Here is a 72,089-nt window from a genome sequence, read left to right as displayed (position 1 = left end):
ACAACATCTGTAGCTCCTACGACCACTACAACTGCAGAACCTACTTCAACAACCACTGCAGCTCCTACTTCAACAACCACTGCAGCTCCTACTTCAACAACCACTGCAGCTCCTACTTCAACAACCACTGCAGCTCCTACTTCAACAACCATTGCAGCTCCTACTTCAACAACCATTGCAGCTCCTACTTCAACAACCACTGCAGCTCCTACTGCAACAACCACTGCAGCTCCTACTTCAACAACCACTGCAGCTCCTACTTCAACAACCACTGCAGCTCCTACAACCTCTACAACAGCAGAACCTACTAAAACAACTACAAATGCAGCTCCTACGACAACCACAACTGCAGCTCCCATTACAACACGTTTAGATCCTACAACCACTACAACAGAAGCACCTACAACGACAACTGAAGCTTCTACGACAACCACAACAACAGAAGCACCTACAACAACAACTGTAGCTTCTACGACAACAAATATATCCTCAACAACTACAACGTCAGCAGCTACTTCGACAATCACTTCAGCTCCTACTACAACAACTGTAGCTCTTACAACCACTACGACTGCAGCACATACTACAACTACAACTAAAGCTCCTACGATAACCACAACTGCAGCACCTACTACGACAACTACAACTGAAGCTGCTACGACAACCACAACTGCAGCACCTACTACGACAACTACAACACCTACTACGACAACCACTAGGACAACCACAACTCTAGCTCCTACGACAACCACAACTGCAGCTCCAACTACAACAACTGTAGCTCCTACGACACCCAAAACTGCAGCACCTACAACAAAAACTGTAGCTCCTACGACCACAACTACACCACCTACTTCGACAACCGCTGCAGCATCTGCTAAAATTACTACAACTGATGCTCCTACAACATCATCTGTAGCTCCTATAACCACTACAACTGCAGCACCTACTTCAACAACTACAACTGAAGCTCCTACAATAACCACAACTGCAGCACCTACTACGACAACTACAACCGAAGCTGCTACGACAACCACAACTTCAGCGCCTACTACGACTACTACAACACCTACTACGACAACTACAACACCTACTACGACAACCACAACACCTACTACGACAACCACAACTGTAGCTCCTACGACAACCACAACTTCAGCTCCAACGACAACAACTGTAGCTCCTACGACAACCACACCTTCAGCTCCAACGACAACAACTGTAGCTCCTACGACCACCACAACTGCAGCACCTACAACAACCACTGCAGCTCCTACGACCACAACTACACCACCTACTTCAACAACCGCTGCAGCATCTGCTAAAATAACTACAACTGCCGCTCCTACAACAAAATCTGTAGCTCCTATAACCACTACAACTGCAGCACCCACTTCAACAACTACAACTGAAGCTCCTACGACAACCACAACTTCAGCGCCTACTACGACAACTACAACACCTACTACGACAACTACAACACTTACTACGACAACCACAACTGTAGCTTCTACGACAACCACAACTGCTGCTCCAACAACAACAACTGTAGCTCCTACGACCACTACAACTGCAGCACCTACTATGACAACTACACATGCAGTTCCTACAACAACTGAAGCACCTATGATAACCACAACACCTACTACGACCATTACAACAGCAGCACCTATAACAACTGTAGCTTCTATGACGACAACTAAAAATCCTACCACTACAACTGCAGCAAATACTACGACATCCACAACACATACTACGACAACCACAACTGTAGCTCCTACGACAACCAAAACTGCAGCTCCAACTACAACAACTGTAGCTCCTACGACCACAACTACACCACCTACTTCAACAACCGCTGCAGTGTCTGCTAAAATAACTACAACTGACGCTGCTACAACAACATCTGTAGGTGGTATAACCACTAAAACTGCAGCACCCACTTCAACAACTACAACTGAAGCTCCTACAATAACCACAACTTCAGCGCCTACTACGACAACTACAACACCTACAACACTTACTACGACAACCACAACACCTACTACGACAACCACAACTGTAGCTCCTACGACAACCGCAACTGCTGCTCCAACGGCAACAACTGTAGCTCCTATGACCACTACAACTGCAGCACCTACTTCAACAACCACTGCAGCTCTTACAACCACGACACCAGCAGCACCTACTTCGACAACTACACATGCAGTTCCTACAACAACTGAAGCACCTACGATAACCACAACACCTACTACGACCATTACAACAGCAGCACCTATAACAACTGTAGCTTCTACAACGACTACTAAAAATCCTACTACCACTACAACTGCAGGAACTACTACGACATCCACAACACCTACTACGACATCCACAACTGCAGCTCCTACGACAACCACAACTGCAGCTCCAACTACAACAACTGTAGCTCCTACGACCACCACAACTGCAGCACCTACAACTACAACTGTTGCTCCTACGACAACATCTGTAGCTCCTACGACCACTACAACTGCAGCACCTACTTCAACAACCACTGCAGCTCTTACAACCACTACACCAGCAGCACCTACTATGACAACTACAACTGCAGTTCCTACAACAACAACAACTGAAGCTCCTACGATAACCACAACACCTACTACGACTATTACAACAGCAGCACCTATAACAACTGTTGCTTCTACGACAACAACGATATATCCTACTACCACTACAACTGCAGCAACTACTTTGACAATCACTACAGCTCCAACTACAACAACTGTAGCTCCTACGACCACTACAACTGCAGAACATACTTCAACAACCACTGCAATTCCTACTTCAACAACCACTGCAGCTCCTACTTCAACAACCACTACAGCTCCTTCTTCAACAACCATTGCAGCTCCTACTTCAACAACCACTGCAGCTCTTAATGCAACAACCACTGCAGTTCCTACTTCAACAACCACTGCATCTCCTACTTCAACAACCACTACAGCTCCTTCTTCAACAACCATTGCAGCTCCTACTTCAACAACCACTGCAGCTCTTACTGCAACAACCACTGCAGTTCCTACTTCAACAACCACTGCAGCTCCTACTTCAACAACCATTGCAGCTCCTACTTCAACAAACACTGCAGCTCCTACTTCAACAACCACTGCAGCTCCTACTTCAACAACCACTGCAGCTCATACAACCACTACAACAGCAGCACCTACTAAAACAAATACAAATGCAGCTCCTATGACAACCACAACTGCAGCTCCCATTACAACACGTTTAGATCCTACAACCACTACAACAGAAGCACCTACAACGACAACTGAAGCTCCTACGACAACCACAACAACAGAAACACCTACAACAACAACTGTAGTTTCTACGACAACAAATATATCCCCAACAACTACAACGTCAGCAGCTACTTCGACAATCACTTCAGCTCCTACTACAACAACTGTAGCTCTTACAACCACTACGACTGCAGCACATACTACAACTAAAGCTCCTACGATAACCACAATTGCAGCACCTATTATAACAATTACAACCGAAGCTCCTAATGCAACAACCACTGCAGCATCTACTACAACAACTGTTGGTCCTACGATAACCACAACTGCAGCACATACTACGACAACTACAACTGAAGCTGCTACGACAACCACAACTGCAGCACCTACTACGACAACTACAACACCTACTACGACAACTACAACACCTACTACGACAACCACTACCACAACCACAACTGTAGCTCCTACGACCACTACAACTGCAGCACCTACTTCAACAACCACTGCAGCTCTTACAACCACGACACCAGCAGCATCTGCTTCGACAACTACACATGCAGTTCCTACAACAACTGAAGCACCTACGATAACCACAACACCTACTACGACCATTACAACAGCAGCACCTATAACAACTGTAGCTTCTACGACGACAACTCTCTATCCTACTACCACTACAACTGCAGGAACTACTACGACATCCACAACACCTACTACGACATCCACAACTGTAACTCCTACGACAACCACAGCTGCAGCTCCAACTACAACAACTGTAGCTCCTACGACCACCACAACTGCAGCACCTACAACAACAACTGTAGCTCCTACGACCACAACTACACCACCTACTTCGACAAACGCTGCAGCATCTGCTAAAATTACTACAACTGACGCTCCTACAACATCATATGTAGCTCCTATAACCACTAAAACTGCAGCACCTACTTCAACAACTACAACTGAAGCTCCTACAATAACCACAACTGCAGCACCTACTACGACAACTACAACCGAAGCTGCTATGACAACCACAACTTCAGCGCCTACTACAACAACTACAACACCTACTACGACAACTACAACACATACTACGACAACCACAACACCTACTACGACAACCACAACTATAGCTCCTACGACAACCACAACTGCTGCTCCAACGACAACAACTGTAGCTCCTACGACAACCACAACTGCTGCTCCAACGACAACAACTGTAGCTCCTACGATCACTACAACCGCAGCACCTACTTCAACAACCACTGCAGCTCTTACAACCACGACACCAGCAGCATCTACTTCGACAACTACACATGCAGTTCCTACAACAACTGAAGCACCTACGATAACCACAACACCTACTACGACCATTACAACAGCAGCACCTATAACAACTGTAGCTTCTACGACGACAACTCTCTATCCTACTACCACTACAACTGCAGCAACTACTACGACATCCACAACACCTACTACGACATCCACAACTGTAACTCCTACGACAACCACAACTGCTGCTCCAACGACAACAACTGTAGCTCCTACGACAACCACAGCTGCAGCTCCAACTACACCAACTGTAGCTCCTACGACCACCACAACTGCAGCACCTACAACGACAACTGTAGCTCCTACGACCACAACTACACCAGCTACTTCGACAACCGCTGCAGCATCTTCTAAAATAACTACAACTGTTGCTCCTACGACAACATCTGTAGCTCCTACGACCACTACAACTGCAGCACCTACTTCAACAACCACTGCAGCTCTTACAACCACTACACCAGCAGCACCTACTTCGACATCTACAAATGCAGTTCCTACAACAACGACAACTGACACTCCTACGATAACTACAACACCTACTACGACCATTACAACAGCAGCACATATAACAACTGTAGCTTCTACGACAACAACTATTTATCCTACTACCACTACAACAACTACTTTGACAATCACTACAGCTCCAACTACAACATCTGTAGCTCCTACGACCACTACAACTGCAGAACCTACTTCAACAACCACTGCATCTCCTACTTCAACAACCACTGCAGCTCCTACAACCACTACAACAGAAGCACCAACTACGACCACTACAAATGCAGCTCCTACGACAACCACAACTGATACTCCTACTACAACTTTAGATACTACGACCACTACAACAGCAGCACCTACAACGACAACTGTAGCTCCTACGACAACCACAACAGCAGCACCTAAAAAAACAATTGTAGCTTCTACGACAACAAATTTATCCCCAACCACTACAACGTCAGCAGCTACTGCGAAAATCACTTCAACTCCTACTACAACAACTGTAGCTCTTACAACCACTACGACTGCAGCACATACTACAACTACAACTAAAGCTCCTACGATAACCACAACTGCAGCACCTACTACGACAACTACAACTGTAGCACCTACAACGACAACTGTAGCTCCTACGACCACTACAACTACACCATCTACTTCGACAATCGCTGCTAAAGCTGCTATAATAACTACAACTGAAGCTCCAACGACAACATCTGTAGCTCCTATGACCACTACAACTGCAACACCTACTTCAACAACCACTGCGGCACCTGTTACGACAATTACAACCGAAGCTCCTACAACAACCACAACTGCAGCACCAACTACAACTGCAGCACCTACTACGGCAAGTACATCTGCAGCACTTACTACAACAATTACAACTGCAGCTCCAACTACAACAACTGTAGCTCCTACGACCACCACAACTACACGTCCAACTACAACAACTGTAGCTCCTACGACCACCACAACTACACCACCTACTTCGACAATCAATGCAGCACCTGCTATAATAACTACAACTGAAGTTCATACGACAACATCTGTAGCTCCTGTGACCACTACAACTGCAGCACCTACTTCAACAACCACTGCAGCTCTTACAACCACTACCCCAGAAGCACCTACTACGACAACTACAAATGCAATTCCTATGACAACCACAACTGCAGCTCCTACAACAACAACTTTAGATCCTACGACCACAACAACAGAAGCACCTACAATGACAACTGAAGCTCCCACGATAACCACAACACCTACTCCGACCATTACAACAGCAGCACCTATAACAACAACTGTAGCTCCTATGATCATCACAACTTCAACAACCACTGCAGCACCTGCTACAATAACTACAACTGCAGCTCTTACAACAACCGCAGCTGCAGCTAAAGCTACAACCATAACTGCACCTCCTACTATAACATTTGTAGCTCTTATGACCACTACAACAGCCGCACCTACAATGACAACTGTTGCTGCTACGGCAACTGTAGCGCCTACGACCACTACATCTACCATACCTACAACAACAACAACTAAAGCTCTTACTCCAATAACTGTAGCTCCTTCAACCAGCACCACAACAGCTGCTACGACAATCAATTCAGCTCTTACTACAACAACCATTGGTCCTACCACCCCTACAACTGCAGCATCTACTACGACAACAACTGCAGCTCTTACGAAAACCACAATTGCAGCTCCTATGATAACTACAGCTCCTACAATTGCAACTGCAGCTCCTACAACTGCAGCTCCTACAACTGCAACTGCAGCTCCTACAACTGCAACTGCAGCTTCTACAACTGCAGCTCCTACAACTGCAGCTCCTACAACTGCAGCTCCTACAACTGCAACTGCAGCTCCGAAGACTGCAGCTCCGACAACTGCAGCTCCTACAACTGCAGCTCCTACAACTGCAGCTGATAATGCTGCTGTAATTACAACAGCTGTAGCTCCTACAACCACTACCATGGCAGCTCCTTCAAGAACCACAACTCCAGCTCCTTCGACAACCACAACAAAAGCTGCTACAACAACTACAAATGTAGCTGCTACGACCACCACAACAGCAGCACCCACAACGACAACTGTAGAAGCAACCACACCACCTCCTACTCTGTTGCTGACCACTCCTTTCAATACCATAAGTGGAGGTTTTCCTGGCTGGGCTCTGGCCATTATCATCCCTTGTGGCATCGCTATCATTTTGGTACCTCTGTGGATCCTGCTATGTGTACGTATAGGCTTGTGTTCACCTGTGTACTGTGTATACTGTTTACATATTTATTCAAAAAATATGCTAAATCTCTGCAATGATTTAATTTTACATACTTCTCCATCTTGTTTTGCAGTGCATTTTATGTGGCGGATGTGCAGCTATAAGGAGACGCTGGCACAGACGCAGATCTTACAATGTACAGTACACCAGAAGAAACGGTCTCTTCTTAGGTGACAACGCTAACATCTGTGGCCAATTGTAATCACAAGAACAGCCAATCATCTATATTTGCTAATCACGGCACTTTAATGCATGGAAAATCACTTGACTACACAGCATTGCATCTGAGAAGATCAAGTGAAAATTCATAATAGGCTTAAAAGGCGACATGTTTTTTGTGCAATGTACTACTTTTTATATTATGCATCTGAATGTTAATCAAAGTTACAGCTGAGCTGAACAAAGTATGTTTATATATTTATTAGTCATGTCATTTGTGGTTTCAAGCTGTGCTGTCCACTGACTAAAACGGTTATCATTTATTTATTTAATGTATAATAAGCTTCATTCCAATATTTATTTTTTGTTTGTTATTTCCTCTCTTGATTAACTATGAACTAATTTATTTTAAACTGCAATACAGTACATGTTTCTTCAACTTATAGTTTGACAATTGTAATGAAAATACAAACCAGTATTATTTTATGAAAAGGTTTGACTAAAGGGTGATTATAGACAGCATATCTACACATCAAAAGTAGTCAAAATTGTCCGACCTGGCACCTTAATCTATGCAAACCTTATTAAAGATGCAGTTCAGTCAAAAAACGTGATTTTCTTGTGTTTTGTATTCAGTGCCCTCAGAATGTATTCACACCCCTTGACTTAATTTTTTTTTTTTTAAATGGTGTTACAGCCTGAATTTGAAATGGATTAAATTGAGATTTTGAGACAATGGGCTACACACAATATCCCATACTGTCAAAGTGGTATTATGTTTTAGAATTTTTTACAAATAATTTTAAAAGTAAATAAGTATTCAACCCCTTTGTAATGGCAAGCTTACATACGTTCACATAACAAGTCACACAATAAGTTGCATGGACACACTGTGTTCAAAATAGTATTTAACATAATTTTGGAATTACTTCCTCATCTCTGTACAACCACAAACACCAGGGAGGTTTTCCAATGCCTCGCAAAGAAGGGTACCTATTGGTAGATGGGTTAAAGAAAACAAACAGACATTGAATAGCCCTTTAAGCATGGTAAATTATGAATTACACTTTATATGGTGTATCAATGCACCCAGTCACTACCAAGATACTGCCGTCCTTCCTAACTCAGTTGCTACAGTGGAAGGAAACCGCTCAGGAATTTCACCATGAGGCCAATGGTGACTGTAAAACAGTTACAAAGCTTATTGGCTGGGATAGGAGAAAACTTAGGGTGGACCAACAACATTGCAGTTATTCCACAATAATAACTAAACTGACAGAGTGAAAAGAAGGATGCCTGTAGAAAATGTAGCAAAGCAATTAACTTTTTGTCCTAAAAACAAGGTGTTATGTTTGGGGCAAATCCAATACAACACATTACGCCAAGGACTTGGGAGTTTTTCAGGATAAAACATAAATGGAATGGAGCTAAGCACAGGTAAAATCTTAGAGGAAAACCTGGTTCAGTCTGCTTTCCACCACACATTGGGAAATTAATTCACCTTATAACAGGACAATAACCGAAACCACAAGGCCAAATCTACACTATCTCTTGGTGTCTTTCACACATACATAAACATATACATATGTATTTCAACACAGCAAAAAAAGAAACGTCCTTTTTTCAGAACCCTGTCTTTCAAAGATATTTTGTAAAAATCCAAATAACTTCACAGATCTTCATTGATAAGGGTTTAAACACTGTTTCCCATGCTTGTTCAATGAAGCATAAACAATTAATGAACATACAGCTGTGGAACGGTCGTTACGACACTAACAGCTTACAGACGGTAGGCAATTAAGGTCACAGTTATGAAAACGTAGGACACTAAAGAGGCCTTTCTACTGACTCTGAAAAACACAAAAAGAGAGATGCCCAAGGTCCCTGCTCATCTGCGTGAATGTGCCTTAGGTATGCTGCAAGGAGGCATGAGGACTGCAGATGTGGCCAGGGCAATAAATTGCATTGTCCGTAATGTGAGATGCCTAAGACAGAGCTACAGGGAGACAGGACGGACAGCTGATCGTCCTCGCAGTGGCTGACTACGTGTAACAACGCCTGCACAAGATCGGTACATCCGAACATCACACCTGCGGGACAGGTACAGGATGGCAACAACAACTGCCCAAGTTACACCAGGAACGCACAATCCCTCCATCAGTGCTCAGACTGTCCGCAATAGGCTGAGAGAGGCTGGACTGAGGGCTTGTAGACCAGTTGTAAGGCAGGTCCTCACCAGACATCACCGGCAACAACGTTGCCTATGGGTACAAACCCACCGTCGCTGGACCAGACAGGACTGGCAAAAAATGCTCTTCACTGACGACTTGCGGTTTTGTCTCAACAGGGTGATGGTCGGATTCGTGTTTATTGTCGAAGGAATGAGCGTTACACTGAGGCCTGTACTCTGGAGAGGGATCGATTTGGAGGTGGAGGGTCCGTCATGGTCTGGAGTGGTGTGTCACAGCATCATCGGACTGAGCTTGTTGTCACTGCAGGCAATCTCAACGCTGTGTGTTACAGGGAAGACGTTCTCCTCCCTCATGTGGTACCCTTCCTGCAGGCTCATACTGACATGACCCTCCAGCATGACAATGCCACCAGCCATACTGCTCGTTCTGTGCATGATTTCCTGCAAGACAGGAATGTCAGTATTCTGCCATGGTCAGCGAAGAGCCCGGATCTCAATCCCATTGAGCACGTCTGGGACCTGTTGGATTAGAGGGTGAGGGCTAGGGCCATTCCCCCCAGAAATGTCCGGGAACTTGCAGGTGCCTTGGTGGAAGAGTGGGGTAACATCTCACAGCATGAATTGGCAAATCTGGTGCAGTCTATGAGGAGGAGATGCACTGCAGTACTTAATGCAGCTGGTGGCCACACCAGATACTGACTGTTATTTTTGATTTTGACCCCCCTTTGTTCAGGGACACATTATTCAATTTCTGTTAGTCACATGTCTGTGGAACTTGTTCAGTTTATGTCTCAGTTGTTGAATCTTGTTATGTTCATAGAAATATTTACACATGTTAAGTTTGCTGAAAATAAACGCAGTTGACAGTGAGAGGACATTTCTTTTTTACTACGTTTATATAGATGGGCAAAAGAACACAGACACTGGAAAGAGGAACTCTGCCTAGGTCAGCATCCCGGAGTCGCCTCTTCACTGTTGACGTTGAGACTATATACAGTTGAAGTTGGAAGTTTACATACACAGCCAAATAGTCGTGGCCAAAAGTTTTGAGAATGACACAATTATTATTTTTCACAAAGTCTGCTGCCTCAGTTTGTATGTTGGCAATTTGCATATACTCCAGAATGTTATGAAGAGTGATCAGATGAATTGCAATTAATTGCAAAGTCCCACTTTGCCATGCAAATGAACTGAATTCCCCCCCAAAACATTCCACTCCATTTCAGCCCTGCCACAAAAGGACCAGCTGACATCATGTCAGTGATTTTCTCGTTAACACATGTGTGAGTGTTGACGAGGACAAGGCTGGAGATCACTCTGTCATGCTGATTGAGTTCAAATAACAGACTGGAAGCTTCAAAAGGAGGGAGGTGCTTGGAATCATTGTTCTTCCTCTGTTAACCATGGTTACCTGCAAGGAAACATGTGCCGTCATCATTGCTTTGCACAAAAAGGGCTTCACAGTCAAGGATATTGCTGCCAGTAAGATTTCACCTAAATCAACTATTTATCGGATCATCAAGAACTTCAAGGAGAGCGGTTCAATTGTTGTGAAGAAGGCTTCAGGGCGCCCAAGAAAGTCCAGCAAGCGCCAGAACGTCTCCTCAAGTTGATTCAACTGCGGGATCGGGGCACCACCAGTACAGAGCTTGCTCAGGAATGGCAGCAGGCAGGTGTGCGTGCATCTGCACGCACAGTGAGGCGAAGACTTTTGGAGGATGGCCTGGTGTCAAGAAGGGCAGCAAAGAAGCCACTTCTCTCCAGGAAAAACATCAGAGAAAAACTGTTATACTGCAAAAGGTACAGGGATTGGACTGCTGAGGACTGGGGTAAAGTCATTTTCTCTGACGAAATCCCCTTTCCGATTGTTTGGGGAATCCGGAAAAAAGCTTGTCCGGAGAAGACAAGGTGAGCGCTACCATCAGTCCTGTGTCATGCCAACAGTAAAGCATCCTGAGATCATCCATGTGTGGGGTTGCTTCTCAGCCAAGGGAGTGGGCTCACTCACAATTTTGCTTAAGACCACAGCTATGAATAAAGAATGGTATCAACACATCCTCCGAGAGCAACTTCTCCCAATCATCCAGGAACAGTTGAGATCTTCTGTTGAATCTGACAATTAATCTTGATGGTTGTAAAGTCGTCTCAAATAAAACTGTGAAGGACCTCGGCGTTACTCTGGACCCTGATCTCTCTTTTGACAAACATATCAAGACTGTTTCAAGGACAGCTTTTTTCCATCTACGTAACATTGCAAAAATCAGAAACTTTCTGTCCAAAAATGATGCAGAAAAATTAATCCATGCTTTTGTTACTTCTAGGTTAGACTACTGCAATGCTCTACTTTCCGGCTACCCGGATAAAGCACTCAATAAATTGCTAAATACGGCTGCTAGAATCCTGACTAGAACCAACATTTTTTATCATATTATTCCAGTGCTAGCCTCCCTACACTGGCTTCCTGTTAAGGCAAGGGCTGATTTCAAGGTTTTACTGCTAACCTACAAAGCATTACATAGGCTTGCTCCTACCTATCTTTCCGATTTGGTCCTGCCGTACATACCTACACGTACGCTACGGTCACAAGACGTAGGCCTCCTAATTATCCCTAGAATTTCTAAGCGAACAGCTGGAGGCAGGGCTTTCTCCTATAGATCTCCATTTTTATGGAATGGTCTGCCTACCCATGTGAGAGAAGCAGACTCGGTCTCAACTTTTAAGTCTTTACTGAAGACTCATCTCTTCAGTGGGTCATATGATTGAGTGTAGTCTGGCCCAGGAGTGTGAAGGTGAACGGAAAGGCTCTGGAGCAACGAACCACCCTTCTTGTCTCTGCCTGGCCGGTTCCCCTCTCTCCACTGGGATTCTCTGCCTCTAACCCTTTTACAGGGGCTGAGTCACTGGCTTACTGGTGACTCACTGGTGTAAGCCAGTGCCCATCTTAATATTAAATTTTTATTGGCCAGTTTGAGATATGGCTTTTACTTTGCAAATCTGCCTAGAAGGCCAGCATCCCGGAGTCGCCTCTTCACTGTTCACGTTGAGACTGGTGTTTTGCGGGTACTATTTATTGAAGCTGCCAGTTGAGGACTTGTGAGGCGTCTTTGTCTTACTAGACACTCTAATGTACTTGTCCTCTTGCTCAGTTGTGCACCGGGGCCTTCCACTCCTCTTTCTATTCTGGTTAGAGCCAGTTTACGCTGTGCTGTGAAGGGAGTAGTACACAGTGTTGTACGAGATCTTCAGTTTCTTGGCAGTTTCTCGCATGGAATGGCCTTCATTTCGCAGAACAAGAATAGACTGACGAGTTTCGGAATATAGTTCTTTGTTTCTGGCTATTTTGAGCCTGTAATCGAACCCACAAATGCTGACGCTCCAGATACTCAACTAGTCTAAAGAAGGCCAGTTAAATTGTTTTTTTAATAGCACAACAGTTTTCAACTTTTAGCCTTTTAACATTATAAACTTGATTTAGCTAACACAACGTGCCATTGGAACACAGGAGTTATGGGTTCTGTTAATGGGCCTCCGTAGTTATTCCATAAAATGTTTTGCCATTTACAGCTACAATAGTCATTTACAAAATGAACAGTGTCTACACTGTATTTCCGATCAATTCTATGTTATTTTAATGGACAAAAAATGTATAATCTATTGAACGGTACTGTACATATTACCTCAACTAACCGGTGTACCCCCCTGTATATAGTCTCTCTATTGTTATTTTAATGCTGCTCCTTAATTATTTGTTACTTTTATTTCTTATTCATATTTTTTTTGAAACTGCATTGTTGGTTAGGGGCTCGTAAGTAAGCATTTCACTGTAAGGTGTACATGTATTCGGGGCATGTGACCAATAAAATTAGATTAATCAGATTAATTTTTTTACTTGAAGATAAAAAAAATTTAGACAGCATTTGATGAGAATCTGTTGCGCCATGTCTTAACGATGGTTCCATTACAACTTTCAGAAATGAACAATTATACATACAAATTATAATGAAAATGCAGTATGAAATATTGATCAACACCAAAACCCATTGTCACATACAGGACGACTTCGGCTTGGGCTTGAGACTGTGTCATCTCGCTCTATACAGACTGGTTGCTTCGGCAATGTACCAATACTCCAGTTTAACATGTGTGTAGATGTTTCTGCCTCAGTTGAGACAAAGAGGACAAGTCGGAAATGGGAAACACGTCACCGGTAACCTCGCTGCCGGATCCACTTCTTGCCCTAGCTAAACATGAGCAGAATTCCTGCCTGCATTTTGAACCCTGCCTACCCAAACTCTTGATTTGTTGAGAGTTATCTGTCTGAAGAGGATCCTCCCCTAAAATATTTTTTTACCCATTTCGAATTGTCAGAGAGCAGCCGACATCCTCCCCAGACCTTCTGCCGTTACCTAGCTTACGTTGCCTGACGACTCACGCTGAATTAATTTCTACTGCTCTATCGATTGCTACATACATTCTACATTCAGTCTCAACCTGCTATCCTAGAAGTCGTTTGTGTGACTTCAAATCAATCAGTGGCATGGTACAAAACAAACTCATCAGCGATTGGATGGTCTTTAACAAATCTAACCAATCAGAGGCTCAAAGTTGATAACGTCATCATTTAGACCGGCACTGGCCCAACCCATTGGCCAATCAGAACGGTCAGAATGTGTTTGCGTTCTAAAAATCATCAGGGAGGGAAGCAAATTCAGACTCATAGAGAAGAAACTTCAGTTGGCCGGAAAGATGTGGATGGGTAACCAGGCAATAGCTTACGATGCTACAAGGTCTAGGATATCCGAGACTATGACATCTCAGGTTTTGTTGAATGTGAAATGTCATATTACCACAATGATATTGTTTCCCTGCACTGTTTCTGTGAATAGGTTGCGCAATATGAGCCTTACAAACTATTTCTGTCACACCCTAAAAAATTACAGCCTAAAAAAACTAACATGTTCTCTTCGTCTAGCAAGTATAACCAGAATTGCACACACTTTACATCCACGGCAACGTTCCTTAACAGCCAAGAAGGCTCTGATTTGAACAACTTGACAGGTTGAGTCAGCCATCCCTCTCAGGGAGCATGTAGATGTTCAGAAGTGATACATGATGCTGGTTAGAAACAAGTTGCACAAAATCATTTGTTTTTAGATCAACTATTGTATTGATCACTTTTGGGCATAGTGCCCAGCTAAAGGGCACAATCTTCAAAAGCTACTGCTCCATTTTTGCAACCCATTATTACGTCTGTGTTACGACTCTCGTCGAAAGGAGTGGACCAAAGCGCAGCGTGGAAAGTGTTCATGATATTTATTTTCAAAAAACACTCAAACAAAATAACCAAAGTGAAAACGAAAGCGCACAGTTCTGTCAGGTACAGACACGAAACAGAAAACAAGATCCCACAAAACCCAAAAGGACAATGACAACTTATGTATGATCGCCAATCAGAGACAACGATAGACAGCTGCCTCTGATTGGGAAACACACATGGCAAAAAACAAAGAAATAGAAAACATAGACTTTCCCACCCGAGTCACATCCTGACCTAACCAAACATAGAAAATAATAAGGAACTCTAAGGTCAGGGCGTGACAGTCTGGGTTATAATAATGATAATAATAACAACATTTCTTTTGTAGAGCACATTTCCCAAGCTCAATGAACATAAGGTGTAAAACAAAAACAGCATCAATACATCAAAAAGTAGAAACAACTATCACAATACATAAAAAATGACCTACTAATGCAAAACATAGACTTTAATCAAATATTAAAAGCTAGCCTGAATGGGTGGGACTTTAGTTGTTTTTTAAAGGAGGAAATGTAAGCTGCCTCCTTGACATGTACAGCTAGAGTGTTCTAGAGCTGATGTGAGGAGGTTCTGTCACTCATGCAGTGCAGGGTTGTGGCTGGTATGACCAGGCTGTTTGAGCCTGATGATCGTAGGTTGCGTGCTGGTGAATAGTTCTCTAGAAGTTGGCATATATATTTAGGTGCATCACCCTTGAGGGCCTGAAACGTGAGCAGAATAATCTTGAATTTTATCCTATATTGAACAGGCATCCATGGGAGGTTGAATAAAACAGGGGTGATGTGTTGTTTTTTTGGGTGGTGTGTGAGAATATTCTGGCAGCTGCATTCTGGATAATCGGAGTTGAGACAGGAGCCTTACTGAGAATCCTGTCAGCAGTGCATTGCAGTAGTCAAGATCAAATCAAATTTTATTAGTCACATGCTCCGAAAAGGACAGGTGTAGACCTTACAGTGAAACGCTTACTTACGAGCCCCTAACCAACAATGCAGTTTCAAAAAAATATGTAAAGAATAAGAGATAAGTAACAAGTAATTAAAGAGCAGCAGTAAAATAACAATAGCGAGAAAATCTACAGGGGGGTACCGATACAGTGTCAATGTCAAATCAAATCAAAGTTTATTTGTCATGTGCACCGAATACAACAGGTGTAGACCTTACAGTGAAATGCTTACTTACAGGCTCTAACCAATAGTGCGAAAAAAAGGTATGCGTGTGTATGTGTGAGTCGGTAAGTAAATAAATAAAACAACAGTAAAAAGACATTTGAAAATAAGAGTAGCAAGGCTATATACAGACACCGGTTAGTCAGGCTTATTGAGGTAGTATGTACATGTAGGTATGGTTAAAGTGACTATGCATATATGATGAACAGAGAGTAGCAGTAGCGTAATGTGCGGGGTCACCGGTTAGTTGAGGTAGTATGTACATGTAGGTAGAGTTAAAGTGACTATGCATAGATGACAACAGAGAGTAGCAGGGCTGTAAAGGGGAGGGGGGTAATGCAAATAGTCTGGGTAGCCATTTGACTAGATGTTTAGGAGTCTTATGGCTTGGGGGTAGAAGCGGTGTAGAAGCTTCTTGGACCTCCGGTACCGCTTGCAGTGCAGTAGCAGAGAGAACAGTCTATGACTAGGGTGTCTGGAGTGCCTTCCTCTGACACCACCTGGTATAGAGGTCCTGGATGGCAGGAAGCTTGGCCCCATGATGTACTGATGTACTGGGCCGTTCGCACTACCCTCTGTAGTGCCTTGCGGTCGAAGGCCAAGCATTTGCCATACCAGGCAGTATGCAACCAGTCAGGATGCTCTCGATGGTGCAGCTGTAGAATCTTTAGAGGATCTCAGGACCCATGCCAAATCTTTTCAGTCTCCTGAGGGGGAAAAGGTTTTGTCGTTCCCTCTTCACGACTGTCTTGGTGTGCTGGGACCATGTTAGTTTGTTGGTGATGTGGACACCAAGGAACTTGAAGCTCTCAACCTGCTTCACTGCAGCCTCGTCGATGAGAATGGGTGCGTGCTCAGTCCTCTTCTTCCTGTAGTCCACAATCATCTCCTTTGACTTGATCACGTTGAGGGAGAGGTTGTTGTCCTGGCACCACACGGCCAGGTCTCTGACCTCCTCCCTATAGGCTGACTCATTGTTTTTGGTGATCAGGCCTACCACTGTTGCGTCATCGGCAAATTAAATGATTGTGTTGGAGTCGTGCCTGGCCGTGCAGTCATGAGTGAAAAGGGAGCACAGGAGGGGACTGAGCACGCACCCCTGAAGGGCTGAGGATCAGCGTGGCAGATGTGTTATTACCTACCCTTACCACCTGGGGGCAGCCCGTCAGGAAGTCCAGGATCCAGTTGCAGAGGGAGGTGTTTAGTCCCAGGGTCCTTTGCTTATTGATGAGCTTTGAGGGCACTATGGTGTTGAACGCTGAGCTTTAGTCAATGAATAACATTCTCACATAGGTGTTCCTTTTGTCCAGGTGGGAAAGGGCAGTGTGGAGTGCAATAGAGATGTCATCATCTGTGGATCTGTTTGGGCGGTATGCAAATTGGAGTGGGTCTTGGGTTTCTGGGATAATGGTGTGGCTACGGACATGATGGCTACGGACATGAGTGCTACGGGTCTGTAGTCATTTAGGCAGGTTGCCTTTGTTTTCTTGGGCACAGGGACTATGGTGGTCTGCTTGAAACATGTTGGTATTACAGACACAACAGTAGTGGGCTTGATTACCAACAACGATGAGACGAGGGCACTCGGAGTGTGGTGTCAGGAAAACAACCTCTCACTCAACGTCAACAAAACAAAGGAGATGATCGTGGACTTCAGGAAACAGCAGAGGGAGAACCCCCCTATCCACATCGAAGGGACAGCAGTGGAGAAGGTGGAAAGTTTTGAGAGCCACTGCTTGTTCACACCGCTACCATCCAGAAGGCAAGGTCAGTACAGGTGCATCAAAGCTGGGACCAAGAGACTGAAGAATCGCTTCTATCTCATGGCCATCAGACTGCTAAACAGCAATCACTAACTCAGAGAGGCTGCTGCCAACATTGAGACCCAATCACTAAACCCTTTAATAAATGAATCACTAGTCACTTTAAACAATGCCACTTTAAATAATGCCACTCTAATAATGTTTACATACCTTACATTACTCATATCATAAGTATATACTGTATTCTATACCATCTATTGCACCTTGCCTATGCCACTCGGCCATCGCTCATCCATATATTTATATGTACATATTCTCATTCACCCTTTTTAGATTTGTGTATTAGGTAGTTGTTGGGGAATTGTTCAATTACTTGTTAGATATTACTGCACTGTCGGAACTAGAAGCACAAGCATTTCGCTACACTCGCATTCACATCTGCTAACCATGTGTATGTGACCAATAATATTTGATTTGATTTGGCTTAAGGTTAACAGTCTGGTTAAGTTTATGGTAAAAGTGGAAATTAAATTGTAAAAAAGTGGAAGCAAAATTAAATCTTATTAAAATCTGTTCATATACATTTGTTGACAAGCAAGCACATAGATATGGTAATTTTCTAATTTTCATAAATTCTTAGAATGTTTGGGAATTAAGTATACTAAGGCATTTGTGAAAATGTTCTGGCAATATAGTGGGAAAGCGGCCGTGCGTTTGGACAATTAATAGACCCTGCAGTAAATAACACTTAATAAAAACATCTGTCTTTTCAAGGAACAGAGTCTATGCAGACCGGTGTGCCATAGCCAATCAGAGCTACAGTAAGCATTTATGCAAACAAGCCATTTGCCACACAGGCCTGCCATCATTCACTTTGAACTGGACTGTGTGTTTACAGGCAGTTGCAACAGCGTGACTTTAGATCAAAAGCCACAAAACAAACCTGAATGGATTTCTGCAAATACGTCAATACCATGGGAGTTCTCTTACATTTGAACTTTACAATCAAACAACCATGAAAAGCCAAGCTCTATCTCCCTGAGTTATGCACATCAACAACAAGATCAACAACTAATGCTAGCCAGAGCAAGATGAGCTAAAATCTAACTCAGGAACATTAGATAAATCTTCTTAAACTTTTTCAGCAAGTTGGCTGTCAAAATTGCACTACACAATGGGGAATTGTAGCCTACTTGTCCTTCTGCAGCTTTCCTTGTCCCAACCAAGCACCCAAGCCAACTGGCTAAAGTTGGCTAGCTTGCTATCTAGCTACTTCCAGACACAAATGAAAGAACACCTCACTGACCATTTCACTTGCCCTAGCAGAGCTGGTTAGGCTGTTTACATGTTATCTAGAGCATTCGTGACAGACTATTTCTTTTTTGCATACGTTTATTGACACCGGTCATATTCAGCGAATGTTGCGCGTTTGGCACACAGAGTGCTCTAAAATCGGAGTAGATAGCCAGAGTGAATTTGCGAAAGCAAGAGATATGCTAACTGTATAACACAGTCATTCAAGTTCTTGCTGGCTAACCAAATGACACCTGCATCTCTAGCTGTGTACAGCCACCGAAAAACGATATTAGGGAAAAGTTGACAACCATATTTTGGGAACTGCTAGTGGCATTGTTTATTTAACTAGGCAAGTCAGTTAAGAACAAATTCTTATTTACAATGACGGCCTACACAGGCCAAACCCTTGATGACGCTGGGCCAATTGTGCGCCACGCTTTGGGACTCCAAATCACAGCTGGTGTTATACAGCCTGGATTCAAACCAGGGTGTCTGTATTGACCCCTCAAGCACTGAGATGCAGTGCCTTAGACTGCTGCGTCACTTGGGAGCCGAAGTTTAAAGTTAGCCTAGGTTATTACCCCCTAAACATAGACAGGATCCACACTGAAAATATGCTAAAACATTCGTTTGATAAAGACAAAGAGCGTATTTTCATCAGAATCATTAATCCCACTGTAGAATTGTTAACCATTTGCAAAATTCCAAGGAACAGGCAAGCTAAATTGAACGTCTGTATATCGAAAAGACACATTTTGGTTTGTAACCCTGAAAAATGTCTCTTTCAAGTTGCCAAATTGAGCCCCGTTTCAAATGATCACTCTTTGAGAATAACTGTTCAAGAAGCGAGATGCGAATCACTTCACACTGTTCTGTTCTATTTTATTCCCTTATATTACATTATATTTTCACTATAAAATCAATGTCTTGACTGTTATAAGGGCTCCAGAAATAAGTGTGTCTTGTCTGCTAAATTAACAAAACAAGGCTATGAGTTTGCACAGCCATAGCAAGCAAGCGCCACACTGCTGAGGTTACCTTTTTGTTCCAGGATATAACCAGTTGATATTACAGTTTCAATAAATTAATCTTCAATGGTACTTGTTTTTTATTGAATGAATATATAGCACCAGTCAAAAGTTTGGACACACCTACTCATTTTTTACTATTTTCTACATTGTAGAATAATAGTGAAGACATCCAAACTATGAAATAACACATATGGAATCATGTAGTAACCCCCCAAAAAAGAGTTAAACAAATCAAATATATTTTAGATTCTTCAAAGTAGTGACACTGACCTATTGGGTCAATTATCAACAGGACACTCAATACTAGTGGTTGTAGACTACTACAGCAGATATTATAAATATGATATCATGCAATCTACTACCGCAGAAAAGGTGATTGATAGTCTGGAGCCCATTTTCAGTCGTCATGGTCTACCATTAACAATCCGATCTGATTGTGGCCCACAGTAAATATCATCCCAGTTCCAGAACTTCTGCCAGGAAAATGGGTTACAGCATGTAAAGACGCCGCCAAAATGAGCACATGCAAATGGTAAAGAGGAGCGGCAAAATACCTCCCTCTTGAAACGGATTCGCATTGCACAAGCTGAGGGGCTGGACTGGAAGCGGGAGCTACGCAAGTACGTGACAGTTTATAGATCCATTGATCACTCTATCACGGGCAGGAGCCCAGCTGAGCTCCTTTTCAAAAGGAAAATGAGGGGAAAGCTTCCAGATATAGCTACACCATAGAGTGACCTGGAGACACGGGACTATGATGCCGAGCAGAAAGGGAAATCCAAGATCTATGCAGACAACCGTCGCAGAGCCAAACACTGACGTGGACGTCGGAGATCATGTTCACAACCATTTTCAACAAGATACCACACACTGTGATCAATAAATAGGGAAACAGTGGTTGTACAATCACCATCTGGAGCCAGGTATTCAATACAACATTTGTGAAGAGGTATATAATTGAGGATCCGAATCCACAATCAAAGGACAACACACGGCTGAAAGAGACTGTGCAACACAGTCCTAATCTGAGATAGTACATAGAATCCAAACCAGAGACCATCTGTGAGGGATCACCACAAAGACCACAGATACCCAAGCCAGTCAGGCCTCACAGACAAAATAAACTGCCACAGAAGTTAACAGATTTTGCCATTAAATAATTATCCTGTAGGGAAAGGGGTAAAGAAAACCAGTATAATCTGAAAAATGACAAATATAAAAGGACTAATGGGAAGACTCTGAATGTTTGAGTTATGTTGTGAAAAAAAGGTGCAGAATGTTTTGTAAAAAAAAGATAAGGAAAGTCCATTAGGAGAACAGAATAATAAGACATTGAACAGATTTCAGTTGTTTATTGGTAACATAAAGGTTGCTATACAGATAAAGAATATGTGCTGTTGTGTATGTCAGGATGACATTGAAGTTCATATCCAAGTAAAGGGGGGATGTTGTGTATTGATGTGACGTACTGACATAGGACGTCACTACGTCAGTAAAGGAATGTGAAGGGATTACACAGACAGTGATGGAGTAAAGACATGTTGAAGTTTACCTCTGAGTCTGGTTGATTTAATTCAGCATAATATCTTAACTTAACACAAGTTGTAAGTATAAGACTGAACAAGTGCCACTTTAACTCAGTCTCCTGAAAGGTTTATGTGAAGAAATGGTGCATGTACTAAGACCGCCTCGATCAGTCTGACAAAACAGAATATTTCATTATTGTAGTCATATTTTGTCTCTACAGCAAGAGGGCGCCAAATAATCAGGGTCTAGTTAGTTATTGTTCAACATACAGTGAGTTTCAAAAGTATTGGGACAGTGACAAATGTCTTATTGTTTTGGCTCTCTACTCCAGCACCTTGGATTTGAAATGATACAATGACTATGAGGTTAAAGTGTCAGCTATAATTTGAGGGTATTTTCATCCATATCGGGTGAACCGTTTACAAAATTACAGCCCTTTTTGTACATAGTCCCCTATTTTATGGGACCAAAAGTATTGGGACAAATTCACAGTAACACTTCCTTTTAAGGGGTCCTTATTACAGAGTATCTACATGTGTAATTACACTAACAAGCGTTGTAGCGACTCATAGTTACAATGTAATAACAACATCTACCTGGTAGTAATTGCGGTCTGTAATTACAGAAGTGTATCAACGAATGCTTGTTACCATGCTTGTTACAAATGGGCAGTGTTCCACTAAATTCACCAACTTAGTGTTTTGCTTTTTCCCAGCTGCATCCGATTCAACTGTGACAAAGGTTTGGATAGCTTGTGGATTCGCTGGTTGTCTGAGAGATTATAGCCTATGCTCAATAGGCTCTGATTACTTAACCATGAATGTGAACTGTTCAAAATATATCTCCAGTCAACGTTGTTGCTAGCACTTGCCTCAAAAATAAAGCGTACCATCTGGGTTAACTTGGTTGAGTTTATGGGGAAAAAATGTATGAGTGTCATCCCAGATGAGGAAAAGACACTTTTTTAAAGCACATGTAATGTTTGCCTAAGTAGAATGTTCTACACAGGATTTAGCTAGTAAGAATTATAGTACATTACCTGTCCTGGCAACCTGTCCCTAATTTTGAAGCTTCTGGAAGTGTGATCCAAGTGGGAGAATAAACACAACAGTACACAATAGAGCACATGTAATATTTGCATAAGTATAATGTGATCACTAGTTGTTTCACAGGATGTGGCTAGTTATAATGAGGTTTATCTTGAGGGGCACTTACTTGTAATTATAGTGTCCCAATAGTCATTGGTGGAAAAAGTAGCCAATTGTCATACAGTACTTGAGTAAAAGTAAAGATACCTTAATAGAAAATGACTGTAAAAGGGTAAAGTAAAAGGGTAAAGTCACCCAGTAAAATACTCCTTGAGTAAAAGTCTGAAAGTATTTGGTTTTAAATATACTTAAGTATCAAAAGTAAAAGTATGAATAATTTCAAATTCCTTATATTAAGCAAACCAGACGGTAAAAATAACAAATATAAAATATTTTGGATAGCCAATGGCATACTCCAACACTCAGACATCATTTACAAGCAAATCATTTGTGTTTAGTTAGTCCGTTAGGTCGAAGACAGTAGGGATGACCAGGGACGTTCTCTTGATAAGTGTGTGAATTGGACTATTTTCCTGTCCTGCTAAGCATTCAAAATGTAAGAGAGAAAATCTCAGCCATTTTCACGCACTGAGCGACGGTGCGTCCAAAATGTGCAGTTTTGTCACACAACACAATGCCACAGATGTCTCAAGTTTTGAGGAAGCTTGCAATTGGCATGCTGACTGCCTAGAATGTCCGCCAGAGAATTTACCAATGTCATTTTAGAGAATTTGGCAGTACGTTCAACCAGGCTCACAACTACAGACCACATGTAACCACGCCAGCCCAGGACCTCTACATCCGGTTTCTTCACATGCGGGATCGTCTGATACCAGCCATCCGGACAGATGATGAAACTGTGGGTTAGCACAACCAAAGAATTTCTGCTCAAACTGTCAGAATGTCACGTTCCTGACCTGTTTTCCTTTTTTCTTGTATTTATTTAGTTGGTCAGGGCGTGAGTTGGGTGGGTTGGTCTATGTGTGTTTTTCTATGTTGGGGTTTTTGTGTTCGGCCTGGTATGATTCTCAATCAGAGGCAGCTGTAGATCGTTTGTCCCTGATTGAGAATCATACTAAGGCAGCCGGGGTTTCACGTGTGTTTTGTGGGTGGTTGTATCGCGTGTCTGCATTCGTGCCACACGGGACTGTTTGTAGGTTGTTTATGTTATTTTTGTTTCGTGTTCAGTTTCGAGTCATTAAAATATCATGGACACAAATCACTCCGCGTATTGGTCTGATCCTTCTCGCCTCTCCTCCTCGTCCGAGGAGGAGGATTACGACGACCGTTACACAGAAACCGTCTCATGGAAGCTCATCTACTCCCTCATCGTCCTCACAAGGGTCTTGACCTGACTGCAGTTCGACGTCGTAACCGACTTCAGAGGGCAAATGCTCACCTTCAATGGCCACTGGCACCCTGGAGAAGTGTACTCTTCACAGATGAATCCCGGTTTCAACTGTACAGGGCAGATGGCAGACAGCGTCCATGGCGTCGTGTGGGTGAGTGGTTTGCTGATGTCAACTTTGTGAACAGATTGCCCCATGGTGGCAGTGGGGTTATGCTATGGGCAGGCAAAAGATAAACGGAAAACAAACACAATTGCATTTGGAAATTTGAATGCACAGAGATACCGTGACGAGATCCTGAGGCCCATTATCTTGCCATTCATCCGCCGCCATCACCTCAAGTTTCAGCATGATAGTACACGGCCCAATGTCCCAAGGATCTGTACACAATTGCTAGAAGTGGAACATTTCCCAGTTCTTCCACGGCCTGCATACTCACCAGACATGTCAGTCATTGAGCATGTTTGGGATGCTCTGGATCGACATGTATGACATCGTGCTCCAGTTCCTGCCAATATCCAGCAACTTCACACTGCCATTGAAGAGGAGTGGGACAACATTCCAAAATCAACAGCCTATGCGAAGGAGTTGTGTCACGCTGCATGAGGCACATGGTTGTCACACCAGATACTGACTGGTTTTCTGATCCACAACCCTACCTTTTTTTAAGGTATCGGTGACCAACAGATGCATATCTGTATTTTCCAGTCATATGAAATCCATAGATTAGAGCCTAATGAATTTATTTCAATTGACTGATGTCCTTACATGAACTATAACTCGTAAAATCTTTGAAATAGTTGCATGTTGAGTTTATCTTTTTTTCTGTGTAGTTACCATAGCACATTCTACAGAAAACATTTTCCATACAATCTGTTGAGTTTTGTTTGGATTAGGTAGCATTCTAGCTAGCTGACAAGATATTTAAATTACCTAACCTAATGCTGGCATATAGCTATGTTATGGTTCCTAATCCCTAGCTAATTAGCTAGCTAGCTGGGCTCACGTTTGTGTGAAGCTATCCACGATTACGATTAGCCACAACAGTATAATTAAGGTTCACCTTCATAATTATAGTCCCCCATTGAAAGTGATGGAATACCAGCATGTTAACGTTAGCTAGCTATGTGTTTTAACAGACACTATGAGTACCATTAGTTTATTTTCAATTTTTACGAGCAGAGTGGACTCCCTCTGCAAACGTTTTTTAAAAATGGCAATGTTTAGAAAGAGTGCAAGGTCGAATAAAGTTATTGCACACGTGCACTTCACAGACTAGGCGTTCCCTAATGTAAATATGCAGATACATGCTAGAATGTGCCAACAGGATCTTGCAAGCACATGCTTGGCTCTGCCCACCTCTTTGCTTGTTTTGTCCACTCGAATCACTAGCTTCACATTGCAAACAACTGGGTGTGGTCTATCTTGGGTTAGTTATACAAATCTTTGGTGTTAACATGCACTTTTATAGCTAGCTGGATAACACAATAACTATCCAGGTAGCTAGCTAGACCTAGCTAGCTGTAGGCCTAAACTATAGAAACCATGAAGATGATAACTAGTATAGGGTAACGTAGTCTTTAACGCTACATTTTCAAATGTTTTCAAACCTCCCCCTAATGTTGAGAGCTTAGCATTTTTGGGGGGTATGATATTAGTTAAATAGCCAATCATGGATTGGCAAATCTATTGGCAAATCTATTGTTTTAGTTTTGTTTTAATTAAATATAGCCATTGATTCTTAACACTTCTATATTAATATGAGTGCTATCATGATTACGGATAATCCTGAATGAATCGTGAATAATGATAAGTGAGAAAGTTACAGATGCTTAAATATCATACCCCCAAGACATGCTAACCTCACCATTACAATAACGGGGGTGAGGGGGGGGGGGGGGGGGTTAGAAACATTTTCTATTCTTATTTAGAATAAAAGTTACTCCAAAATGACACAATACAGTATTTACCATGAATTTCTATTGGGCACAAAATAATCTAAAACAAAACCAAAACAAACAGCAAATGCTTCCAACAAATGTTTTGAGTAACAAGCTTGATGTAGACATTGCGTGTGTCACGCTCGTTGTTGGAATGAATGGAACAAGGCGCAGCATACTTAGAGTTCACCATATTTTATAAATATGAAACTCACCAAAAACAATACAGAAGAAAACGAAACGTGACGTTCTGGGCTGCTCACAGGCAGCTACACAAAAACAAGATCCCACAAATAACAGGTGGGAAAAGGCTGCCTAAATATGATCCCCAATCAGCGACAACGATAGACAGCTGCCTCTGATTGGGAACCATACCAGGCCAACAAAGAAATAGAAAACATAGATTGCCCACCCTAGTCACACCCTGACTTAACCTAATAGAGAATTAAAAGGATCTCTAAGGTCAGGGCGTGACAGCGTGCAATGAATATGGGACCAAATACTTAACTTTTTACTACTTTAATACAGATATAAGTGAATTTGTCCCAATACTTTTGGTTCCCTAAAAAGGGGTGGACTATGTACAAAAAGTGCTGTAATTTTTAATCGGATCATCCAATATGGACAAAAAAACACCTTCAAATTAAAGCTGCCCTAACCTCACAGTCATTGTATCATTTCATATCCAAAGTGTTGGATTACAGAGCCAAAACAACAAAATTGTCACTGTCCCAATACTTTTGGAGATCACTGTATAGGCCCAGGCCAAAAACATAGAAAATGCATTCTTACATGTCTGAATTGATGAAAATTAGCATTAAAAGTTTTCAAAGTTTCATCATGTACCATTATGTAGAGTGTAGCGCTTGCAATGTCACGGTTGTTGGTTTGGTTCCTACTGGAGTGAGCCACACAAAAATACATGCATGCTCTACTGTATGTTGCTTTTGATAAAATAATCTACTAAATAATATTATAAACTATGCACTAATACCATCTTCCATGTCATTCAAACATAAAACAAGGAGGATGTTCCTTGTTGTGGATGTAGAGGTATGTTCAATAGAGCAGATTCTAAAATCAAATCAAATCAAGTTTATTTTATATAGCCCTTCGTACATCAGCTAATATCTCGAAGTGCTGTACAGAAACCCAGCCTAAAACCCCAAACAGCAAGCAATGCAGGTGTAGAAGCACGGAAAAGAAAAAAAGAAACTCAAACACATTTCAACGTCATACGAGACGTCAGGGAGACGTCAGGGAGTGATACAACTCTTTAAAAAAACATGCCATCTTATGATATGTCATCGAATGACAAACCAGACCCGTGTTTAATCAACCATGATTTCTTAGGGTGTGGTTAGTCACAGAACAGTGTAGTTACTGGTGGACGACATCGCCTAAGACAACAATAAATCATCATAAACCTGAAATCACAGTTCAAACATGCAAATAGGGTTAAGTGTAAGAGTAAGTTGTACACTTCACATCTGATAAATATAAGTTGTTACCATTGGGTCAATGCAAATCGTTAGTTGGGATATGTGATAAATCACTGATCAAAACACTGACACGGGAAGCAACTTGCCAACATGCTCTGACTGGGGATTTTGCCCAATAAGTTCTCTAAACTGAATACATTTCTACCAGTACATGTGTTAGTTTAGTTTACTATAGCAAGTAGCCATTGTATTAACAGGATGGAGTTCTATGGAAATAATCCACTTCACAGAGGTGTAACGGAACGCATCAGAACAATAATGTTAGTTGAATAGTATAAATAAAGGTTATAAATGCACCTGACTGGTTAAGTTTTAGGAAAAATCCTGTATATCCTGTATATATCCTATATTTGTATGTGATTCTGACTCCAATTCTGGATGTGCTAAAGTTGTGAAACCTATAAAGGCTTTTCACATTAATGAGCTGAACAGAGCTGCACTCAGAGCACTGTCTCCACAAATAGGCTGGTGGAAAATTAGTCTTAAAGCTCGTCACACACTAAAAAAGAAAATCACACCTTTGACGATAAACATTCTCTCTAAAACCTGTGATGTGTTTACACCTGGCAAGTACAACTGATACATCCATCAATTTGTAAGTCGCTCTGGATAAGAGCGTCTGCTAAATGACTTAAATGTAAATGTAAACAGTCCTTATTAGCCAAGAAGATTTGAGATAGTAACAATTGGACATGTTGAGTCAGGCATCACACTCAGGAATGTACATGTTCACAAGTGATACCCACATGTTAAGGGTTAGAAAGAAGATCCTCGCCAAAATGTGGTAACTAAATAGTTTGGGTAAACACTTTGTGAATGTTAAAAGTATCATCATGCATAACAACCTTAATATTTTAACATCATTCATAAGTAACCTTCAAAATATATATATTTTTAATTACAGTAAATTATTATTAAGTTAAATGATTTAAAATCTGGTGTGAGTGAACAGTATTGTTGCTGGTGTCACTGACTGGATTAGTATTGTGCACCACAAGGCTGTATTAGTCTTTGCTGAGCTAAAGCCAATGCATAAGCTTCTGGCTCGATGGGGTTTAGGTCAGTATCAGTAAAGCAATGCCTGACCACCGCTGACGTAAAAAGGGTTTTATAAATTAAATGGGATTGATTGACTTGATCTGATACATATCTTCAGGTATCAGGCAGTTACTCAACACGTTACAATGCCATCAATTGCTCTGATCTGGGTTCAAATAGTGTTGAGCCTGTCTGGAGTGAGTGCCAGAAAGATGGGGTTTGCTCTTATGGGACTACTACAATGGTTCCATTGTGCCAGGCAAGCTAAATCATCAACCACAGTTAGAGTATTTGAAATATTCTATTTACAGCCAGTTCTGGTTCCCAACCCTTCTGCTCTTGTGGCCTTGAGCAAGTCACAATACCCCTAATCTGCTACCTGGGTACTGCTCTGAGGTTTACCTGGTGCTCCCAGACTGTTGTGTGATTAGTATGTCAGGGAGTTGGGTACTTTGACAGAATAAATAAAATATTTATCAAATTCCTCATGAATGATGTTGAATAAATGTGTTCTAATAGTTGTTATGAATGACACTGGAACACTCATCAAGGTGTTATGTATACCCCCCATTTGTTTTAGATCAACTAATGCAACATTGGCATGCAGAAGATTCCCCTTGGTCGAGAGTCCTGAATAAAAAGAGGAACTCCCTGAGGAAGACAGGAAAACTGTGCATCAAGGTTTAACCCTAAATAAAGTGACACTGACGGTCAGCTGGAGAGGGAAAACCTTCATACTTCACATTCACATTACTTCACATTAGTGTTGCCATGAACCTTGCAGAGGTTAAATATGCACCCAGAAATAGGTCAATACTATCATGCATTTATTTTTTGATAGCTTTAATTAAGATTTTAGTACTTAGACCCTGAGTACTTAAAGGGGAAATCTGTGATTCAAACAACAAAGCGGCCACCCCCCCCACTTAAGTAAACGTAACCGCTCTCAAATTCATAGATGTAGCAATGGATGCAAGGACTGACCATCCATGATATAGGCATATGACTAAATTAAATGGAATGGCTCCAAAGTTAAGTCAATTAAGTACAATTAAGCAAGTTTCTGGCTACAGAAAATCTTTAAAAAAAATGTATTTGTCACCTAAACAGTTTACAATAAAATAAGGTCAGCACATAACTGTTATTATACTCTCAAACAGATTCTTTGCCCCTTCCTTTTTTCAATTATTTTTTGTCCATCCCACATTTTTTGTCAGAACACCTAACCAGTTTTCTATACCACGTCAGTACCTGGGGAAAAAGACGAAAACATTTTTCAGCTAAGAACCTCCCACTTGCATTCCTCTGTCCCTCCCTTTTTCGTCATCTTTATCTTATTATCTTTGGTGCCTCCCAAAATATAACGTCACCTGAAAGACAGACAATTTGTGGCATCAAACCAGCCCTATAGTAATATAAATACAAACTAGGAATACATTGGCATTACAGTATACACGGGAACAGTTCAATTGTAATCTTGAAATGGTTAACAAATGAGATTTTATAGTAGATTTAAGCTAGATATTGTGATTGTTTATTGTCTTTAACCAAGACCTTCCTCAATTGATATTTGGAGAAATTACAGAAATTGGTGGCTGGCATTGAAGTGTTTGCTGTAGGTAAGTAATAATATTTACTGTATAATGGAATATATAAATAGAAAATATTTGATACATCTTTTTAAATACATACAAATTTAACAAGGTAAAATAGTCTTATAAGAAAAGATCAAAATCCACAATTGATAATGTAAAGCAAAAACATTGAAACTATGAAGATTATGGTTATTATGTACACGTTATATGTAAACACCCATACACTTTTGATTAACTACTAAGCTGTCACAGAATATGTATAGGAACATGTAGTTCATTGCTGGCAGACCATTTGAAAACTTTAAATTTACATGATTTACAGTGCCTTCAGAAAGTATTCATACCTCTTGACTTATTCCACATTTTGTTGTGTTACAGCCTGGTCTTAATGATGAAATGCCCATGCATGTTATGTAAATGTGAACATGAGTTTATTCCGCCACTTTAGATCACTCTGACGTGTTTTGTTGTACAGTACCCAATGATTTATGAAAACTTCCTTGATAGGTCGATGTCCTCATTGTGGTTTCACAGTCTTGTTTAATATGTTTTATGTACACACTTTATTATAATTATTAGAATACTTATGAAATGCACATTGTTATATTATAGGGGTGTCAGGTAGCCTAGTGGTTAGAATATTGGGCCAGTAACCAAAAGGTTGCTAGATTGAATCCCTGTGCTGACAAGGTAAAAATCTGTTGTTCTGCCCCTGAACAAGGCAGTTAACCCAATGTTCCTAGGCTGTCATTGTACGTAAGAATTTGTTCTTAACTGACTTGCCTAGCTAAATGAAGGTTCAATATAAAATATAAATATTTGTAACATATGCTTGTTTTCCTTATACTCCAGGATTTTGTGAGTGTTTTTAATTTGCACCCTTATGTAGACATTGCTCCAGCCACATCCGTTCAATGCGTTTAATGCTTGAGGCCTATATGTGAACTTAATAGAGCAGTGATATTAGCAAGAGCAGCGTGCAGGTTTCTTATTTTTTCCCATCTTTTTAAGAATGTAGAAAATGGATTGGTCAACTTTTGAAAGCCAAGTTTAAATACTTATGTTTTTTAAGCAGCAAAATGCGGATTTCTCTTGAAAAATTGCAACGCTAATGTGGATTTGACTATTTCATGTATTATGTTTTATATTTGAAAAAACATCCACTTTTGATGAACTACACCGATTACTTTCACAGAATATGTATAGAATTCAGAATGAATTGCTGGTCGCTGGCAGACCATTTGCAAATTTGAAATGCCCTTTCCTCTTTCATGAAGTAACATGATTGGTGGGATGCAGAAATAGGCTGATTTCTGATGGGAACAAATGCAACGCTAATCTGGATTTTACTGTGTAATTTCACTAAAGTGTATAAATCCATGTTGACAGCAGTTATAGTGACTATTGTGAAATTATTCACACCCTTGCAAAGTTTTCACATTTTGTTTCCTTATTTTTTACATTATTCTTCACAAGCTACTTTTTTTTTCACAGAGATGTCTTGAATTACTAATTATTCACACCTCTTGATCTGGCACACCTAAATGAGTTGCATAAATTTGCTGAACAAGATGCAGATTAAGTTGAAAAGTGTCCACCGCTGCACATTAATAGTGGTTTATGACCTGTCAATTAAATGTATATCTTTCTTTCTATTCAGAAAACAACTGCATCAACTGAGTCCAAAATGAAGACACAGAAACTGACAGCTACCTTTTTTACCATGGGTATGTAGTACACTGAAGTTCATTCTGTGTTCATTTTTTACTATTTGCTAACTTCATGCCAACTCGTGTATTAATCCTGAATCAAAATATTAACAACCAAAAAGGCAAAATGATGACAAAATAGACCATATACATTTGGATAATGTAATTAGAATAATGAGAAATTATGTATATATTCTTTGCATATGTTGTTACAATGCTTATGATTTTTCTAAATGTTTATTTTGACATTTCATGGAGGCAATTTTACATTTTGCCTAGTCTAATGTCAAATGTCTCACCTCGATTAAATACATGTCCAAAATATAAAAAAGGAAAATCACTCAATTGTAAGCGGTAAACATTATCACACTGCTGTAACCTCTTATTACTTGAATTATATTACCACACTACTGTAATGAAAAATGTACCATCTTTTCAACAACAAAAAAATACAACTCAAGTGTGGTAATCTCAATACGGTTTTATAGGTAATAGTATTAACAATCAAGGGAATCATTTCAGTATTTAATTTATGTAGCTATAAATTATAATTGTATATTGTACATAATAAGATGTCAAAAACTGCACCATGCTGATGAAGGGAAATCTTGATATTGTGCGCAATAAACATACTAACCATTCATCTCATAAACCACAGTGTTTTTATGCTGGAATATCCATGGAGTTCTGACCACAACTGCAGTTTACACAACTGCAGCTCCTACGACAACTGAAGCTCCCACGACAACTGAAGCTCCTACGACAACTAAAGCTCCTACGACAACTAAAGCTCCTACGACAACTGAAGCTCCTATGACAACTGAAGCTCCTACGACAACTGAAGCTCCTACGACAACTGAAGCTCCTACGACAACTGAAGCTCCTACGACAACTGAAGCTCCTACGACAACTGTAGCTCCTACGACAACTGTAGCTCCTACGACAACAACTGTAGATCCTATGACAATAACTGTAGCTCCTACGACAACCAATGCAGCTCTTCCTACAACTGTAGGTCCTACGACCACTACACCAGCTGCACCTACTACAACAACCACAACTGCAGCACCTTCTACGACAGCCACTGCAGCTCCGACTACAACAACTGTAGCTCCAATGACCACGACAGCTTCAGCACCTACTTCGACAACCACTGCAGCATCTACTACAACAACTGTTGCTCCTACGACAACCACAATCGCAGCTCCTACTACAACTTTAGATACAGCAACCACTACAACAGATGCACCTACATCTAAAACTGAAGCTCCTACAACAACCACAACAGCAAAACAAACAACAACAACTTTAGCTTCTACGACAACAAATATATCCCCAACAACTACAACGTCAGCAGCTACTTCGAAAATCACTTCAGCTCCTACTACAACAACTGTAGCTCTTACAACCACTTCGACTGCAGCACATACTACAACGACAACTGTAGCTCCTACGACAACATCTGTAGCTCCTATGACAACTACAACTGCAGCACCTACTTCAACAACTACAACTGAAGCTCCTACAATAACCACAACTGCAGCACCTACTACGACAACTACAACCGAAGCTGCTACGACAACCACAACTTCAGCGCCTACTACGACTACTACAACACCTACTGCGACAACTACAACACCTACTACGACAACCACAACACCTACTACGACCACCACAACTGCAGCACCTACAACAACAACTGTAGCTCCTACGACCACAACTACACCACCTACTTCGACAACCGCTGCAGCATCTGCTAAAATTAGTACAACTGACGCTCCTACAACAACATCTGTAGCTCCTATAACCACTACAACTGCAGCACCAACTTCAACAACTACAACTGAAGCTCCTACGACAACCACAACTTCAGCGCCTACTACAACACCTACTACGACAACTACAACACTTACTACGACAACCACAACTGTAGCTTCTACGACAACCACAACTGCTGCTCCAACAACAACAACTGTAGCTCCTACGACCACTACAACTACAGCACCTACTTCAACAACCACTGCAGCTCTTACAACCACGACACCAGCAGCAGCTACTTCGACAACTACACATGCAGTTCCTACAACAACTGAAGCACCTACGATAACCACAACACCTACTACGACCATTACAACAGCAGCGCCTATAACAACTGTAGCTTCTACGACGACAACTAAAAATCCTACCACTACAACTGCAGCAAATACTACGACAACCACAACTGTAGCTCCTACGACAACCAAAACTGCAGCTCCAACTACAACAACTGTAGCTCCTACGACCACCACAACTGCAGCACCTACAACGACAACTGTAGCTCCTACGGCCATAACTACACCACCTACTTCAACAACCGCTGCAGTGTCTGCTAAAATAACTACAATTGACGCTCCTACAACAACATCTGTAGGTCCTATAACCACTAAAACTGCAGCACCCACTTCAACAACTACAACTGAAGCTCCTACAACAACCACAACTGCAGCTCCAACTACAACAACTGTAGCTCCTACGACACCCAAAACTGCAGCACCTACAACAAAAACTGTAGCTCCTACGACCACAACTACACCACCTACTTCGACAACCGCTGCAGCATCTGCTAAAATTACTACAACTGATGCTCCTACACCATCATCTGTAGCTCCTATAACCACTACAACTGCAGCACCTACTTCAACAACTACAACTGAAGCTCCTACAATAACCACAACTGCAGCACCTACTACGACAACTACAACCGAAGCTGCTACGACAACCACAACTTCAGCGCCTACCACGACTACTACAACACCTACTACGACAACTGCAGCACCTACTTCAACAACCACTGCAGCTCTTACAACCACTACACCAGCAGCACCTACTATGACAACTACAACTGCAGTTCCTACAACAACAACAACTGAAGCTCCTACGATAACCACAACACCTACTACGACTATTACAACAGCAGCACCTATAACAACTGTAGCTTCTACGACAACAACGATATATCCTACTACCACGACAACTGCAGCAACTACTTTGACAATCACTCCAGCTTCAACATCTGTAGCTCCTACGACCACTACAACTGCAGAACCTACTTCAACAACCACTGCAGCTCCTACTTCAACAACCACTGCAGCTCCTACTTCAACAACCACTGCAGCTCCTACTTCAATAACCATTGCAGCTCCTACTTCAACAACCACTGCAGCTCCTACTGCAACAACCACTGCAGCCCCTACTTCAACAACCACTGCAGCTCCTACTTCAACAACCATTGCAGCTCCTACTTCAACAACCACTGCAGCTCCTACTTCAACAACCACTGCAGCTCCTACTTCAACAACCACTGCAGCTCATACAACCACTACAACAGCAGCACCTACTAAAACAAATACAAATGCAGCTCCTATGACAACCACAACTGCAGCTCCCATTACAACACGTTTAGATCCTACAACCACTACAACAGAAGCACCTACAACGACAACTGAAGCTCCTACGACAACCACAACAACAGAAGCACCTATAACAACAACTGTAGCTTCTACGACAACAAATATATCCCCAACAACTACAACGTCAGCAGCTACTTCGACAATCCCTTCAGCTCCTACTACAACAACTGTAGCTCTTACAACCACTACGACTGCAGCACATACTACAACTACAACTAAAGCTCCTACGATAACCACAACTGCAGCACCTACTACGACATCTAAAACTGAAGCTGCTATGACAACCACAACTGCAGCACCTACTACGACAACTACAACACCTACTACGACAACCACTACGACAACCACAACTGTAGCTCCTACGACAACCACAACTGCAGCTCCAACTACAACAACTGTAGCTCCTACGACACCCAAAACTGCAGCACCTACAACAAAAACTGTAGCTTTTACGACCACAACTACACCACCTACTTCGACAACCGCTGCAGCATCTGCTAAAATTACTACAACTGATGCTCCTACAACATCATCTGTAGCTCTTATAACCACTACAACTGCAGCACCTACTTCAACAACTACAACTGAAGCTCCTACAATAACCACAACTGCAGCACCTACTACGACAACTACAACCGAAGCTGCTACGACAACCACAACTTCAGCGCCTACTACGACTACTACAACACCTACTACGACAACTACAACACGTACTACGACAACCACAACACCTACTACGACAACCACAACTGTAGCTCCTACGACAACCAAAACTTCAGCTCCAACGACCACAACTGTAGCTCCTACGACAACCACAACTTCAGCTCCAACGACAACAACTGTAGCTCCTACGACCACCACAACTGCAGCACCTACAACAACAACTGTAGCTCCTACGACCACAACTACACCACCTACTTCAACAACCGCTGCAGCATCTGCTAAAATAACTACAACTGACGCTCCTACAACAAAATCTGTAGCTCCTATAACCACTACAACTGCAGCACCCACTTCAACAACTACAACTGAAGCTCCTACGATAACCACAACTTCAGCGCCTACTACGACAACTACAACACCTACTACGACAACTAAAACACTCACTACGACAACCACAACTGTAGCTTCTACGACAACCACAACTGCTGCTCCAACAACAACAACTGTAGCTCCTACGACCACTACAACTACAGCACCTACTTCGACAACCACTGCAGCTCTTACAACCACGACACTAGCAGCAACTACTTCGACAACTACACATGCAGTTCCTACAACAACTGAAGCACCTACGATAACCACAACACCTACTACGACCATTACAACAGCAGCACCTATAACAACTGTAGCTTCTACGACGACAACTAAAAATCCTACCATTACAACTGCAGCAAATACTACGACATCCACAACACATACTACGACAACCACAACTGTAGCTCCTACGACAACCAAAACTGCAGCTCCAACTACAACAACTGTAGCTCCTACGACCACCACAACTGCAGCACCTACAACGACTACTGTAGCTCCTACGACCACAACTACACCACCTACTTCAACAACCGCTGCAGTGTCTGCTAAAATAACTACAACTGACGCTCCTACAACAACATCTGTAGGTGCTATAACCACTAAAACTGCAGCACCCACTTCAACAACTACAACCGAAGCTCCTACAATAACCACAACTGCAGCACCTACTACGACAACTACAACCGAAGCTGCTATGACAACCACAGCTTCAGCGCCTACTACGACAACTACAACACCTACAACACTTACTACGACAACCACAACACCTACTACGACAACCACAACTGTAGCTCCTACGACAACTGCAACTGCTGCTCCAACGACAACAACTGTAGTTCATACGACCACTACAACTGCAGCACCTACTTCAACAACCACTGCAGCTCTTACAACCACTACACCAGCAGCACCTACTACGACAACTACAACTGCAGTTCCTACAACAACAACAACTGAAGCTCCTACGATAACCACAACATCTACTACGACTATTACAACTGCAGCACCTATAACAACTGTTGCTTCTACGACAACAACGATATATCCTACTACCACTACAACTGCAGCAACTACTTTGACAATCACTACAGCTCCAACTACAACATCTGTAGCTCCTACGACCACTACAACTGCAGAACATACTTCAACAACCACTGCAGCTCCTACTTCAACAACCACTACAGCTCCTTCTTCAACAACCATTGCAGCTCATACTTCAACAACCACTGCAGCTCTTACTGCAACAACCACTGCAGTTCCTACTTCAACAACCACTGCAGCTCCTACTTCAACAACCATTGCAGCTCCTACTTCAACAACCACTGCAGCTCCTACTTCAACAACCACTGCAGCTCCTACTTCAACAACCACTGCAGCTCATACAACCACTACAACAGCAGCACCTACTAAAACAAATACAAATGCAGCTCCTATGACAACCACGACTGCAGCTCCCATTACGACACGTTTAGATCCTACAACCACTACAACAGAAGCACCTACAACGACAACTGAAGCTCCTACGACAACCACAACAACAGAAACACCTACAACAACAACTGTAGTTTCTACGACAACAAATATATCCCCAACAACTACAACGTCAGCAGCTACTTCGACAATCACATCAGCTCCTACTACAACAACTGTAGCTCTTACAACCACTACGACTGCAGCACATACTACAACTACAACTAAAGCTCCTACGATAACCACAATTGCAGCACCTATTACAACAATTACAACCGAAGCTCCTAATGCAACAACCACTGCAGCATCTACTACAACAACTGTTGCTCCTACGATAACCACAACTGCAGCACATACTACGACAACTACAACTGAAGCTGCTACGACAACCACAACTGCAGCACCTACTACGACAACTACAACACCTACTACGACAACTACAACACCTACTACGACAACTACAAAACCTACTACGACAACCACTACCACAACCACAACTGTAGCTCCTACGACAACCTCAACTGCAGCTCCAACTACAACAACTGTAGCTCCTACGACCCCCACAACTGCAGCACCTACAACAACAACTGTAGCTCCTACGACCACAACTACACCACCTACTTCGACAACCGCTGCAGCATCTGCTAAAATTACTACAACTGACGCTTCTACAACATCATATGTAGCTCCTAAAACCACTAAAACTGCAGCACCTACTTCAACAACTACAACTGAAGCTCCTACAATAACCACAACTGCAGCACCTACTACGACAACTACAACCGAAGCTGCTACGACAACCACAACTTCAGCGCCTACTACGACAACTACGACACCTACTACGACAACTACAACACATACTACGACAACCACAACACCTACTACGACAACCACAACTATAGCTCCTACGACAACCACAACTGCTGCTCCATTGACAACAACTGTAGCTCCTACGACAACCACAACTGCTGCTCCAACGACAACAACTGTAGCTCCTACAATCACTACAACCGCAGCACCTACTTCAAAAACCATTGCAGCTCTTACAACCACGACACCAGCAGCATCTACTTCGACAACTACACATGCAGTTCCTACAACAACTGAAGCACCTACGATAACCACAACACCTACTACGACCATTACAACAGCAGCACCTATAACAACTGTAGCTTCTACGACGACAACTCTCTATCCTACTACCACTACAACTGCAGCAACTACTACGACATCCACAACTGTAACTCCTACGACAACCACAGCTGCAGCTCCAACTACAACAACTGTAGCTGCTACGACCACCACAACTGCAGCACCTACAACGACAACTGTAGCTCCTACGACCACAACTACACCAGCTACTTCGACAACCGCTGCAGCATCTGCTAAAATAACTACAACTGTTGCTCCTACGACAACATCTGTAGCTCCTACGACCACTACAACTGCAGCACCTACTTCAACAACCACTGCAGCTCTTACAACCACTACACCAGCAGCACCTACTTCGACATCTACAAATGCAGTTCCTACTACAACGACAACTGACACTCCTACGATAACTACAACACCTACTACGACCATTACAACAGCAGCACATATAACAACTGTAGCTTCTACGACAACAACTATTTATCCTACTACCACTACAACTGCAGCAACTACTTTGACAATCACTACAGCTCCAACTACAACATCTGTAGCTCCTACGACCACTACAACTGCAGAACCTACTTCAACAACCATTGCAGTTCCTACAACCACTACAACAGAAGCACCAACTACGACCACTACAAATGCAGCTCCTACGACAACCACAACTGATACTCCTACTACAACTTTAGATACTACGACCACTACAACAGCAGCACCTACAACGACAACTGTAGCTCCTACGACAACCACAACAGCAGCACCTACAAAAACAACTGTAGCTTCTACGACAACAAATTTATCCCCAACCACTACAACGTCAGCAGCTACTGCGAAAATCACTTCAACTCCTACTACAACAACTGTAGCTCTTACAACCACTACGACTGCAGCACATACTACAACTACAACTAAAGCTCCTACGATAACCACAACTGCAGCACCTACAACGACAACTGTAGCTCCTACGACCACTACAACTACACCATCTACTTCGACAATCGCTGCAGCAGCTGCTATAATAACTACAACTGAAGCTCCAACGACAACATCTGTAGCTCCTATGACCACTACAACTGCAACACCTACTTCAACAACCACTGCAGCACCTGTTACGACAATTACAACCGAAGCTCCTACAACAACCACAACTGCAGCACCAACTACAACTGCAGCACCTACTACGGCAACTACATCTGCAGCACCTACTATGACAACTACATCTGCAGCACTTACTACAACAATTACAACTGCAGCTCCAACTACAACAACTGTAGCTCCTACGACCACCACAACTACACCACCTACTTCGACAATCAATGCAGCACCTGCTATAATAACTACAACTGAAGTTCATACGACAACATCTGTAGCTCCTGTGACCACTACAACTGCAGCACCTACTTCAACAACCACTGCAGCTCTTACAACCACTACCCCAGAAGCACCTACTACGACAACTACACATGCAATTCCTATGACAACCACAACTGCAGCTCCTACAACAACAACTTTAGATCCTACGACCACAACAACAGAAGCACCTACAATGACAACTGAAGCTCCCACGATAACCACAACACCTACTCCGACCATTACAACAGCAGCACCTATAACAACAACTGTAGCTCCTATGATCATCACAACTTCAACAACCACTGTAACACCTGCTACAATAACTACAACTGCAGCTCTTACAACAACCGCAGCTGCAGCTAAAGCTACAACCATAACTGCACCTCCTACTATAACATTTGAAGCTCTTATGACCACTACAACAGCCGCACCTACAATGACAACTGTTGCTGCTACGGCAACTGTAGCGCCTACGACCACTACATCTACCATACCTACAACAACAACTAAAGCTCTTACTCCAATAACTGTAGCTCCTTCAACCAGCACCACAACAGCTGCTACGACAATCAATTCAGCTCTTACTACAACAACCATTGGTCCTACCACCCCTACAACTGCAGCATCTACTACGACAACAACTGCAGCTCTTACGAAAACCACAATTGCAGCTCCTATGATAACTGCAGCTCCTACAATTGCAACTGCAGCTCCTACAACTGCAGCTCCTACAACTGCAACTGCAGCTCCTACAACTGCAACTGCAGCTTCTGCAACTGCAGCTTCTACAACTGCAGCTCCTACAACTGCAGCTCCTACAACTGCAACTGCAGCTCCGACAACTGCAGCTCCTACAACTGCAGCTCCTACAACTGCAGCTGATAATGCTGCTGTAATTACAACAGCTGTAGCTCCTACAACCACTACCATGGCAGCTCCTTCAAGAACCACAACTCCAGCTCCTTCGACAACCACAACAAAAGCTGCTACAACAACCACAAATGCAGCTGCTACGACCACCACAACAGCAGCACCCACAACAACAACTGTAGAAGCAACCACACCACCTCCTACTCTGTTGCTGACCACTCCTTTCAATACCACAAGTGGAGGTTTTCCTGGCTGGGCTCTGGCCATTATCATCCCTTGTGGCATCGCTATCATTTTGGTACCTCTGTGGATCCTGCTATGTGTACGTATAGGCTTGTGTTCACCTGTGTACTGTGTATACTGTTTACATATTTATTCAAAAAATATGCTAAATCTCTGCAATGATTTAATTTTACATACTTCTCCATCTTGTTTTGCAGTGCATTTTATGTGGCAGATGTGCAGCTATAAGGAGACGCTGGCACAGACGCAGATCTTACGATGTACAGTACACCAGAAGAAACGGTCTCTTCTTAGGTGACAACGCTAACATCTGTGGCCAATTGTAATCACAAGAACAGCCAATCATCTATATTTGCTAATCACGGCACTTTAATGCATGGAAAATCACTTGACTACACAGCATTGCATCTGAGAAGATCAAGTGAAAATTCATAATAGGCTTAAAAGGCGACATGTTTTTTGTGCAATGTACTACTTTTTATATTATGCATCTGAATGTTAATCAAAGTTACAGCTGAGCTGAACAAAGTATGTTTATATATTTATTAGTCATGTCATTTGTGGTTTCAAGCTGTGCTGTCCACTGACTAAAACGGTTATCATTTATTTATTTAATGTATAATAAGCTTCATTCCAATATTTATTTTTGTTTGTTATTTCCTCTCTTGATTAACTATGAACTAATTTATTTTAAACTGCAATACAGTACATGTTTCTTCAACTTATAGTTTGACAATTGTAATGAAAATACAAACCAGTATTATTTTATGAAAAGGTTTGACTAAAGGGTGATTATAGACAGCATATCTACACATCAAAAGTAGTCAAAATTGTCCGACCTGGCACCTTAATCTATGCAAACCTTATTAAAGATGCAGTTCAGTCAAAAAACGTGATTTTCTTGTGTTTTGTATTCAGTGCCCTCAGAATGTATTCACACCCCTTGACTTAAAAATAATTTAAAAAATGGTGTTACAGCCTGAATTTGAAATGGATTACATTTAGATTTTGAGACAATGGGCTACACACAATATCCCATACTGTCAAAGTGGTATTATGTTTTTAGAATTTTTTACAAATAATTTTAAAAGTAAATAAGTATTCAACCCCTTTGTAATGGCAAGCTTACATACGTTCACATAACAAGTTACATAATAAGTTGCATGGACACACTGTGTTCAAAATAGTATTTAACATAATTTTGGAATTACTTCCTCATCTCTGTACAACCACAAACACCAGGGAGGTTTTCCAATGCCTCGCAAAGAAGGGTACCTATTGGTAGATGGGTTAAAGAAAACAAACAGACATTGAATAGCCCTTTAAGCATGGTAAATTATGAATTACACTTTATATGGTGTATCAATGCACCCAGTCACTACCAAGATACTGCCGTCCTTCCTAACTCAGTTGCTACAGTGGAAGGAAACCGCTCAGGAATTTCACCATGAGGCCAATGGTGACTGTAAAACAGTTACAAAGCTTATTGGCTGGGATAGGAGAAAACTTAGGGTGGACCAACAACATTGCAGTTATTCCACAATAATAACTAAACTGACAGAGTGAAAAGAAGGATGCCTGTAGAAAATGTAGCAAAGCAATTCACTTTTTGTCCTAAAAACAAGGTGTTATGTTTGGGGCAAATCCAATACAACACATTACGCCAAGGACTTGGGAGTTTTTCAGGATAAAACATAAATGGAATGGAGCTAAGCACAGGTAAAATCTTAGAGGAAAACCTGGTTCAGTCTGCTTTCCACCACACATTGGGAAATGAATTCACCTTATAACAGGACAATAACCGAAACCACAAGGCCAAATCTACACTATCTCTTGGTGTCTTTCACACATACATAAACATATACATATGTATTTCAACACAGCAAAAAAAGAAACGTCCTTTTTTCAGAACCCTGTCTTTCAAAGATATTTTGTAAAAATCCAAATAACTTCACAGATCTTCATTGATAAGGGTTTAAACACTGTTTCCCATGCTTGTTCAATGAACCATAAACAATTAATGAACATACAGGTGTGGAACGGTCGTTACGACACTAACAGCTTACAGACGGTAGGCAATTAAGGTCACAGTTATGAAAACGTAGGACACTAAAGAGGCCTTTCTACTGACTCTGAAAAACACCAAAAGAGAGATGCCCAAGGTCCCTGCTCATCTGCGTGAATGTGCCTTAGGCATGCTGCAAGGAGGCATGAGGACTGCAGATGTGGCCAGGGCAATAAATTGCATTGTCCGTAATGTGAGATGCCTAAGACAGAGCTACAGGGAGACAGGACGGACAGCTGATGGTCCTCGCAGTGGCTGACTACGTGTAACAACGCCTGCACAAGATCGGTACATCCGAACATCACACCTGCGGGACAGGTACAGGATGGCAACAACAACTGCCCAAGTTACACCAGGAACGCACAATCCCTCCATCAGTGCTCAGACTGTCCGCAATAGGCTGAGAGAGGCTGGACTGAGGGCTTGTAGACCAGTTGTAAGGCAGGTCCTCACCAGACATCACCGGCAACAACGTTGCCTATGGGTACAAACCCACCGTCGCTGGACCAGACAGGACTGGCAAAAAATGCTCTTCACTGACGACTTGCGGTTTTGTCTCAACAGGGTGATGGTCGGATTCGTGTTTATTGTCGAAGGAATGAGCGTTACACTGAGGCCTGTACTCTGGAGAGGGATCGATTTGGAGGTGGAGGGTCCGTCATGGTCTGGAGTGGTGTGTCACAGCATCATCGGACTGAGCTTGTTGTCACTGCAGGCAATCTCAACGCTGTGTGTTACAGGGAAGACGTTCTCCTCCCTCATGTGGTACCCTTCCTGCAGGCTCATACTGACATGACCCTCCAGCATGACAATGCCACCAGCCATACTGCTCGTTCTGTGCATGATTTCCTGCAAGACAGGAATGTCAGTATTCTGCCATGGTCAGCGAAGAGCCCGGATCTCAATCCCATTGAGCACGTCTGGGACCTGTTGGATTAGAGGGTGAAGGCTAGGGCCATTCCCCCCAGAAATGTCCGGGAACTTGCAGGTGCCTTGGTGGAAGAGTGGGGTAACATCTCACAGCATGAATTGGCAAATCTGGTGCAGTCCATGAGGAGGAGATGCACTGCAGTACTTAATGCAGCTGGTGGACACACCAGATACTGACTGTTATTTTTGATTTTGACCCCCCTTTGTTCAGGGACACATTATTCCATTTCTGTTAGTCACATGTCTGTGGAACTTGTTCAGTTTATGTCTCAGTTGTTGAATCTTGTTATGTTCATAGAAATATTTACACATGTTAAGTTTGCTGAAAATAAACGCAGTTGACAGTGAGAGGACATTTCTTTTTTACTACGTTTATATAGATGGGCAAAAGAACACAGACACTGGAAAGAGGAACTCTTCCTAGGTCAGCATCCCGGAGTCGCCTCTTCACTGTTGACGTTGAGACTATATACAGTTGAAGTTGGAAGTTTACATACACAGCCAAATAGTCGTGGCCAAAAGTTTTGAGAATGACACAATTATTATTTTTCACAAAGTCTGCTGCCTCAGTTTGTATGTTGGCAATTTGCATATACTCCAGAATGTTATGAAGAGTGATCAGATGAATTGCAATTAATTGCAAAGTCCCACTTTGCCATGCAAATGAACTGAATTCCCCCCCAAAACATTCCACTCCATTTCAGCCCTGCCACAAAAGGACCAGCTGACATCATGTCAGTGATTTTCTCGTTAACACATGTGTGAGTGTTGACGAGGACAAGGCTGGAGATCACTCTGTCATGCTGATTGAGTTCAAATAACAGACTGGAAGCTTCAAAAGGAGGGAGGTGCTTGGAATCATTGTTCTTCCTCTGTTAACCATGGTTACCTGCAAGGAAACATGTGCCGTCATCATTGCTTTGCACAAAAAGGGCTTCACAGTCAAGGATATTGCTGCCAGTAAGATTTCACCTAAATCAACTATTTATCGGATCATCAAGAACTTCAAGGAGAGCGGTTCAATTGTTGTGAAGAAGGCTTCAGGGCGCCCAAGAAAGTCCAGCAAGCGCCAGAACGTCTCCTCAAGTTGATTCAACTGCGGGATCGGGGCACCACCAGTACAGAGCTTGCTCAGGAATGGCAGCAGGCAGGTGTGCGTGCATCTGCACGCACAGTGAGGCGAAGACTTTTGGAGGATGGCCTGGTGTCAAGAAGGGCAGCAAAGAAGCCACTTCTCTCCAGGAAAAACATCAGAGAAAAACTGATATTCTGCAAAAGGTACAGGGATTGGACTGCTGAGGACTGGGGTAAAGTCATTTTCTCTGACGAATCCCCTTTCCGATTGTTTGGGGAATCCGGAAAAAAGCTTGTCCGGAGAAGACAAGGTGAGCGCTACCATCAGTCCTGTGTCATGCCAACAGTAAAGCATCCTGAGATCATCCATGTGTGGGGTTGCTTCTCAGCCAAGGGAGTGGGCTCACTCACAATTTTGCTTAAGACCACAGCTATGAATAAAGAATGGTATCAACACATCCTCCGAGAGCAACTTCTCCCAATCATCCAGGAACAGTTGAGATCTTCTGTTGAATCTGACAATTAATCTTGATGGTTGTAAAGTCGTCTCAAATAAAACTGTGAAGGACCTCGGCGTTACTCTGGACCCTGATCTCTCTTTTGACAAACATATCAAGACTGTTTCAAGGACAGCTTTTTTCCATCTACGTAACATTGCAAAAATCAGAAACTTTCTGTCCAAAAATGATGCAGAAAAATTAATCCATGCTTTTGTTACTTCTAGGTTAGACTACTGCAATGCTCTACTTTCCGGCTACCCGGATAAAGCACTCAATAAATTGCTAAATACGGCTGCTAGAATCCTGACTAGAACCAACATTTTTTATCATATTATTCCAGTGCTAGCCTCCCTACACTGGCTTCCTGTTAAGGCAAGGGCTGATTTCAAGGTTTTACTGCTAACCTACAAAGCATTACATAGGCTTGCTCCTACCTATCTTTCCGATTTGGTCCTGCCGTACATACCTACACGTACGCTACGGTCACAAGACGTAGGCCTCCTAATTATCCCTAGAATTTCTAAGCGAACAGCTGGAGGCAGGGCTTTCTCCTATAGATCTCCATTTTTATGGAATGGTCTGCCTACCCATGTGAGAGAAGCAGACTCGGTCTCAACTTTTAAGTCTTTACTGAAGACTCATCTCTTCAGTGGGTCATATGATTGAGTGTAGTCTGGCCCAGGAGTGTGAAGGTGAACGGAAAGGCTCTGGAGCAACGAACCACCCTTCTTGTCTCTGCCTGGCCGGTTCCCCTCTCTCCACTGGGATTCTCTGCCTCTAACCCTTTTACAGGGGCTGAGTCACTGGCTTACTGGTGACTCACTGGTGTAAGCCAGTGCCCATCTTAATATTAAATTTTTATTGGCCAGTTTGAGATATGGCTTTTACTTTGCAAATCTGCCTAGAAGGCCAGCATCCCGGAGTCGCCTCTTCACTGTTCACGTTGAGACTGGTGTTTTGCGGGTACTATTTATTGAAGCTGCCAGTTGAGGACTTGTGAGGCGTCTTTGTCTTACTAGACACTCTAATGTACTTGTCCTCTTGCTCAGTTGTGCACCGGGGCCTTCCACTCCTCTTTCTATTCTGGTTAGAGCCAGTTTACGCTGTGCTGTGAAGGGAGTAGTACACAGTGTTGTACGAGATCTTCAGTTTCTTGGCAGTTTCTCGCATGGAATGGCCTTCATTTCGCAGAACAAGAATAGACTGACGAGTTTCGGAATATAGTTCTTTGTTTCTGGCTATTTTGAGCCTGTAATCGAACCCACAAATGCTGACGCTCCAGATACTCAACTAGTCTAAAGAAGGCCAGTTAAATTGTTTTTTTAATAGCACAACAGTTTTCAACTTTTAGCCTTTTAACATTATAAACTTGATTTAGCTAACACAACGTGCCATTGGAACACAGGAGTTATGGGTTCTGTTAATGGGCCTCCGTAGTTATTCCATAAAATGTTTTGCCATTTACAGCTACAATAGTCATTTACAAAATGAACAGTGTCTACACTGTATTTCCGATCAATTCTATGTTATTTTAATGGACAAAAAATGTATAATCTATTGAACGGTACTGTACATATTACCTCAACTAACCGGTGTACCCCCCTGTATATAGTCTCTCTATTGTTATTTTAATGCTGCTCCTTAATTATTTGTTACTTTTATTTCTTATTCATATTTTTTTTGAAACTGCATTGTTGGTTAGGGGCTCGTAAGTAAGCATTTCACTGTAAGGTGTACATGTATTCGGGGCATGTGACCAATAAAATTAGATTAATCAGATTAATTTTTTTACTTGAAGATAAAAAAAATTTAGACAGCATTTGATGAGAATCTGTTGCGCCATGTCTTAACGATGGTTCCATTACAACTTTCAGAAATGAACAATTATACATACAAATTATAATGAAAATGCAGTATGAAATATTGATCAACACCAAAACCCATTGTCACATACAGGACGACTTCGGCTTGGGCTTGAGACTGTGTCATCTCGCTCTATACAGACTGGTTGCTTCGGCAATGTACCAATACTCCAGTTTAACATGTGTGTAGATGTTTCTGCCTCAGTTGAGACAAAGAGGACAAGTCGGAAATGGGAAACACGTCACCGGTAACCTCGCTGCCGGATCCACTTCTTGCCCTAGCTAAACATGAGCAGAATTCCTGCCTGCATTTTGAACCCTGCCTACCCAAACTCTTGATTTGTTGAGAGTTATCTGTCTGAAGAGGATCCTCCCCTAAAATATTTTTTTACCCATTTCGAATTGTCAGAGAGCAGCCGACATCCTCCCCAGACCTTCTGCCGTTACCTAGCTTACGTTGCCTGACGACTCACGCTGAATTAATTTCTACTGCTCTATCGATTGCTACATACATTCTACATTCAGTCTCAACCTGCTATCCTAGAAGTCGTTTGTGTGACTTCAAATCAATCAGTGGCATGGTACAAAACAAACTCATCAGCGATTGGATGGTCTTTAACAAATCTAACCAATCAGAGGCTCAAAGTTGATAACGTCATCATTTAGACCGGCACTGGCCCAACCCATTGGCCAATCAGAACGGTCAGAATGTGTTTGCGTTCTAAAAATCATCAGGGAGGGAAGCAAATTCAGACTCATAGAGAAGAAACTTCAGTTGGCCGGAAAGATGTGGATGGGTAACCAGGCAATAGCTTACGATGCTACAAGGTCTAGGATATCCGAGACTATGACATCTCAGGTTTTGTTGAATGTGAAATGTCATATTACCACAATGATATTGTTTCCCTGCACTGTTTCTGTGAATAGGTTGCGCAATATGAGCCTTACAAACTATTTCTGTCACACCCTAAAAAATTACAGCCTAAAAAAACGAACATGTTCTCTTCGTCTAGCAAGTATAACCAGAATTGCACACACTTTACATCCACGGCAACGTTCCTTAACAGCCAAGAAGGCTCTGATTTGAACAACTTGACAGGTTGAGTCAGCCATCCCTCTCAGGGAGCATGTAGATGTTCAGAAGTGATACATGATGCTGGTTAGAAACAAGTTGCACAAAATCATTTGTTTTTAGATCAACTATTGTATTGATCACTTTTGGGCATAGTGCCCAGCTAAAGGGGACAATCTTCAAAAGCTACTGCTCCATTTTTGCAACCCATTATTACGTCTGTGTTACGACTCTCGTCGAAAGGAGTGGACCAAAGTGCAGGCTGGAAAGTGTTCATGATATTTATTTTCAAAAAACACTCAAATAAAATAACCAAAGTGAAAACGAAAGCGCACAGTTCTGTCAGGTACAGACACGAAACAGAAAACAAGATCCCACAAAACCCAAAAGGACAATGACAACTTATGTATGATCCCCAATCAGAGACAATGATAGACAGCTGCCTCAGATTGGGAGACACACATGGCAAAAAACAAAGAAATAGAAAACATAGACTTTCCCACCCGAGTCACATCCTGACCTAACCAAACATAGAAAATAATAAGGAACTCTAAGGTCAGGGCGTGACAGTCTGGGTTATAATAATGATAATAATAACAACATTTCATTTGTAGAGCACATTTCCCAAGCTCAATGAACATAAGGTGTAAAATAAAAACAGCATCAATACATCAAAAAGTAGAAACAACTATCACAATACATAAAAACATGACCTACTAATGCAAAACATAGACTTTAATCAAATATTAAAAGCTAGCCTGAATGGGTGGGACTTTAGTTGTTTTTTAAAGGAGGAAATGTAAGCTGCCTCCTTGACATATACAGCTAGAGTGTTCTAGAGCTGATTTGAGGAGGTTCTGTCACTCATGCAGTGCAGGGTTGTGGCTGGTATGACCAGGCTGTTTGAGCCTGATGATCGTAGGTTGCGTGCTGGTGAATAGTTCTCTAGAAGTTGGCATATATATTTAGGTGCATCACCCTTGAGGGCCTGAAACGTGAGCAGAATAATCTTGAATTTTATCCTATATTGAACAGGCATCCATGGGAGGTTGAATAAAACAGGGGTGATGTGTTGTTTTTTTGGGTGGTGTGTGAGAATATTTTGGTAGCTGCATTCTGGATAATCGGAGTTGAGACAGGAGCCTTACTGAGATTCCTGTCAGCAGTGCATTGCAGTAGTCACATGCGCCGAAAAGGACAGGTGTAGACCTTACAGTGAAACGCTTACTTACGAGCCCCTAACCAACAATGCAGTTTCAAAAAAATATGTAAAGAATAAGAGATAAGTAACAAGTAATTAAAGAGCAGCAGTAAAATAACAATAGCGAGAAAATCTACAGGGGGGTACCGATGCAGTGTCAATGTCAAATCAAATCAAAGTGTATTTGTCATGTGCACCGAATACAACAGGTGTAGACCTTACAGTGAAATGCTTACTTACAGGCTCTAACCAATAGTGCGAAAAAAAGGTATGTGTGTGTATGTGTGAGTAGGTAAGTAAAGAAATAAAACAGTAAAAAGACATTTGAAAATAAGAGTAGCAAGGCTATATACAGACACCGGTTAGTCAGGCTTATTGAGGTAGTATGTACATGTAGGTATGGTTAAAGTGACTATGCATATATGATGAACAGAGAGTAGCAGTAGCGTAATGTGCGGGGTCACCGGTTAGTTGAGGTAGTATGTACATGTAGGTAGAGTTAAAGTGACTATGCATAGATGACAACAGAGAGTAGCAGGGCTGTAAAGGGGAGGGGGGTAATGCAAATAGTCTGGGTAGCCATTTGACTAGATGTTTAGGAGTCTTATGGCTTGGGGGTAGAAGCGGTGTAGAAGCTTCTTGGACCTCCGGTACCGCTCCGGTACCGCTTGCAGTGCAGTAGCAGAGAGAACAGTCTATGACTAGGGTGTCTGGAGTGCCTTCCTCTGACACCACCTGGTATAGAGGTCCTGGATGGCAGGAAGCTTGGCCCCAGTGATGTACTGGGCCGTTCGCACTACCCTCTGTAGTGCCTTGCGGTCGGAGGCCAAGCGTTTGCCATACCAGGCAGTATGCAACCAGTCAGGATGCTCTCGGTGGTGCAGCTGTAGAATCTTTATAGGATCTCAGGACCCATGCCAAATCTTTACAGTCTCCTGAGGGGGAAAAGGTTTTGTCGTTCCCTCTTCACGACTGTCTTGGTGTGCTTGGACCATGTTAGTTTGTTGGTGATGTGGACACCAAGGAACTTGAAGCTCTCAACCTGCTTCTCATCCTCGTCGATGAGAATGGGTGCGTGCTCAGTCCTCTTTTTCCTGTAGTCCACAATCATCTCCTTTGACTTGATCACGTTGAGGGAGAGGTTGTTGTCCTGGCATCACACGACCAGGTCTCTGACCTCCTCCCTATAGGCTGACTCGTCGTTGTCGGTGATCAGGCCTACCACTGTTGCGTCATCGGCAAATTAAATGATGGTGTTGGAGTCGTGCCTGGCCATGCAGTCATGAGTGAAAAGGGAGCACAGGAGGGGACTGAGCACGCACCCCTGAGGGGCTGAGGATCAGCGTGGCAGATGTGTTATTACCTACCCTTACCACCTGGGGGCAGCCCGTCAGGAAGTCCAGGATCCAGTTGCAGAGGGAGGTTTTTAGTCCCAGGGTCCTTGCTTATTGATGAGCTTTGAGGGCACTATGGTGTTGAACGCTGAGCTTTAGTCAATGAATAACATTCTCACATGGGTGTTCCTTTTGTCCAGGTGGGAAGGGCAGTGTGGAGTGCAATAGAGATGGCATCATCTGTGGATCTGTTGGGGCGGTATGCCAATTGGAGTGGGTCTAGGGTTTCTGGGATGATGGTGTTGATTTCAGCCATGACCAGCCTTTCAAAGCACTTCATGGCTACAGACGTGATTGCTATGGGTCAGTAGTCATTTAGGCAGGTTGGTTACCTTAGTGTTCTTGGGCACAGGCACTATGGTGGTCTGTTTAAAACATGTTGGTACTACAGAATCGGACAGGGAGAGGTTGAAAATGTCAGTGAACACACTTGCCAGTTGGTCAGCGCATACTCGCAGTACACGTCCTGGTATTCTGTCTGGCCCTGCGGCCTTGTGAATGTTGACCTGTTTAAAGGTCTTACTGTTTAAAGGCCTACCACTGTTGTGTCATCGGAAAACTTAATTATTGGGTTGGAGTCGTGCCTGGCCGTGTCTGGCCCTGCGGCCTTGTGAATGTTGACCTGTTTAAAGGTCTTACATCGGCTGCGGAGACAGTGATCACACAGTCGTCTGGAACAGCTGGTGCTCTCATGCATGTTTCAGTGTTATTTGCCTCGAAGTGAGCATAGAAGTAGTTTAGCTCGCCTGGTAGGCTCGTGTCACTGGGCAGCTCTCGGTTGTGCTTCCCTTTATAGTCTGTAATAGTTTGCAAGCCCTGACACATCCGACGAGCGTTGGAGCCGGTGTAGTACGATTCAATTTTAATCCTGTATTGATGCTTTGATGGTACGTCGGAGGGCATAGCGGGATTTCTAATAAGCTTCCGGGTTAGAGTCCCGCTCATTGAAAGCGCAGCTCTAGCCTTTAGCTCAGTGCAGATGCTGCCTGTATTCCATGGCTTCTGGTTGGGGTATGCACTTACGGTCACTGTGGGGACGAAGTCATCGATGCACTTATTGATGAAGCCAATGAAGCATGTGGTGTACTCCTCAATGCCTTCGGAAGAATCCCGGAACATATTCCAGTCTGTGCTAGCAAAACAGTCCTGTAGCTTAGCATCGGCTTCATCTGACCACTTATTTATTGACCGAGTCACTGGTGCTTCCTGCTTTAATTTTTGCTTGTAAGCAGGAATCAGGAGGATAAAATTGTGGTCAGATTTGCCAAATGGAGGGCTAGGGAGAGCTTTGTACGCGTCTCTGTGTGTGTAGTAAAGGTGGTCTAGAGGTTTTTTCCCTCTGGTTGCACATTTAACATGCTGATAGAAATTTGGTAAAACGGATTTAAGTTTCCTGCATTAAAGTCCCTCGGCCACTAGGAGCGCCGCCTCTGGATGAGCGTTTTCCTGTTTGCATATGGCATAATACGGCTTATTGAGTGTGGTCTTAGTGCCAGCATCGGTCTGTGGTGGTATGTAGACAGCAACGAAAAATACAGATGAAAAATCTCTATTTAGATGGAGTATTTCATGATAAGCTGTAGACCACACCAACTCAGGTGAGCAAAACCTCAAGACTTCCTTAGATAGCGTGCACCAGCTGTTGTTTACAAATATACATAGACCGCCCCCCTTGTCTTACCAGACGCCGCTGTTCTCTCCTGCCGATACAGAGTATAACCAGCCAGCTGTATGTTGATAATGTCGTCGTTCAGCCACGACTCCGTGAAGCATAAGATATTACAGTTTTTAACGTCCCGTTGGTAGTTTAATCTTCCCCATAGGCTGTCGATTTTCTTTTCCAATGATTGCATGTTAGCTAGTAGAACGGAAGGCAGTGGTGGTTTATTCGACCGCCTACGCATTCTCAGAAGGCAGCCCAACCTCCGTCTTCTTTTTCTCCGTCTTCTCTTCACGCAAATGACAGGGATTTGGGCCTGTTCCCGGGAAAGCAGTATGTCCTTCACGTCGGGCTCGTCAGACTCGTTAAAGGAAAAAAAAGCTTCTGCCAGTTCGTGGTGAGTAATCACTGTTCTGATGTCCAAAATATATTTTCGGTCATAAGAGACGGCAGAAGCAACATTATGTAAAGAATAAGTTAAAACATTTTTTACAAACAATACAAAAAAATGAACATAAACGTCAGCCATCTTCTCCGGTGCCATGATACAGTCAATTTTGGTTTGTAACCTTGAAAAATGTCTTTCAACTTGCCAAATTGAGCCTCGTTTAAAATGACCACTCTTTGAGAATAACTGTTCAAGAAGCAAGATGCAAATCACTTCACACTTTTCTGTTCTATTTTATTCCCTTATCTTCTTATGGCTGGGGGCAGTATTGAGTAGCTTTGATGAATAAGGTGCCCAGAGTAAACGGCCTGCTACTCAGTCCCAGAAGCTAAGATATGCTTATTATTAGTAGATTTGGATAGAAAACACTCTGAAGTTTCTAAAACTGTTCGAATGATGTCTGTGAGTATAACAGAACTCATATGGCAGGCAAAAACCTGAGAAAAAAATCCAACCAGGAAGTGAGTAATCTGAGGTTTGTAGGTTTGCCTTTCGAATATACAGTGTCTTTGGGGTCATATTGCACTTCCCAAGGCTTCCACTAGATGTCAACAGTCTTTAGAACCTTGTTTGATGCTTCTACTGTGAAGAATGAGGGAAGGAGAGCTCTTTGAGTCAGGTGTCTGGCATGAGTTGACCACGCGCGCTCCCATGAGAGCGACCTCCCATGAGAGCTACCTGCGTTCCATTGCATTTCTGAAGACAAAGGAATTCTCCGGTTGAAACATTATTGAAGATTTATGTTAAAAACATCCTACAGGATGATTCTATACATCGTTTGACATGTTTCTACGAACTGTAAAGGACTTTTCTGACTTTGTCTGGACCTAGTGCCTGCGCATTTGGATTACTGTACTAAACGAGCGACCAAAAAGGAGGTATTTGGACATAAATTATGGACGTTATCGAACAAAACAAACATTTTATTGTGGAACTGGGATTCCTGGGAGTGCATTCTGGTGAAGATCATCAAAGGTAAGTGAATATTTATAATACTATTTCTGGCTTCTGTTGACTCCACAACATGGTGGATATTTGTATGGCTTGTTTGGGCTCTGAGCACTGTACTCAGATTATAGCATGGTGTGCTTTTTCCGTAAAGTTTTTTTTAAATCTGACACAGCGGTTGCATTAAGGAGAAGTTTTACTAAAGTTCCATGTTTAATACTTGTATCTTTTATCAATGTTTATTATGAGTATTTCTCTAAATTGATGTGGCTCTCTGCAAAATCACCGGATGTTTTGGAGGCAAAACATTACTGAACATAACGCGCCAATGTAAACTAAGATTTTTGGATATAAATATGAACTTTATCAACAAAACATACATGTATTGTGTAACATGAAGTCCTATGAGTGTCATCTGATGATCATCAAAGGTTAGTGATTCATTTTATCTCTATTTCTGCTTTTTGTGACTTCTCTCTTTGTCTGGAAAAATGGCTGTGTTTTTCTGTGACTAGGTACTGACCTAACATAATCGTTTGGTGTGCTTTCGTCGTAAAGCCTTTTTGAAATCAGACACTGTGGCTGGATTTACAACAAGTTTATCTTTAAAATGGTGTAAAATACTTGTATGTTTGAGGAATTATAATTATGAGATTTCTGTTGTTTGAATTTGGCGCCCTGCCCTTTCACTGGCTGTTGTCAAGTCGATCCCGTTAACGGGATCTCAGCCATAAGAAGATATTATATTACATCATGTTTTTACTATAAAATAGATGTCTTGACTGTGATAAGGGGCTCTGTAAATAAGAGCTAAATTAACAAAACAAGGCTATGACATTTTTACAGCCATAGGCTTCTACAAGCAGACGCCACACTGCTGAGTTTACTACCTTTTTGTTCCAGGATATAACCAGTTGATAATACAGTTTCAATAAATGTATCTCCAATGGCACTTGTTTTTTCATTAAATTAATATTTTGTACCAGTCAAAAGTTTGGACACACCTACTCATTCGATGTTTTTTCTTTATTTGTTACTATTTTGTACATTGTAGAAAAATAGTGAAGACATCAAAACTCTGAAACAACATATATGAATCATGTAGTAACCAAAAAAGTGTTAAACAAATCTTAAAAATATATTTTAGATTCTTCAAAGTAGCCACCCTTTGCAAGGATGACAGTTTTGCACACACTTGGTATTCTCTCAACCAGCTTCATGAGGAATGCTTTCCCAACAGTATACTGCCATTAAAAGTAATTTGATACATTACACTGTTACTTACTGTGGAAAGTAGCTCGTTAGTCGTTACATTACTTTTGTGTTACCAAAAACAGATAACCCTCTTAAAATGCCTTGGGCGTGTTGGTCATTGTTATGACCAGTAGAGGGTGCACACTACCTTAGAATGGCTTGGCTACTTAGTACTCGCGGGATATTCAAAGTGGAACGTTACGCTTAACACCTAAAGGGTTGTCAATGCGCCACACTGTAGGCAGCACTGATGTAATCGGATATCACGGGAGAGCTCAAGACCGAGAACTGACATATTTCCTTATATTTTTTTCAGTAAATTGAACTGGGTATTTTGCAAGAAACAAAGTCTTATTTTTTTATCTCATTATTATTTGGCCTTTGTAGTTCAGCAGCCTATTGAAATGTAACTGTTCCACAAAAAATGCGTGATGGAGGAGAAATGTATACACATTATGATAATAAAGAAAGATGTATAAATAATAGCCTTTGTCCAAGTGTTCTGACAAAATTCTACATTAAACCATCGACTGTCTGATGAATGCAAAGAAAAGTGTTGCATCACAACTAAATAAATCTTGCTATCCAACGCATCAAAGGAACATTGGTGTTAAATGAGGTGAAAAGGAGACTGGAGTGCTGTCGTGTATTGATGTGACGTACTGACATAGGATGTCACCACGTCAGTAAAGGAATGTGAAGGGATTACACAGACAGTGATGGAGTAAAGACATGTTGAAGTTTACCTCTGAGTCTGGTTGATTTAATTCAGCATAATATCTTAACTTAGCACGAGTTGTAAGTTTAAGACTGAACAAGTGCCACTTTAACTCAGTCTCCTGAAAGGTTTATGTGAAGAAATGGTGAATGGATAAAGATCGCCTCCATCAGTCTGACAAAACAGAATATTTCATTATTGTAGTCATATTTTGTCTCTACAGCAAGAGGGCGCCAAATAATCAGGGTCTGTTTAGTTGTTGTTCAACATACAGTGAGTTCCAAAAGTATTGGGACAGTGACAAATGTCTTTGTGATTGGCTCTCTACCCCAGCACCTTGGATTTGAAATGATACAATGACTATGAGGTTAAAGTGTCAGCTATAATTTGAGGGTATTTTCATCCATATCGGGTGAACCGTTTACAAAATTACAGCCTTTTTGTACATAGTCCCCTATTTTATGGGACCAAAAGTATTGGGACAAATTCACAGTAACACTTCCATTTAAGGGGTCCTTATCACAGTGCATCTACTGTACATGTGTAATTACACTAACAAGCATTGTAGCGACTCATAGTTACAATGTAATAACAACATGTACCTGGTAGTTGTGGTCTGTAATTACAGAAGTGTAGCAAAGAATGCTTGTTACCAGGCTTTTTACAAATGGGCAGTGTTCCACTAAATTCACCAACTTAATGTTTATTTTTTTCTCAGCTGCATCTGATTCATTACCAACTGTGACAAAGGTTTGGATATCTTGTGGATTCGCTGGGTGTCAGAGATTATAGTCTATGCTCAATAAACTCTAATTACTTAACCATGAATGTGAACTGTTCAAAATATTTCTCCAGTCAACGTTGTTGCTAGCACTTGTCTCAAAAATAAAGTGTACCATCTGGGTTACCTTGGTTGAGCTTATGTTAAAAATAGAGAATACGAGTGTCATCCCAGATGAGGAACAAGACACTATTTTAAAGCACATGTAATATTTGCCTAAGTAGAATGTAGCTAGTAAAAATGGCAGAACATTACCCATCCTGACAACCTGTCCCTCAATTTGAAGCTTCTGGAAGTGTGATCCAAGTGGGGGAATAAACACAATAGTACACCATAGAGTACATGTAATATTCACATAAGTACAGATTAATGTGATTACTAGTTGTTAGCGAAGGGTATTATGGGTATTGTTTACTAAATACGGAAGTAACATACTGCAAAGAGCCTATAAAGGGAAGGTTAAGAGTGCAATGGAAAAAATGGGTTTACAAACGGCTCATATCAAAAAAGTTTCAATTGTTAAATAATTTAACGGGGGATTTGACAATGGGTCAATTGCTTTAATCATCAATAAAAAAGTGACACATTATTAATAAACAGTTATGGTTACAATTCTAAGATAGTAATTTGTGCTTTCCAGATTTCAAGCTTGGTTGAATAATGGTTTATAAATGCACTTTAAATGGTCATAAGACAAACTCTTATTCCATCATGTCACCTTGCAATGTTGAATAACATTCTCACTTTTGGATGTGATGCATCGGTGCAATTATTTATTTATTCCAGGATATAAGGCATGTCAAGTATTTAACGTTTAACTTCTTGCCACTATAGGGGGTGCTGTTTCGCATTAGCATAATTTGCTCTACAGATTAAACTGCCTAGTACTCAATTCTTGCTCGTACAATATGCATATTATTGTTATTATTGGATAGAAAACACTCTCTAGTTTCTATAGCCGTTTGAATTATGTCTCTGAGTGAAACAGAACTCATTCTACAGCACTTTTCCTCCCAGTGTGTGAGATTTCAGAAATCTTGGCCTCTGGTTCCAGATCAGTTTTAAAGTCCCTGTAAATCCTATGAGGATACAAACACTGCCCACGCCTTCCTCTAGATGTCAGTAAGTGGTGACAATTTGAATGGAGTCGATTGCGCAATCAGTGCCTGTATAAAACGGCAAAGACCGGATGTACCGTCCCTTTGCTCCCTGCGCCTGACGCACGAAGGACGTTGGACCTCCTCTCTTTCCAAGCTTTGGTTTAGCCACTTATATATCGCCGGTCATGTTTTTACTCGTTATTGGTATTAAAAACATCATAAGGTAATTAATTTAAACCGTTTTATAGCAATTTATATCCGTTTAGTGTGATTTTGAGGCATTTTCTTTGTGGTGCACTTTGAAGCGATGGGCACGTTTCCAGTACCGGTCGAACGTTAGTGGGCATTTCGACGGACAGAGGACATCTTTCGACCAAAAGAAGATTAGACCCAAGAAAGGATACATTGCCCAAGATTCTGATGGAAGATCACCTCATAGTAAGAAATATTTAATATGATAAATCGTTGTTCTGTCGAAAATTTTTAAACGCATATTCCGCCATTTTGTTTGGTATAGCTTCGCTTGGCGAACCCTGTATTGCACAGTAAGGATAATTTTAGAAATGTAATTCAGCGATTGCATTAAGAACTAATTTGTCTTTCGATAGCTGTCCAACTTATATTTTTTTAGTCAAGTTTATGAATAGTTATCCATGAGACAAGATCACTGTGAAAGATGGCGACCGACATTTTCAGGCTAGTTTTGCTAGTATTGTCATTGTATAACCACGTTTTTTTGTGGCTAAATATGCACATTTTCGAACAAACTCTATATGTATGTTGTAATATGATGTTACAGGAGTGTCATCGGAAGAATTCTGAGAAGGTTAGTGAAAAAATTAATATATTTTGGCGATGATAACGATATCGCTCTCTTTGGCTTGAATCAATGGTCGGGTAACGTTTGCATATGTGGTATGCTAATATAACGATTTATTGTGTTTTCGCTGTAAAACGCTTAGAAAATCTGAAATATTGTCTGAATTCACAAGATCTGTGTCTTTCCATTGCTATGCTTTGTCTATTTTTATGAAATGTTTTATGATGAGTAAATTGGTAATACACGTTGCTCTCTATAGTAATTCTAGTCGAGTTGTGATGGTGGGTGCAATTGTAAACTATGATTTATACCTGAAATATGCAAATTTTTCTAACAAAACCTATCCTATACAATAAATATGTTATCAGACTGTCATCTGATGAGGTTTTTTCTTGGTTAGTGGCAATATCTTTATTTGGCCGAATTGGTGATAGCTACTGGTGTTGAGAAAAAATGGTGGACTAAGAAAAATGGTGTCTTTTGCTAACGTGGTTAGCTAATAGATTTACATATTTTGTCTTCCCTGTAAAACATTTTAAAAATCTGAAATGGTGGCTTTATTCACAAGATCTGTGTCTTTCATTTGGTGTCTTGGACTTGTGATTTAATGATATTTAGATGCTACTATTTAATTGTGACGCTATGCTAGCGATGCTAATCAGTGTGGGGGGGGGGGGGGGGGGGGGGGGGGGTGATCCCGGATCCGGGGTTGAGGCTCGTGAAAGGTTAATGTCTCCCAATTTGTGCCACACGTTTAAAACAACGATGACCTCGAACATGTCCCTTTGTAAAAGAACAAGGTCAAGAAGAAGGTCAATGTGCAAAATCTAGACATAATAAATTGCATTCGAAAAAAAAGTGTTGGAGAAGAGAGAAAAACGTCAAGATGGAAGAACCTTTTCAATGCATTTTTGTTTTTTGGGGGATACATTAATTCTGCTGGACAATTTAGTGTAGGAAGTAACCAATCTACAGTATCTAACATTTGCCTGCCACCTAGCCAAGTGTTGGCTAGCGAACTAGCTACGTAACTGCAGAGCCGTATCTAGCTAAGTAGAAAACGTTAGCTGGTGTTTTTGTTAGCTAGCTAGGCTAGTTGGTAGGCCTAAACGCAACATGTAAAGTGTTGGTCCCATGTTTCATGAGTTAAAAGAAAAGATCCCAGAAATGTTCCACACGCACAAGAAGCTTATTTCTCTCAAATTTTGTGCACTAATTTGTTTATATCCCTGTTAGTGAGCATTTCTCATTTGCCAAGATAATCCATCCACCTGACAGGTGTGGCACATCAAGAAGCTGATTAAACAGCATGATCATTACACAGGTGCACCTTGTGCTGTTGACAGTAAAAAGCCACTCCAAAATGTGCAGTTTTGTCACACAACACAATGCCACAGATGTCTCAAGTTTTGAGGGAGCGTGCAATTGGCATGCTGACTGCAGGAATGTCCACCAGAGAATTGAATGTTCGTTTCTCCGCAGATCACATGTAACCATGCCAGCCCAGGACCGCCACATCCGGCTTCTTCACATGCGGGATCGTCTGAGACCAGTCATCTGGAAAGCTGATGAAACTGTGGGTTTGCACAACCAAAGAATTTCTGCTCAAACTGTCAGAAACCGTCTCATGGAAGCTCATCTGTGCTGCCTTGTCCTGTACCTGCTGTTTTTGATTCTGTCTCTCTACCGCACCTGCTGTCTCTAACTCTGAATGATCGGCTATGAAAAGCCAACTGACATTTACTCCTGAGGTGCTGACCTGTTGCACCCTCTACAACCACTGTGATTAGTACTATTTGACCTTGCTGGTCATCTATGAATGTTTGAACATCTTGGCCATGTACTGTTATAATCTGCACCCGGCACAGCCCTCAGAGGACTGGCCAGCCCTCAGAGCCTGGTTCCTCTCTAGGTTTCTTCCTAGGTTTCTGCCTTTCTTGGGAGTTTTTTCTAGCCACTGTGCTTCTACATCTGCATTGCTTGCTGTTGGGGGTTTTAGGCTGGGTTTCTGTACATCACTTGGTGACATCGGCTGATGTAAAAAGGGCTTTATAAATACATTTGAATGATCGATTGATAACATCTTTGAAATTGTTACGTGTTGTGCTTATATTTTTGTTCAGTGTAGTTACCATAGCACAATCTACAGAATAGACTTTCCATGCAATCTGTTGAATTTTGTTTGGATTATGTGGCACGCTAGCTAGCTAGTTTTCTAACCTCGACTAGCTAGCTAAGTTACCTAAACTAAAGCTGGCATATAGCTATGCTATGGTTCCTAATCACTAGCTAATTAGCTAGCTAGCTGGGCTCACGTTTGTGTGAAGCTAGCCACAATAATGATTATCCACAACAGTATAATAAACGGTTCCCATAGTAATAGTCCCCCGTTGAAAGTGATGGAAACCCAGCATGTTAACATTAGCTAGCTATGTGTGTTAACAGACACTATGAGTAACATTAGTTTACTTTCAATGTAGCTAAACACTAGCTAACTTATTAGTGTAGCGCAGAGAGATCAATGGTCCAGATGTTTCAACGCAAGTATCAATGTGAAGCATCTGGTTGGAGTTTCCTCTCCCCTCCAAATATGGTGGGGAAGAAAGGTCAGTGGCCGGCAGTGGGAGAGTATGGAGTGAGATGGAACTGTGCTGACACTCTGAAGATTTTCTCATCTATGAAACATTTGATTTCAATACAGTTTTCTGTTCCCAAAACTAGAATATTTTACAAATAGAGTGGACTCTGCCAACATTTTTAAAAAATGGCAATGTTTAGAAGGAGTGCAAGGTCGAATTAAGTTATTGCATTCGTGCACTTCAAAGGCGTTCCCTAACGTAAATATGCAAATACATGCTAGAATGTGCCAATAGGATCTTGCAAGCTCATGCTTGGCTCTGCCCACCTCCTTGCTTGTTCTGCCCACTCAACTCACTAGCTTCACATTGAAAACAACTGGGTGTGGTTTATCTTGGATTAGTTATAAAAATCTTCGGTGTTAACATGCACTTTTATAGCTTGCTGGATAACACAATAACTAGCTAGGTAGCTAGCTAGACCTAGCTAGCTGTAGGCCTAAACTATAGAAACCATGAGGATCATAACTAGTATAGGGTAACATAGTGTCTAACGTTAAATTGTCATAAAATCTTCTTCTCTACCACAGATTTCCACAATGTCTCAGACTCCAGGATTGGAAAATACTGAAGACAGATATTTCCATTGTTACCTGTAATGTTAAAAAAGGGGGGGAAAGAAAATCCTAGTTTTCCAAAATATCTATTTAGGCTACTCAACATTCTATAGGTTACAGCTTTGAGTCACCACTATTGTAGTTATAACATTGTTTAATCTAATTAATCAAATTATTGATCCAACAATAACTATCCTTATTGTTTTGTAAGAAATGGTGGTGCAATACATTTGACTAAAGTAGAAACTCATCTATTGTTTGTAGGTTTTTTCACTTGGTAATGAGTAGTAGCCCTAAGTATATATATGGAAATTCCTAAATCCTGTGTAATGCCTAGGAAATGCATTGTATTTATGAAGATATTACATTTATTCTGCGGTGTGCTAGTGTGTTTATTTCTCACTTGGTTGGCGCTTTCAGAAGCTGACAATTAGATTGTCAGGATGGGTAACGCACTTTGTAGGTACACTATAATTACAGGTACCCCTCAACATACACTTAATTTTAACTAGCTAAATCCTGTGTAACAACTAGTCATTACATTGTACTTTATGTGAACATTACATGTACTCTATGGTATTCTTATTCTGCCACTTGGATGGCACTTCCAGAAGCTTTAAACTGAGGGCCAGGTTCTCAGGATGAGTAATGTACTGTAAAAGTACATATTAATTACAAATACGTACTCCTCAAGATACACTTCATTTTAACCAGCTAAATCCTGTGTAATAAATAGTACATTGTACATTGAATTGATGAAAACTAGCATTAAAAGTTTTCAAAGTTCCATCATGTACAATTATGTAGAGTAAAGTGCTTGCAATGCCAAGGTTGTTGGTTTGGTTCCTACTGGAGTGAGCCACACAAAAATACATGCATGCTCTACTGTATGTTGCTTTTGATAAAATAATCTACTAAATAATATTATAAACTAAGCACTAATACCATCTTCCATGTCATACCATGGCATTCAAACATAAAACAAGGAGGATGTTCCTTGTTGTGGATGTAGAGGTATGTTCAATAGAGCAGATTCTAAAAGAAACTCAAACACCTTTCAACGTCATACGAGACGTCAGGAAGACGTCATGGAGTGATACAACTCTTTAAAAAAACATGCCATCTTATGATATGTCATCTAATGACAAACCAGACCAGTGTTTAATCAACCATGATTTCTTAGGGTGTAGTCACAGAACAGTGTAGTTACTGGTGGACGACAACGCCTAAGACAGCAATTTTTTATTTTACCTTTATTTAACTAGGCAAGTCAGTTAAGAACAAATTCTTATATTCAATGACAGCCTAGGAACAGTGGGTTAACTGCCTTGTTCAGGCAGAACAACAGATTTTTACCTTGTCAGCTCAGGGATTCGATCTTGCCAGGCTACCAGCCGCCATAAAACATCAGATAGCTGAAATCGCATTTTAGGTTTCAGTTCAAACATCCAAATAGGGTTAAGTGTAAGAGTAAGTTGTACAATTCACATCTGATAATATAAGTTGTTACAATTGGGTCAATGCAAATCGTTAGTTGGGATATGTGATTAAAAAAAATCACTGGTCAAAACACTGACACGGGAAGCAACTTGCCAACACGCTCTGACTGGGGATTTTGCCCAATAAGTTCTCTAAACGGAATACATTTCTACCAGTACATGTGTTAGTTTAGTTTACTATAGCAAGTAGCCATTGTATTAACAGGATGGAGTTCTATGGAAACTTAATTTTAACCAGCTAAATCCTGTGTAACAACTAGTAATTACATTGTATTTAGGCAAACATTACCTGTGCTTTGAAATAGTGTATTTTGCCTCATCTGGGATGACACTCATATTAGATCTGTTTTCATAAACCAAGCACTAATACCATCTTCCATGTCATACCATGGCATTCAAACATAAAACAAGTAGGATGTTCCTTGTTGTGGATGTAGAGGTATGTTCAATAGAACAGATTCTAAAAGAAACTCAAACACCTTTCAACGTCATGGGAGACGTCAGGAAGACGTCATGGACTGATACAACTCATGAAAAAACATTCCATTTTATCATGTGTAATCTAATGACAAACCAGACCAGTGTTTAATCAACAATGATTGTTCAGGGTGTGGCAAGTCACAGTGTAGTTATTGGTGGACGTAAACACCTAAGACAACAATAAATCAATGGAAAACATGAAATCACAGTTCAAATATCCAAATTGTGTTCAGTGTAAGTTGTACAATTCACATCTGATAAATATACATTTTTACGATTGGTTCAATACAAATCGTTAGTTGGTGTAACGTGTTCGCTAAGAATTGGGAAGCAAGCACAGGGAGTGAATTTAATAATAAATTAAACATAACAAGAACCACGAGTAGCGTAAAGCCATAAAAACATTAACAGAATCAATAAAGCTTGGGGAAAGAAGGAAAGTACGTGACAGATATAGCGGAGGTAATCAGGAAGGTGATGGAGCATCATAAGGCGCAGGTGCGCGTTACGATGGTGGCAGTTGTACATAATAATGAATAAACTGGCGACGTCGAGCGCAGGAGAGGGGGAGTGGGTGTAGACTTGACAGTTGGGATGTGTGCCAAAAAAAATCACTGATCAAAACACTGACACGTGAGGCAACTTGCCAACACTTTCTGACTGGGGATAGTGCTCTCCGTAAGATAACAATACGTTTTCTTTAAGATTAATACATTTCTACCAGTAGTTAGGTTAGTTTACTATGGCAAGTAGCCGTTATATAATAAGGACGGAATTCTATGGAAATAATCCACTTCACAGAGGTGTAACGGCATGCATCAGACCAATTTTGATAGTACAATAGTATAAATAAAGGTTATAATGCACCTGACAGTTTAAGTTTTTGGAAATATCCAGTATATGTCCTATAACAGTCCTTATTAGTCAAGGCAGTGTGAGATAGTAACAATTAGACATGTTGAGTCAGGCATCACACTCAGGAATGTACATGTTCACAAGTGATACCCACATGTTGCTGGTTAGAATGAAGCTCCTCCCCCAAATTGTGTAAATAAATAGTTTGGGTAAAACTTTGTGAATGTTTAAGGTATCATGCATAACAACCTTAATATTTGAACATTATTCATAAGGAACCTTCAAAATACATTATTTTTCATTACAGAAAGTTAATTATTATGAGTTAAATTATTTTAGTTGAAATAATCTGGTCTGAGTGAACAGTATTGTTGCTGGTGTCACTGACTGGATTAGTCCTGCGCACTTCAAGGCTGTATTAGTCTTTGCTGAGCTAAAGCCAAGGCATAAGCTTCTGGCTCGATGGGGTTTAGGTCGGTATCAGTAAAGCAATTCCTGACAAACCCTAATTTATAAAGCCCTTTTTACATCATATGTGATTGATTTGATCTAATATATGTTTTCAGATATCAGGCAAAGTTACCCAACACGTTACAATGCCATCAATTGCTCTGACCTGGGTTCAAATAGTATTGAGCCTGTCTGGAGTGAGTGCCAGAAAGATGGGGTTTGCTCTTTTGGGGCTACTACAATGGTTCCATTGTGCCAGGCAAGCTAAATCATCAACCACAGCTAGTTAGAGTATTTGAAATATTCTATTTACAGCCAGTTCTGGTTCCCAACCCTTCTGCTCTTGTGGCCTTGAGCAAGTCACAATACCCCTAATCTGCTACCTGGGTACTGCTCTGAGGTTTACCTGGTGCTCCCAGACTGTTGTGTGATTAGTATGTCAGGGAGTTGGGTACTTTGACAGAATAAATAAAATATTTATCAAATTCCTCATGAATGATGTTGAATAAATGTGTTCTAATAGTTGTTATGAATGACACTGGAACACTCATCAAGGTGTTATGTATACCCCCCATTTGTTTTAGATCAACTAATGCAACATTGGCATGCAGAAGATTCCCCTTGGTCGAGAGTCCTGAATAAAAAGAGGAACTCCCTGAGGAAGACAGGAAAACTGTGCATCAAGGTTTAACCCTAAATAAAGTGACACTGACGGTCAGCTGGAGAGGGAAAACCTTCATACTTCACATTCACATTACTTCACATTAGTGTTGCCATGAACCTTGCAGAGGTTAAATATGCACCCAGAAATAGGTCAATACTATCATGCATTTATTTTTTGATAGCTTTAATTAAGATTTTAGTACTTAGACCCTGAGTACTTAAAGGGGAAATCTGTGATTCAAACAACAAAGCGGACACCCCCCCACTTAAGTAAACGTAACCACTCTCAAATTCATAGATGTAGCAATGGACTGACCATCCATGATATCAAGGACCAAGGCACTCTTCAAAATACTGAAACATTATTGTAGTGTCATGTTAATGTTCAATAGAAATTATATAAAAAAACCTGAACACATTTCATTATCATAGAGAGATACAAGTCTTTAAATATGTATTTTTTTTATCCAGCCACAAGATACAGATTTGTATTAATTTCTCCAAATATATCAACTGTAAAATCCCAAAAATGTAAGGTATTTTGCACACAATATTTTATCAGATTTTTTAAATGTTTATATTGTTATACATTTCTTTCTTGCTTTTCAGCAGATACACAAATGTTTAGGTGTCAACATTCTTCATTGTAAGCAATCATTTTTGAATTATTATAGCATCTGGAACATGCTCCCCATAAAACCAGAAACCAGAAATCCAAGATGATTTCCTCCATTGTTGGTCTCAGCATGTGGGGTCATTGTGACCCTCAATCATATTTACCAGCTGATTACAACATATCTTGACACCACTTTTGTTAGAGATTCATAAAGTGAATCTACTGTTAAAAGAAACAACAATGTTTTTGAAAAGATATGGGAAGTAGCACATGTGTGAGTGTAGAACTGTTAAATAGAAAAATGCTGACTGCTTACTTTAGGCAATTGACTAAATTAAATGGAATGGCTCCAAAGTTAAGTCAATTAAGTACAATTAAGCAAGTTTCTGGCTACAGAAAATCTTTAAAAAAATGTATTTGTCACCTAAACAGTTTACAATAAAATAAGGTCAGTACATAACTGTTATTATACTCTCAAACAGATTCTTTGCCCCTTCCTTTTTTCAATTCTTTTTTGTCCATCCCACATTTTTTGTCAGAACACCTAACCAGTTTTCTATACCACGTCAGTACCTGGGGAAAAAGACGAAAACATTTTTCAGCTAAGAACCTCCCACTTGCATTCCTCTGTCCCTCCCTTTTTCGTCATCTTTATCTTATTATCTTTGGTGCCTCCCAAAATATAACGTCACCTGAAAGACAGACAATTTGTGGCATCAAACCAGCCCTATAGTAATATAAATACAAACTAGGAATACATTGGCATTACAGTATACACGGGCACAGTTCAGTTGTAATCTTGAAAGGGTTAACAGAACTAGACAAATTAGATTTTATAGTAGATATAAGCTAGATATTGTGATTGTTTATTGTCTTTAACCAAGACCTTCCTCAATTGATATTTGGAGAAATTACAGAAATTGGTGGCTGGCATTGAAGTGTTTGCTGTAGGTAAGTAATAATATTTACTGTATAATGGAATATATTAATGGAAAATATTTGATACATCTTTTTCAAATAAATTGCACACAGCACAACATTTTTTAATACATACAAATATAACAAGGTAAAATAGTCTTATAAGAAAAGATCAAAATCCACAATTGATAATGTAAAGCAAAAACATTGAAACTATGAAGATTATGGTTATTATGTACACGTTATATGTAAACACCCATACACTTTTGATTAACTACTAAGCTGTCACAGAATATGTATAGGAACATGTAGTTCATTGCTGGCAGACCATTTGAAAACTTTAAATTTACATGATTTACAGTGCCTTCAGAAAGTATTCATACCTCTTGACTTATTCCACATTTTGTTGTGTTACAGCCTGGTCTTAATGATGAAATGCCCATGCATGTTATGTAAATGTGAACATGAGTTTATTCCGCCACTTTAGATCACTCTGACGTGTTTTGTTGTACAGTACCCAATGATTTATGAAAACTTCCTTGATAGGTCGATGTCCTCATTGTGGTTTCACAGTCTTGTTTAATATGTTTTATGTACACACTTTATTATAATTATTAGAATACTTATGAAATGCACATTGTTATATTATAGGGGTGTCAGGTAGCCTAGTGGTTAGAATATTGGGCCAGTAACCAAAAGGTTGCTAGATTGAATCCCTGTGCTGACAAGGTAAAAATCTGTTGTTCTGCCCCTGAACAAGGCAGTTAACCCAATGTTCCTAGGCTGTCATTGTACGTAAGAATTTGTTCTTAACTGACTTGCCTAGCTAAATGAAGGTTCAATATAAAATATAAATATTTGTAACATATGCTTGTTTTCCTTATACTCCAGGATTTTGTGAGTGTTTTTAATTTGCACCCTTATGTAGACATTGCTCCAGCCACATCCGTTCAATGCGTTTAATGCTTGAGGCCTATATGTGAACTTAATAGAGCAGTGATATTAGCAAGAGCAGTGTGCAGGTTTCTTATTTTTTCCCATCTTTTTAAGAATGTAGAAAATGGATTGGTCAACTTTTGAAAGCCAAGTTTAAATACTTATGTTTTTTAAGCAGCAAAATGCGGATTTCTCTTGAAAAATTGCAACGCTAATGTGGATTTGACTATTTCATGTATTATGTTATATATTTGAAAAAACATCCACTTTTGATGAACTACACCGATTACTTTCACAGAATATGTATAGAATTCAGAATGAATTGCTGGTCGCTGGCAGACCATTTGCAAATTTGAAATGCCCTTTCCTCTTTCATGAAGTAACATGATTGGTGGGATGCAGTAATAGGCTGATTTCTGATGGGAACAAATGCAACGCTAATCTGGATTTTACTGTGTAATTTCACTAAAGTGTATAAATCCATGTTGACAGCAGTTATAGTGACTATTGTGAAATTATTCCCACCCTTGCAAAGTTTTCACATTTTGTTTCCTTATTTTTTTACATTATTCTTCACAAGCTACTTTTATTCACAGAGATGTCTTGAATTAATAATTATTCACACCTCTTGATCTGGCACACCTAAATGAGTTGCATAAATTTGCTGAACAAGATGCAGATTAAGTTGAAAAGTGTCCACCGCTGCACATTAATAGTGGTTTATGACCTGTCAATTAAATTTATATTTTTCTTTCTATTCAGAAAACAACTGCATCAACTGAGTCCAAAATGAAGACACAGAAACTGACAGCTACCTTTTTTACCATGGGTATGTAGTACACTGAAGTTCATTCTGTGTTCATTTTTTACTATTGCTAACTTCATTCCAACTCGTGTATTAATCCTGAATCAAAATATTAACAACCAAAAAGGCAAAATGATGACAAAATAGACCATATACATTTGGATAATGTAATTAGAATAATGAGAAATTATGTATATATTCTTTGCATATGTTGTTACAATGCTTATGATTTTTCTAAATGTTTATTTTGACATTTCATGGAGGCAATTTTACATTTTGCCTAGTCTAATGTCAAATGTCTCACCTCGATTAAATACATTTCCAAAATATAAAAAAGGAAAATGACTCAATTGTAAGCGGTAAACATTATCACACTGCTGTAACCTCTTATTACTTGAATTATATTACCACACTACTGTAATGAAAAATGTACCATCTTTTCAACAACAAAAAAATACAACTCAAGTGTGGTAATCTCAATACGGTTTTATAGGTAATAGTATTAACAATCAAGGGAATCATTTCAGTATTTAATTTATGTAGCTATAAATTATAATTGTATATTGTACATAATAAGATGTCAAAAACTGCACCATGCTGATGAAGGGAAATCTTGGAAATCTTGATATTGTGCGCAATAAACATACTAACCATTCATCTCATAAACCACAGTGTTTTTATGCTGGAATATCCATGGAGTTCTGACCACAACTGCAGTTTACACAACTGCAGCTCCTACGACAACTGAAGCTCCTACGACAACTGAAGCTCCTAGGACAACTGAAGCTCCTACGACAACTAAAGCTCCTATGACAACTAAAGCTCCTACGACAACTGAAGCTGCTACGACAACTGAAGCTCCTACGACAACTGTAGCTCCTACGACAACTGTAGCTCCTACGACAACAACTGTAGATCCTATGAAAATAACTGTAGCTCCTACGACAACCAATGCAGCTCTTCCTACAACTGTAGGTCCTACGACCACTACACCAGCTGCACCTACTACAACAACCACAACTGCAGCACCTTCTACGACAGCCACTGCAGCTCCGACTACAACAACTGTAGCTCCAATGACCACGACAGCTTCAGCACCTACTTCGACAACCACTGCAGCATCTACTACAACAACTGTTTCTCCTACGACAACCACAATCGCAGCTCCTACTACAACTTTAGATACTGCAACCACTACAACAGATGCACCTACATCTAAAACTGAAGCTCCTACAACAACCACAACAGCAAAACAAACAACAACAACAAATATATCCCCAACAACTACAACGTCAGCAGCTACTTCGAAAATCACTTCAGCTCCTACTACAACAACTGTAGCTCTTACAACCACTTCGACTGCAGCACATACTACAACGACAACTGTAGCTCCTACGACAACATCTGTAGCTCCTATGACAACTACAACTGCAGCACCTACTTCAACAACTACAACTGAAGCTCCTACAATAACCACAACTGCAGCACCTACTACGACAACTACAACCGAAGCTGCTACGACAACCACAACTTCAGCGCCTACCACGACTACTACAACACCTACTACGACAACTACAACACCTACTACGACAACCACAACACCTACTACGGACAACCACAACTGTAGCTCCTACGACAACCACAACTGCAGCACCTACTTCAACACACTGCAGCTCTTCACCACTACACCAGCAGCACCTACTATAAAACTACAACTGCCAGTTCCTACAACAACAACAACTGAAGCTCCGATGATAACCACAACACCTACTACGACTATTACAACAGCAGCACCTATAACAACTGTAGCTTCTACGACAACAACGATATATCCTACTACCACGACAACTGCAGCAACTACTTTGACAATCACTCCAGCTTCAACTACAACATCTGTAGCTCCTACGACCACTACAACTGCAGAACCTACTTCAACAACCACTCTGCAGCTCCTACTTCAACAACCACTGCAGCTCCTACTTCAACAAACCACTGCAGCTCTACTTCAACAACCACTTGCAGCGTCCTACTTCGACAACCACTGCAGCCCTACTTCAACAACCATTGCAGCTCCTACTTCAACAACCATTGCAGCTTCCTACCTGCAACAACCACTGCAGCTCCTACTTCAACAACCACTGCAGCTCCTACTTCAACAACCACTGCAGCTCCTACAACCTCTACAACA

At 41.2% G+C, this 72,089-nt stretch overlaps 1 protein-coding gene across 1 annotated transcript; it reads left to right on the top strand.

Annotated features, from left to right (window-relative positions):
- Window positions 1–33,554: 33,554 nt before the first annotated feature.
- On the top strand, window positions 33,555–40,105 carry LOC120036302 (mucin-2-like). The gene is made up of 10 exons (XM_038982774.1): window positions 33,555–33,804; window positions 33,958–34,102; window positions 35,810–35,923; window positions 36,131–36,438; window positions 36,541–36,878; window positions 37,063–37,108; window positions 37,156–37,546; window positions 38,399–39,303; window positions 39,514–39,757; window positions 39,883–40,105. Exons 1-10 carry the CDS (start codon window positions 33,555–33,557, stop codon window positions 40,103–40,105), a joined length of 2,964 nt encoding a protein of 987 aa, XP_038838702.1.
- The last annotated feature ends 31,984 nt before the right edge of the window (window positions 40,106–72,089 follow it).

Source organism: Salvelinus namaycush, unplaced genomic scaffold (genome assembly GCF_016432855.1).
Source record: "Salvelinus namaycush isolate Seneca unplaced genomic scaffold, SaNama_1.0 Scaffold1294, whole genome shotgun sequence".
NCBI classification, from domain to species: domain Eukaryota; kingdom Metazoa; phylum Chordata; class Actinopteri; order Salmoniformes; family Salmonidae; genus Salvelinus; species Salvelinus namaycush.
The sequence above is the reverse complement of the archived record's forward strand: the minus strand, read 5'-3'. Positions and strand labels throughout refer to the sequence as shown.

Coding starts and splice junctions, on each gene's coding strand:
- LOC120036302 (XM_038982774.1), top strand. CDS start 33,555: ATGACAACTACAACTGCAGCACCTACTTCAACAACTACAACTGAAGCT. Junction 39,304..39,513: donor TCCTACGACAACCACAGCTG/CAGCTCCAACTA, acceptor CAACCACTGCAG/CTCTTACAACCACTACACCA. Junction 39,758..39,882: donor GTAGCTCCTACGACCACTAC/AACTGCAGAACC, acceptor CTACAACTTTAG/ATACTACGACCACTACAACA.